Source organism: Hemiscyllium ocellatum, chromosome 6 (genome assembly GCF_020745735.1).
Source record: "Hemiscyllium ocellatum isolate sHemOce1 chromosome 6, sHemOce1.pat.X.cur, whole genome shotgun sequence".
In the NCBI taxonomy this organism is placed as follows: Eukaryota; Metazoa; Chordata; class Chondrichthyes; order Orectolobiformes; family Hemiscylliidae; genus Hemiscyllium; species Hemiscyllium ocellatum.
Window position 1 is genome coordinate 120,001,464 of NC_083406.1, and position 72,089 is coordinate 120,073,552.

Genomic DNA, 72,089 nt, shown 5'->3' on the forward strand with positions numbered 1-72,089 from the left:
AGGGGTATACATAGGGCAAGGGAATGGGTCTGGGTGGGTTACTCTTCGGAGGGTTGGTGTGGACTTGTTGGGCCGAAGGGCCTGTTTCCATACTGTAGGGAATCTAATTTAATCTAAGTACAAAGGTCGGTCAATGTTTTTGATCGGTAAGGCAAGTAAATGATAAGACATAGGTCAGACATGATTTCACTTAATAGGATAACCGGTTCAAGAGCATTAATGAGTTTGAAAGGGTTTTCCACCAATTGACAATGGATTAATGATCATTTGAAGAAATTGAGTTATTATTCAGTGCTACTTATGAGGTGATGATCCACCAGTAACAGAATAAACTGTTACCTAATGGCTTTCATTAAAAATCTGGCTCTGATTTCATGGTCATATCTCATTGCCCGAGAAACCTCTTTTGATTAGGGAGTCTATTTAGTTTATCACAACCTTAATAACCTCAATTAAATCATCACGTAATGTTCTGCAGTTTACCATAAACGAGCTTTGTTCATGAAAGCCTGCCTCATAAACTGATCTTTGCAGCTCTGATAACGTTCTGGTTAATTTGCAGCGCTCTCTCCTTTGACGTGCTCATATATCCTTTCTACACTTTACTCTGTCATGGGCTTCTAATTTGATTTAAGTTAATGAAATATACACCAATGGTTTGATGGAAACTTGCAGAAGACAATAGAAACTTAGTAAATTAAACTAATGTTATTCAGGGTGATGAGACACCAGCCCCTGCCTTGCCTACTGGTCTCGAAAGGCTCAATTCTGGTTTCTTGTTGGCACTCACCTTGCAATTTAACCAGAATTTTTATTGCAGTAGAATAGCAAGGTACTGTTTATGTATTACAGCCCATTAGTTGGACAACAGAGGAACAAGAGAAGTTTTAACATCAACTCTTTAATGGGAATGCAGGTATAGAAGGACTTGGGGTGTATAGAAATCATTGATGGTGACAGAACCAGGGCGGGACCACAGTTAGTAAAGTATACAACGTCCCAGGCCTCACAAATAAGGCACAGACTATAACAGGAGGAAGTTACGTTAAGTCTGTCGGAAACGCTGGTTCATCGTCAGTTGCATCATTGTGTATAAGTCTGTAGGCAGGATGTGGAGAGGGTGCAGAAAATATTTAAAAAGTTATTTCCAGGGATGAGCAACTTCAATTTTTTAAAAAAATTAATTCACAGAATGTGGTCGTCACTAGCCAGCCCAGCATTTATTGCTCCAAGGGCAGCTACGAGTCCCATGTAGGCCAGACCAGGTAAGGGTAGCAGATATTCTTCCCTGAAGGACATTACTGAGCCAGATGGATTTTTACAACAATAGAGGCTTCACGGTCACAATTAAACTCCTAATTTGATTGAATTAAAATTCTACCATATGCTGTGATAGGATTTGAACGCTGGTCCTCAGAACATTATCTGCATCTCTAGATTAATAGTCCAGCAAGAATACAGCTGCACCCTTGTCTCCCCTGAAAGGGCGCCAGTACCCGGACAGAGACATGGATAGATTGGAGATGATGGGACTATTCTCCTTGGGACTAAATGAAGATTAAGAAGAGATTTGATGGATGTGTTCAAATTCAGGAGGGAAATGGACCGAGTTGATTGTAGGGAAATTGTTTCCATTGACAGAAAGCTCAAGAGCCAGTGGGCACAGATTTTAAAATTAAGGGACGCAATGGTGAAACGAGGAGGTGCCTGTTCCACTCAGAAATGTTTCAGATCTGAACGCGCTGCCTGAGAGTGTGGTGGAGGCAGGTCCAATCAAGGTTTTCAAAAGGGGAACTGGATCACTATCTGAAAAGAGAAATATTGCAAGACTCCAGGGAGAGGAGTGGCACTAGCTAAGTTCCTTCCTTGGAGCTAGCACAGACCTGGTGGGTAAAATGGACTCTTTCGCTGCTGCAACCACTCTGTGGTTCTATGACAACTAAGAAGGGAAGGCTAAATTACCCAGTGTCCAGGGATGTGTTGGCCATAGGCAAAGCAGGCATGGATCTGGGTGGGATGCTCTTCGGAGAGTCAGTATGGGCTTTTGGGCTGAGTGGCCTGTTTCCACACTGTTGGGACTTATGTATACAATGCACAGTATTTCACATGAATTTCAGATTTTAACATCAGTATTTTGGTTTCATGTGGCAGTGTGCTAACCAGGTACAAAAAAAGACAGGGTTTTTTTTATTCATTCATGGGATGAGGGCAGCACTGTCCGGGTCAGCATTTATTGCCCATCCTTAATGGCCCAGGGGGTAGTTAAGTGACAACAGCATTGCTGTGGGTCTGGAGTCATGTGTAGGCCAGAGCAGGTAAGGATGGCAGTTCCCTTCTCTGAAGGACATTTGTGAACCAGATGGGTTTTCCCAATAATCAACGATGGATTCACAATCATCAGGAAAGTGGTATTATTGCTAGACTGTTAAGCCAGAGACCCAAGTAATGTTCTGGGGATCCAGGCTGAATCCTGCCACGGCAGCTGGTGTAATTTGAACTCAACAAAATCTGGAGTTAAGAGTCTAACAATGACCGTAAATCAGTAGATGCATGGGAACCTCACCCCCCGCAAGTTCCCCTCCTAGCCACTCACCACCCTGACTTGGAAATATATTGCCATCCCTTCAGTGTCATTGGAGCAAATCCTGGAATTCCCTGCCTAACAACATTGTGGGTGTGTCTATCCTCCAAAGACAATGGCAGATCAAAAACACAGCTCACCACAACCTCCTTCAGGACGATGAAGCATCAGCAATTAATATCAAATTAGCCAGTGCTGCCCACATCCCATGAATGAATACTATATAAAAGAATTGCTCAGTGGTTCAGGGAGCAGCTGCAGAGGGAAAAGTGGAAATTGTGTTTCCGATCAATGACTTTCTTGTTAGAAGGGAGGAATGTGAAAAAAATGAGGGGTAGATCAAAGTGGAAGGTCTGTGCTCCGATGGAAGATAGGGGTGGTTAAATAATGGAAGCCAAGAAGGTGTAAGAAAGGCTGAGGAGAGGATCATGAGAAAGGTAAAGCAATGAAGAAAGGGTGTAGAGGAGATGTATATGACAAGAGCACAATTACACCGACATCACACTCCTGCTCATTGACTGCAGTTCTGACCTCAACACCATTATCCCATCAAGACTGATCTTAAAATTCCAAGACCTAGGTCTTGGCTCCGCCCTCTGCAACTGAATCCTCAGCTTCTTGATCCACAGACCGTGATCAGTGAGGATAGACAACAGCGCCTCCTCCACAATAACACTCAACACTAGAGCCCCCCAAGGCTGTGCCCTCAGTCCCCTACCATATTCCCTATACACCCACGGCTGTGTAGCCAAAATCTGAACAAACGCCATCTGCAAGTTTGCTAATGACACCGCCATGGTAGGATGGATATCTGACAACGATGTGTCAGGACACAGGAAGGAGATGGAGGGCTTGGTGATTGGTGCAATGATAACAACCTCTCTCAATGTCAGCAAAATTAAAGAACTGATCATGGACTTCAAAAAAAAAAGGAGGAGAACACGGAGGTTGAGAGGGTGGAGAGAGTCACATTTCTCAGAAGGATGATAACCAACAATCTGTCCTGGACTTCCCACATGGATGTAACGGTCAAGAAGGCACAGCATCTCCTTCCTCCTCGGGCAGCTCAGGAAATTCAGCATGTTCATAAGGACCCTCACCAACGTCTACAGATGCACCATTGAGAGCATACTGTCCGGCTGAATAACGGCTTGGTGCGGCAACTGCTTTGCCCAGGACCATAAGAAACTGCAGAATGAACCTCTCTAACTTCAAGTAATGTTGATCTCGTTAATTTTGACCTTCTCTAGCAAATATCCTGTGTGGTGTAACCTGTCAAAGTCTTTTTTCACCCGCTGGACTGTACGTTCCTTGTTCACTATGATCTGCCTGTACTGTTCGTTAGCAAAGCTTTTCACTGTACTCATGTACATGTGACAATAAATTAAATTAATCAATAAATTTAATTAATTAACGGCTGCTGTTTGAAAAAAGGGGGCTGAGGTTTTGATCTAAAATTGTTGAAATCAAGGTTGAGTCTGGAATGGTGAGGTGAGGAGGTGTTGATTTTAAAGTGACTAATCAAATGATGAGTTGCTTACATTGGGAAGTGAGAGAGAATTAAAATAAACCAGACTGTTCCAAATTATAATCTTTATTACATCCTACATTTTGGCGTTTGGGACACATTGATTCCTAATTCACTCATTGCTAATACTCTTACATATTCTCCACTCCTGTAAAGCAGATGACCTCACACTTGGGTGCATTGTAATCTACCCAAAGTTTCACCCAGTACTCAACTCTACTTGTAATGTTCTCAGTGTCAGTGCTGAGTACCAAAGGGCAATGGTTTGCATTGTACTCTGTTCTGTAATCACCGTCAAAACACAACAAAGAACCACAGAAAACAAAAAAAATGATGACACAGTTCAGGAAAGAGAATGTTTCGAGTCTAGATCACTCTCTTCATCAAAGCTAGACTGCCAATGCTGGAGAAAGTGAGGACTATCATCTCTCAGACCATACACAACCTCATCACCTCAAGAGATCTCCCACCCACAGACTCCAACCTCATAGCCCGCACTGCCCAAATCTACTGCCTACCCAAAATTCACAAACCTGACTGCCCCGGTCAACCTATTATCTCAGCCTGTTCCTGTCCCACTCATCTCAACATACCTTGACACTATCCTATCCCACCTCGATTCAGGAACTCTCCACCTATGTTTGGGACACCACCCACGCCCTCTATCTCCTCTGTGGCTTTCATTTTCCTGGCCCCCAATGCCTCATCTTCACCATGGACAGCCAGTCCCTGTACACATTTATCCACCAAGCCCTCCATTTCTTCCTCTCACGCCGACCCAACCAGTACCCTTCCACTGACACGTTCATTTGATCGGCTAAACTGGTCCTCACCCTCAACAATTTTTACTTTGGTCTGGAGCAAACGGGAGGATTCAAAGGGGTGGCCATGGGCACCTTCATGGGCCCCAGCTATGCCTGCCTCTTCATCGGTTACATGGAGCAGATCATCTTTCGTAATTACATTGGCACCATTCCCCACCTTTTCCTCCATTACATCGATAATTGTATTGACATCACCTCATGCTCCCACGAGGATGTTGAACAGTTCAGCAACATCACCAACACATTCCACCCAACCTTAAGTTCACCTGGACCATCTCAGATACCTCCCTCATCTTTCTGGACCTCTCCATCTCTATTTCTGATGACTGACTTAACACAGACATCCACTACAAACCCACCGACTCCCACTCTGCCTCCTGTAAAAACGCTATCCCTTATTCCCAATTCCCCTGCATCCACCATATCTGCTCCTAAGAGGACTAGTTCCACCACAGAACACACAAGAGACTGCAATTTCCCCTCCCACGTGGTCGATGATGCACTCCAGCTCATCTCATCCACTTCCGATACCTTGCTTTCGAACCCCACCCCTCCAACCACTACAAGAACAGAACCCCCTCTCATCCTCACCTTCCACCTCACCAACCTCCGGATATATTGCAACACCCTCCACCATTTCTGCCACCTACAAGCAGACCCCACCACCCACCTTCACCTACCTATTGCGTTCCCAGCTCCCTTCCCCCGCCCCCCCCCCAGCCCTACCTCCTCCCATTTATCTCTTAGTCCCCTTGGGCCATGAGCCTCATTCCTGATGAAGAACTTATGCCCGAAACATCGACTCTCCTGCTCCTCGGATGCTGCCTGACCGGCTGTGCTTTTCCAGCACCGCACTCTTCGACTGCTGATGCTGGAGGTCTACAATAAACAAGAACAGAAATTGCTGGTGGAGCTCAGCGTGTCTGGCAGCATCTGTGGAGAGTGAGGAAAAACAGTGTTAACATTTCAAGGCCAGTGTAAGAAGGACCTGCTGAGTTTCTCTAGCAATGTCTGTATTTTCTGTGATAGTGTGGTGTGGCGTGGCCCAGGAACCCCATTCCGATGTAGTGGCTCCTCTGTTGCATTTGCTGTAGACGATACCAGTGAGCTGAGGAGGTGCAGGAATCAGTGGGCTCTGTTTTCTCTCGTCAGGTGAGCTTTTCGTTTCCAAAGTTTTTCGATTGAGTCAGCCTCTCAGAGGTTCTGGTTGCCTCCCACAACAGGTGTTAAATGAACAAGATCGATACTCTCCCAGTTTCTGTCCCAGGCTTCTATCTTCTGTATTCAGGGAATTGAGTTGGACAAATTACTTTATGCCTCTCTGTGAATGTTGGAGCTGATAACAAATCAATTTTATACTGAACTTGAAGTCCTTTAGCTGGCTTTCTGGAAATAATCCAGTGTAAATAAACTGCTGAGAAATGTTGAAGTAACTGCAGTATTTGGTGAGAGCACCTTACATTTTATGAGCAATTAACTTTTTTTATTGACGTAAACTAAGTCCTGGAACCTTCACGTGCACATCAAGTGACATTGAGTTGAGTCCTTTTTTCACCATGCTTATCTCTCTTTCTATCTCCACGCACAAAACCTTACATTTTCAGTTTTGTGCTGTAAACAATAGCTGTTTACCAAGGCACTTAATTCTTAGAACATTAAAAAGACATTTGGATAAGTAAATAGATAAGAAATGTTCAGAGGGAAATGGACCAGGAGCAGGCAAGTGGGACTAGATTAATTTGGGATTATGGTCAGTGTGGACTGGTTGGACTGAAGGGTCTATTTCTGTGCTGTATGACTCTATGACTCTAGAAGCTTCCAGACACTAAACCAAATGGGAGTTCATTGGATTAACTTCCCTCGTAGTTTCTCACCAACTTCCGACTGCTTCCTCAGTTTGTTGTGTCAAGATGGGAATTTACGCCAGCAGAGAATGATAATCCTCAAGGAAGTTTCCTATCTGGACTTTATCTTATTTCAGCCTTTCTACAAGCATCCTTCTGGACATATTCTGTTTGTTTGAGGGGCTGGGGAACCAATGGGAGGGAAATGGTCTTGTTAACCTATGGATTAATAACCCAGCAATAGTCTAATAGTAATGAGGTAATGTTCTGGGGACCTTGGGTTCAGATCCTACCATGGCAAACAGTGGATTTTGAATTTTATTTTTTTTAAAAAGAGTCTAATGATGATTGTCTATTGGTGGAAACCCGATCTGGTTGATTAATTACTTTTAGAAAAGGTAATCTGCCACCCTTACCTAGTCTGGCCTATATGTGACTCCAGACCCACAGCAATATGGTTGACTTAACTGCCCTCTGGACAATTAGGGATGGGCAATAAATGCTCATCTAGTCACTGATGCCTACTTCCCAAGAGTGAATTTAAAAAAAAGTTATGTTCCCGATAAATCAGAGGGTCAAAATCCCAGAACACCCTCCCAAATAGCACTGCGGAGTATCCTGAAACCAATGAACTGCAGTGATGTTCAACACCACTTTCTCAAGGGCAACTAAGGATAGGGAATAAATGCTGACCGAGCCAGCAATGCTGACATAAATGAATGCTCCAGAATTCAGTCTGGTGATAGGGGTGGTGGGATGTGTTGAGAAATTACTTACCGTGGATGAATTTGGGATGGCCATCCACAACCTATGCCTCCTTGCTTCTGTGATCAAACAGAGAAGCTCAAGAAGATCAATTCAGACTGGAAAAGGGCTCAGCCCTTACAAAGGGAGTCTCCTTATTTTGGACTGCAAGCAGCTCAGAAGCAGAAAATCAGCTGGACCTTGGTTGCATTCACAATTGGTGGATGAAACATAGAAATTAGGAGCAAGAATTGGCCATTCAGTCATTCAAGTCTGTTCCGCCATTTAATATGATCATGGCTGGTCACCCAACTCAATCATCTGTTCCCTAATTTGCTCCATATCCTTCAATCCCTTTAGCCTGTGAATTCCAAAGGTCTCTCTCTCTCTCTCTGTGAAGAAATTTCTCCTTATCTCGGGGGGGGGGGGGGGGGGGGGGGGGGAGGTGTGTGTGCGCAACTCAATGGTTAGCACTGCTGCCTCAGAGCACCAACCTGGGTTCAACTCCACCCTCGGGCAACTGTCTATGGGGAGTTTGCACATTCTCCCTGTGTCTGTGTGGATTTTCTCTGGGTGCTCTAGTTTCCTCCCACAGTCCAAAGATGTGCAGGTTTGTATGGATTGGCCATGGAAAATGTGGCATTACCGATCGGATGAGGTCTGGGTTGAATGCTGTTCAGAATGTCGGTGCAAGCCCAATAGGCTGATTGGCCTCCTTCTGCATTGTAGGGGTTCCATGATTCAAAATGACCTAGCCCATATTCTCAGCTTCTTCTTGTTCTGGACTCCGCCATCATGGGGAATATCCTTCCTGTGTTTACCGTATCAGGTATATCTTTTCATTCATCCAGTCCTCAAGAGTGAGTCTGAGGTTTAGTGAAGTCAATTGTGCATTCTTTCATTCTCTGTCAAAATAAAATAGTTTAAATGATATCTGCCTCCTGAAATACTTCAATTTCCTATAGTATGCAGACCAGGCTCAAGGGGCTGAATGGCCCAATGCTATATCTATGGGCTGAAAGTTTGTGAACTGTATGAGAGGGTGATGATGCAGTTGCTAATTTGGGGCGCAAGAAACCAATGTTGGTACACCTCCAGCTGGTGAAGTGTTACGTTTTGACATGGGTTGGCATGGGACACCTCTCCACTTCCCCCATCACACCTTCCTGTGCAATCGCAGAGGGTGCAGTATTTACCTGTTTCCCTCCTCATCCCTGAGTATGAATGACTCCGGACAAACTTCCAGGTGAATTAGAGATTTGCCTGCACTTCAGTCAATGTAGTCTACTATATTCACTGCTCACAATGTGATTGCCTCTATGCTGGGGAGATATGCCGCAGAGTGCAGTGGAGGCCGGGACGCTAAATGTCTTCAAGGCAGAGATTGATAAATTCTTGATGTCACAAGGAATTAAGGGCTACGAGGAGAACGCTGGTAAGTGGAGTTGAAATGCCCATCAGCCATGATTGAACGGCAGAGTGGACTCGATGGGCCGAATGCCCTTACTTCCACTCTTATGTCTTATGGTCTTATGAAACACAGACTGGGTGACTCCTTTATTGAATGCCTTAGCGCTCTTTATTAGAAATGACCCCAAACTTCCTATTGCCTTTCACTTTTACACACCACTGTATTCCCTGACCAATGTCTCAGGGGTGCTGCAGTGCTCCAGTAAAGCTCAGTGCAAGTTGGAAGAACAGTACCTCATTTTACCTGTAACCTTCAGGACTCAACATCAAGATTAGTAAATTTCAGAAAATGAACACTTCCTTCCACGTTTATTACTCTCCTGCACATCCTAGGTTCAAATCATAATAATCCCTACGGTATGGAAACAGGCCATTTGGCCCAATGAGTGCACACCAGTCCTCCAAAGAGTATCCCACCCAGACACATTCCCATGCCCTGTTACTTTATCATTTCTCTTGACTAATGCACCTGGTCTACACAACCTTGAACACTATGGGACAATTTCCCATGGCCAATTCCCCTAACCTGCATATCTTTGGACGGTAGGAATAAACGAGAGCACCCAGAGGAAACCCACACAGACAGTCACCCAAGGCTGGAATCAAACCTGGGTTCCTGATGCTGTGGGGCAGTAGTACTAGCCACTAAGCCACTGTGCAGCTCATAAGAGTTGGCCATGAAATGGGTTGCTTTAAGCACAGCCAACCACTTTCTCCCATGTATAGGCCTCATTATCACCTCTCTGGTTTGTCTTCTTCCCTTCCTTTGTCTGCCTATCCTTTTTCCCGTTCTCCATCTTTCTTTCTCTCTCTCTCTCTCTCTCTCTCTCTCTGTTCCATCTCTACCTGTTTGCTCTTTCCTCCCCCAGCATCCCTCCCCACTCCATCATCACTACAAATACCACCATTTCTTATCTTTCCTTAGTTCTGAAGAGGGGTCACTGGACTCAAAATGTTAACTCTGCTTCTCTCTTCCCACAGATGCTTCCAGACCTGCTGAGTTTCTCCAGCAATTTCTGTTCTCGGGTGTTTGGCATTTTAACTAAACTGAACAGAGTGTTTCAGATAAATTTGCAGCAGAGCTGAGGGAAGTGTTGGTGATTTTGATAAAGTGCCATGGTAACTTTAAAACAAATAGCTTTTGACTGTACTGTCACAATCCTGTAAGGTGGGAATGTCCTGGAATTTGACCCAGTGACATTGAAGGAATGCCGATGAATTTCCAAGGGCTTTTGCTCGAAACGTCGATTTCGCTGCACCTTGGATGCTGCCTGAACTGTTGTGCTCTTCCAGCACCACTGATCCAGAAAGATGTATTTCCAAATCAGGATTGTGAGGGGCTTGAGGTGGTGTTCCCATGTATCTACTGCCCTTGTCCTTATGGATGCAAGTGGTTTGGAAGGTATTGTATGAGGATCTTTGGAGAATTTCTGCAGTGCATCTTGTGAATGGTACACACTGCTGCTACTGAGCGTCAGTCATGAAGGGAGTGGATTTTTGTGGCTGTGGTGCCAATCAAGCAGGTGTCAAATTTTGTTAGTGTTGTTGGAGCTGCCCCCATCCTGGCAAGTAGAAAATATTCCATATTCCATTATATGCCTTACTTGTGGCTTGTGAATGGTGAGTGGACTGAATTGAGTTACTCGCTATAGAATTCACAACTTCTGACCTGCTCTTGTAACAATGGCAGGGCATCAAAACAAAAAGAACACATTCCCTGAACTGTAGGTCTCACCAGAAAGGTATGGAGTCATGTGTAGGACAGACCAGGTAACGACAGCACTTTTCCTTCCTTAAAGGAAATTGGTGAACCAGGTGGGTTCTTAAAAAATATTGACATTGATCACCTTTTAATTCTAAATTTTTTTCTAGAATAGGATTCAAATTTCATGGATTTGAACCCATCTCCCTAGAAAGTTGGCATCATGTTCTGGATTACTAGTCTAATAGCCTTACTATGAAGTCACTACCTCCACTTATATTTATTTAAGTTTGGATATGTGGCCCATGTGATTCACATTGGCACGGAGGTAAGCTTTGGGCAGGGAGATTCCATAAAAGAGCATTATGGGATTGGTTGATAGGTTTGTTAAATTGTCCCTTAGTGTCTCAGACATGGTCAACCCGCGTGACTCTGAGAGAGAATGGGACCAGACAGACAGGGGGGTTTCTCTATTGGTCACCATACAGATTGCAGTGGGAGCTTGTGCATGATTGAAGAAATCAAGATTAAATCAAGGCCTGGAAATTCACCCAATTTTAACTACAGACAGGAATTTCCAGAATAACCCTCACTGTAAATGTCAGTTTGAGGATTAGAAACGACATGGAACAGGAACAAGGATATAAGCCCTTGATAGCTGGGAATTGATTTGGACAGGTTCCTGGAGAATGAATTGTCCACTTAAGTATAAAGTATAACCGTAGAAGGAGGCTGGTTGGTTATTTTAAACGTTAATACAGTATCTTCTGCAGTCTAGAGCATAAGGTCTCTACTGAAATAGTCAGGTTCTAAAGAAGGGTCGCACATTAACTCTGGTTTTTTCTCTCTCTCCACAGATAGTGCCTGGCCTACAGAGTTTCTCCAGCATTCTCCGTGTTTAGTCAATGTTAGGTTTGGTTTATTTGGTCATATGATTTGTCCAATCAGCCACTGGAATCGCAGGAGGGTCGACATTTCAGTCAGGACCCTTCAGGACTGGCGAGGGGACAGGGAGTTGAGAAATATATAGAGGGAGGGTGGGGTGGGGGCTAGGGGGAAGGTATCACCATCCTAACTATCACAGACACCGACATTCCTGCTTTCTGGTGATGCCTTTCCAACTCCACCTTTTATCAACTCTGACTTTCTGCAGTCCTTACTATCTCCCAGTCACTGGAATGTTTTTTGTTCATTCATGAGCGTCATTGGCTAGGCTGGTATTTATTACCATCTCAAAATGCCCAGAGGGCAGTTGCATGTCAGCTATAGTGCTGTGGGTTGGAGTCACATGTCAGCCAGACCAGGTAAAGATGGCAGTTTCCTTCCCTAAAGAACATTAGTGACCCAGATGGCTTTTTCCAACAATCGACAATGGGTCCTCATTAAGCTCTAGTTCTAGATTTTTTATTGAATACAAATTCCACCATCTGTCATGGCAGAATTCAACCCCAGGTCAGGGTTGGGGAGACTGAATAGACTGAGGCTGTTTTCCCTGTGTCGGAGGCTGAGGGGCGACCTTACTGTTGTTTGTTACCATAGTCTTACCAGACTATAGGGACTGCTCTCTTATTAAAGAGAAAAACAGTTGCTGGTGATTTAACCTGAAGGCCACCAGACCTCAAGTGAGGGTAGAGGTTGAGAAGGAACGTCCTTCATGGTAACCACAAGCCAGTGATGGGAATTGAACCCATGCTATTAGTATCACAGTGCTCAGCAAGCCAATAAATCAGCCAACTGAGCTAAGCTGATTCCCAGTGGCCTGGTAGCAGTTCATAAATTCATGAGGGGCATGGGTAGAGTGAATAGACAAGGTCTTTTCCCCACGAGAGGGGAGATAAAACTAGAGGATATTGGTTTAGGGTGAGAGGGATAAGATTTAAATGGGATCTAAGGGGCAACTTTTTCACGCAGAGGGTGGTGCGTGTAAAGAATGAGCTACCAGAGGAAGTGGTGGAGGCTGGTATAATTGTAAACCTTTTAATCCACATTTAAAAGGTATGTGGATGAGTATATGAATAGGAAGGGTTTACAGGGATATTGGCCAAGTGCTGGCAAATGGGACTAGATTAATTTGGGATATCTGGTCGACATGGATGCATTGGACTGAAGGGTCTGTTTCTATGCTGTACATCTCTATGACTATAATTCTATAACATTACCTGGGTCTCTGGATTAACAGTCTAGTGATAATACAAGGAGGCCATCATCTCCCTTTATTCACACATCCATTTAAAACATCCACATATGATGCTTGTACTTACGAATGTGATCCCGTACATGGATTAATTTTAAAGAGCTGACCTACAACCATTTCCTGTACTGATGAACAGTGGCTTTCTATTGTTCTGCTTTGTGTACAAATCGACTTGGTTACATCCGTGGACTGCCTGTAGATTATATTGCAAATCATTGTACAGGTATCACTTTAACTGAAACAATCGAAATAATGTATGGGAGGGATGTCCCATGGTAAAAACCCCAAATGACCAGGAATTTTCTGAACCACGCTTGACAGCTCTCCCGTCCATCCATGTAAAAGGCAATCCATGGAATGTGGTCTTTCAGGTTTAGTTCGTTGCCAGTGATAATGACAGGCTGATAATTTACGAATAGTGATGATTAGACAGGAGCTTGGAGTTTGCTGAGTAATTGTGGTTGCTAATTCTGCTTGGCATGCTAAAATAGTTTGGATGCATTCTGCTCTTTGTACAATCTTCTGCCTTGTTCACCTGCCATTCCTCAGTGTTGCCAGAGTGGTGAGCTGGTTTAGCCAGGACCACTAGATTTACAGTATTTTAGATCGTTCTCTGCATTGGGCGGCACGGTGGCACAGTGGTTAGCACTGCTGCCTCACAGCGCCTGTAGACCCGGGTTCAATTCCCGACTCGGGCGACTGTGTGGAGTTTGCACGTTCTCCCCGTGTCTGCGTGGGTTTCCTCCGGGTGCTCCGGTTTCCTCCCACAGTCACAAAGATGTGCGGGTCAGGTGAATTGGCCAAGCTAAATTGCCCGTAGTGTTAGGTAAGGGGTAAATGTAGGGGTATGGGTGGGTTGCGCTTCGGCGGGTCGGTGTGGACTTGTTGGGCCGAAGGGCCTGTTTCCACACTAAGTCTAATCTAAGTCTAATCTAATTGTCACCTGCAAAGCCATGTACCAGATGCTGGTAAGCAACATTAGAATGGATGGCTAGTTTGTTCAAATGGAGCAGACATGATGGCTTGAATGTCCTCTGTCTGTGCGGTAACATTTCCCTGCTCTGTCAGTTATGATCCAGCGGTTGCTCCTGAATCAGAAAGTCATGGGTTCAGGTCTTGTTTTAGAGACACTAATGAAATGAAAGCTAACATTGCATTTAATTTCCATTGAAGGTTACTTTTGACCAGAAACTCAACTGGACTTGCTACATAAATACCATGGCTATAAGAGTAGGTTAGAAGCTAGGAATCCTGCAGCATGTAACTCATCCCCAGACACCTCACTTGCCTGGATAAGTGCAGCTCCAACAACCAGCTTGATACCATCCAGGACAGAGCAACCCATTTTGTCACTACATCCACAAACATCCACTCCCTCCACCACTGACAGTCAGGAACATCAGCATGTACTATCTACAAGATGCACTGCAAAAATTAACCAAGGTTCCTCAGACAGCACCTTCCAAACCCATGGCCACTGGTACCTAGAAGGACAAAGGCAGCAGACACAGGGGAACACCACCCATCTGCAACTTCCCCTTCAGGCCATGCACCATCCTAACTTAGAAATGTATCACCATTTCTGCAGTGTCATTGGGTCAAAGTCATGGAATTCCCTCCATAACAGCATTGTGGGTCTATCTTCAGCATATGGACTACAGCAATTCAAGAAGGCAGCTCACTCCCACCTTCTCAAGGGGGCAACTAGAGGTGGACAATAAATGTTGGTTCAGCCACTGAGGCCCTCATCCTACGAGTAAGTTAAAACTAAATTATCCATTTAAATAGCACTGTAGGATTGCTTTCCGCAGCATGGTGACTCAATGGTTAGCACTGCTGCCTCATAGCAATATGGATTTTGGTTCAATTCCAGCCTTGAGTGACTGTCTGTGTGAAATTTGCACATTCTCCCCGTGCCTGCATGGGTTTCCTCTGGGTGCTCTGGTTTCCTCCCACAGTCCAAAACTGTGCAGGTTAGGTGGATAGGCCATGCTAAATCGCACGCAGTGTTCAGGGATGTGTAGGTTAGGTGTATTAGTCAAGGGTAGATGTGAGGTAAAGGGTTTGGGTGGGTTACTCTTCGGAGGGTTGGTGTGGGCTTGTTGGGCCGAAGGGCCTGCTTCCACACTGGAGGGATTCTATGCTTACATCCATCTGAGCAGGCAGACTGGGCGTTGACTTAATACTTCATCTGAAATGACAGTATCTTGGAGAGGGCAGAGAGCTGAGCTGCTAACTCACATTTCCTGATTGTGGATTCAAGTCAACACCATTTTACTTGTTAGACAGGGGAGTGATTTCATTACCCATGACTACAATTATGCTAATGAAGGTTGCTATGATATCACTTATCTGCCTTTTTTCTTGGAAGCAGTAAAACACGGATTATTGCTTATTTGAAATTATTGAATATAAATAGCAAACATATTCTTGACATCATTTTGACATTAAAGAACAAAAAGGACACAGTAATCACTTAACTTGTTGCTGTTTAACCAGCCAACGTCAAGCAGTGAAGCTGGAAAATTTACCTTCAGTGCACCAGAATATTGACAGGCGGTGAGAGGGTGAGTGAGGGGAGTTACCAGTGAGGGTGGGGAAGAAGGGTGCTGTCGGTCTGTCTGAATTCTGTAGTACTGTCACAGGGCACAAAGGACCAGGAGTCGGCCATTCAGCCCCTCAAGCCTGTTCCACCATTCAATGAGATCACGGTTGATCTGTGCATAACTCTCTGTACCTGCCTTTGGCTCATATCCATCAATACCTTAGCTTCATTCAAAAAAAGCCTCAGACTTAAACAACAACTGCTGTTTGGGAAAGAGGGTTCCAAATGTCTATCACCCCTTTGAGTGAAGAAGTGCTTCCTAACATCTCTCTTGAATGGTCTGGACCCTATTTTTAAGGCCTGTAATAATGCATCTATATTCGAGACAATAAGCATAAAACTGAGTGATTAGGGGCTCTTGTGGGGCAGTGGTAGTGTCTTTACGTCTGGGTTCAAGTCCCACCTTCTCCAGACATGTCATGACTTGCCTGAACAGGTTGGTTTAAAATTACTTGAAATAGATGGGTCACTCCACGGGTGATATTCTGTAGGTCTCTAAAAGAGGGAGTGAGAGAGAGATCAGGGAAATCACAGACAGGTGCAACAGCTACAGAGCTGCTTCTGTAAAGATTTTAAGGGAGTTTAATTCTCAAACGGTATATCGAGAATTCTTTTAGAACGGAGGATTATGAAAGGGGAGGAATTTCAGAATAGCTCCAGCAATACCTGATCTTGTTTCTAATTTCAGAAGTGTGTGTTGTGATAAACTGCCTTGATTAGTACATTCTCAGTCAAGTTATAAAGAAAGATGGTGGATTTGATGGTGGAGGGCATTAGCTTAGCCAAATAGGTGGGGGGGGGGGGGGGTGGAATCAAGTGTCTGTGGGAGAGCATTTGAAGAACGCATTATTCTCCAAAGGAGAACCAGGTTGATTGCTAGGATGGCAGAAGAGATACTACTTCAATTAGGCCGATATTTACTGGAGTTTAGAAGAATGGGGAAATTTTATGTAATGTGAAATGGGACTGACAACCTGGGCATAGAAAGGATGTTTTCTCACAAGAGGCAATCTAGAATGAGAGGTCATAGTTTTGTGATAAAATGTAGCAGATTTTACAGAGATGAGGCAAAATTACTTCTCTCAAAAGATCAGGAATCCATGGAATTCACAATCCCAGAGTGAGGTGTTTGCTGGGACATTGAATATATTTAAGGAGGAGGCAGACAGGTGTTTAAATTAGACATGGATTGAAGGGTTATGGACAGTGGACAGGAAAGTGCAGTTGAGGATGAGATGAGGTTAACCATGATCAGATCAAATGGGGGACCAGGCTCAAGGGGCTAAACAGCCTACTCCTGCTCCTATTTCTTTTGAAACCAATACAATTCTAAGAGGACTACACAGGTTTAACACAGGAAAGATGTTCCCAATGACAGGGAGAGTCTAAAAGCAGGGATCACAATCTAAGGATACAGGCTAGGCCATTTGGGATTGAGATGAGAAAACTTTTTTTCACCCGGACTGTGAGGAGCCTTGGGAATTCCTTGCCACAGGAAATGACTGAGGCCAAAACATTGAAGGTTTTCACAAAGAAATTAGATGTAATTCTTAGAACTAAAGGGATCAAAAGGTAAGGGCGAAAATGGTCTGAGTTGGATGGTCACCCATGATCATATTGAATGGGGGAGTAGGTTCAAAGGACTGAATGGCCTACTCCTGCTCCTATTTTCTATATTTCGGTGAATGATTATTGTATCATGAGGTTTATTAGTGTTAGAGCAGAGAAAGGAACAATTTAGAATAGAACTTTCAAATGAGTAGGGGGTGAACACCAAGCTGATGGGAAAGGATCTAGGCAAGGGGACAAGGCAACCAAAGATTGACAGGTGAAACTGTCACGCAGCAATGAATGATCTTTAATAAAGAGATATTTCAGATATTGGCTCGTACATTCCAACAAGGGTGAAAGGTCAGGGAGGCCAAGCTAGAGCTCTTTAATAAGGAAGAACATAATGAATCTGATGAAACAGCTCACAGTGTGATTCACTTGCCTTTGCCAGAAGCTATGTATATTCATAATAACTCTGATATTCGTAGCCAAAGGGAATTTGTTGCAGATATCTATAGAGGAGGTGACATCCTAGTGGTATTATCACTAGCCTATTAATCCAAAAATCCAGGTAATGTTCTGAAAACCTGGGTTTGAATCCTGTCATGGCAGATAGTGGGATTTGAATTCAGTATGAAGGAAGCAAATGTGGAATTAGGGATCCAATAATGACTGATAATGTCAATTGTCAGGAAAAACCCATCTGCTTCACTAATGTCCTTTAAGGAAGGAAACTGCCATCCCTACCTGGTCTGGCCTACTTGTGATTCCAGACCCGCAGCAATGTGGTTGACTCTCATTTACCCTCTGAGCAATTAGGGACAGACAATAAGTACCAGCCTAGCCAATGACATCCTCATTCCGCGAATGAAGTTAAAAAAAACGTGTTCATTCGGTTATGGGGATTGCGAAACCTTTTTGAATTCTTCATAGCAATGTCTTTCCTGAAGAAAGTCTACCTTCTTTTCCTGAGTGTAATCAGTGAAGTTAGATTGACGGTTCACATTTCTACTAACCTCCATGCTAACCATGTCCCAACCACCAGCACCTTCTTCCCATGCTATATAAATTGCTGTTCCCTTTCTAAGTTTGGCTTCCTGTGCCCTAGTCCTGATGAGTGTCAGACAGAAAGCTTGACTTTGTGAAGATTCTGAGCAGTGTTTACGATGTGTGCTACTGATATTTAAGGAGAATTTTGTCATGGTGTTTACGAGGAAGAGCATGCTGACAAAATATCTGCACAAGTGGAGGTGGTAGAAATCATTGAGGAAATGAAAACTGAGAGATAGAATGAACTGAAAAAGCTGGTGACACTTAGAGTTGATTCATCACCCAGTCTGAATGGTTCATATCATAGTAGAGATAGTAGGATGCGTTTGCCTGAATTGTGTAGTAGGGCTGAGGTACAGAGAAAGAGCCAGAGGATTGAAACCAACATTGACTCTACATAAGAGAGATTGGTCAGCAAGTCGACTGTGATTGGTAAAGGCACTGCCATGGAGAATGCACCTATTAATAATGATTGACAGTTAACAGTCAGCCTTTGTTAAAGGGTGTGGGGATGTTGTTTGTAACTACAGGCCGGTCAGTTTCACAGAAGCGATGGGTAAAGTTTTACAGACATTAACCCAGGGGAACAAATCTCTCCAGGCATTTGAAAAGGGTTTGAGCTAATTAGGAATTGTTGCCAAAGGGTAACATGTGGATAAGGTACAGGAGAGCATCCATGGATAGATCCTCTGGGACACCAGAGGTAATGGTGTAGGAACAGGAAGTCATTGCAAGTAATTCCATGGCAAGTTTTACCTTAATTAGTATTCTGCGCTGGATGAACAGCAGATGAGAGGGATGAGATGGAATAGTGCTGCTGATTATATGGGCTTTTACCTCTACAGACTGCAGAGGATATCAAGAAAGGCAGAGAGATAAATTGTAGGTTTGAAATACAAACAGTAAATGCTGGAGAAACTCAGCAGGTCTTGCTGTGTATGTGGAGAAGGAAAGAGAGTTAGGATTTCATATCAAATATATTAAGGACAACTAGGGAGAGAATAGGGACCCTCAAAGATCAGCAAGGCAGCCTTTGTGTGGAGCCACAGAAAATGGGAGGATGCTAAATGAATATTTTGCATCAATATTTACTGTGGAAAAAGATATGGAAGATATAGACTATAGGGAAATAGATGGTCACATCTTGTAAAATGTCCAGATTACAGAGGAGGAAATGCTGTAGGTCTTGAAACAGTTAAAGGTGGATAAATCCCCAGGACCTGATCAGGTGTACCCGAGAACTCTGTGGGAAGCTGGAGAAGTGATTGCTGGGCCTCTTGCTGAGATATTTGTATCATCGTTAGTCACAGGGGAGGTGCCGGAAGACTGGAGGTTGGCAAACATGGTGCCACTGTTTAAGAAGGGCGGTAAAGACAAGCCAGGGAACTATAGACCAGTGAGCCTGACCTCAGTGGTGGGCAAGTTGTTGGAGGGAATCCTGAGGGACAGGATGTACATATATTTGGAAAGGCAAGGACTGATTAGGGATAGTCCACATGGCTTTGAGTGTGGGAAATCATGTCTCACAAACTTGATTGCATTTTTTGAAGAAGTAACAAAGAAGATTGATGAGGGCAAAGCAGTAGATGTGATCTATATGAACCTTAGTAAGGCGTTTGACAATGTTCCCCATGGGAGACTGATTAGCAAGGTTAGATCTCATGGAATACAGGGAGAACTAGCAACTGGATACAGAACTGGCTCAAAGGTAGGAGGCAGAGTGTAGTGGTGGAGGGTTGTTTTTCAGACTGGAGGCCTGTGACCAGTAGAGTGCCACAAGGATTGGTGCTGGTCCTCTACATTTTGTCATTTACATAAATGATTTGGATGAGAGCATAAGAGGTACAGTTAGTAAGTTTGCAGATGACACCAAAATTGGAGGTGTAGTGGACAGCGAAGAGGGTTACCTCAGATTATAACAGGATCTGGACCGGATGGGCCAATGGGCTGAGAAATGGCAGATGGAGTTTAATTCAGATAAATGCGAGGTGCTGCATTTTGGGAAAGCAAATCTTAGCAGGACTTATACACTTAATGGTAAGGTCCAAGGGAGGGTTGCTGAATAAAGAAACCTTGGAGTGCAGATTCATAGCTCCTTTAAAGTGGAGTCGCAGATAGATAGGATAGTGAAGGCAGTGTTTGGTATGCTTTCCTTTATTGGTCAGAGTATTGAGTACAGGAGTTGGGAGGCCATGTCGCGGCTGTACAGGACATTGGTTAGGCCACTGTTGGAATATTGTGTGCAATTCTGGTCTCCTATCGGAAAGACGTAAGCTCGTAACAGTTCAGAAAAGATGTACAAGGATGTTGCCAGGGTTGGAGGACTTGAGCTATAGGGAAAGGCTGAACAGGCTGTTTTTCCTGGAGCATCGGAGGCTGAGGGGTGACCTTATAGAGGTTTACAAAATTATGAGGGGCATGGATAGGATAAATAGACAAAGTCTTTTCCCTGGGATCGGGGAGTCCAGAACTAGAGGGCATAGGTTTCAGGTGAGAGGGGAAAGATATAAGAGAGACCTAAGGAGCAACATTTTCATGCAGAGAGTGGTATGTGTTTGGAATGAGCTGCCAGAGGAAGTGATAGAGACTGATACAACTGCAACATTTAAGAGGCATCTGGATGGGTATATGAATAGGAAGGATTAAGAGGGATATGGGCTGGGTGCTGGCAGTTGGGACTAGATTGGGTTGGGATATCAGGTCGGCATGGACAGGTTGGACTGAAGGGTCTGTTTCCATGCTGTACAATTCTATGACTATGACTCTATGACATTGGTGAGGCCTCTTCTGGAATACTGTGTCCAGTGCTGGTCACCATGTTATAGGAAGGATATTATTAAGCTGGAGAGGGTTTTATTACGATGTTGCTGGGTGTAGAAGGTTTGAGTTATAAAGGCTGGATAGGCTGGAACCTTTTACACTCGAGCATAGGAGGTTGAGAGGCGATCTTATAGAGGTTTATACAATAATGAGGGGTAAAGATAGAATTCATGGTACTTGTCTTTTCCCTAGGATAGGGGATTTCAAGACTAGGGGGCACATTTTAAAGGTGAGAGGGGAAAGATTTAACAAAGAAATGGGAGAAAATTTTATACAACGGGTGGTTAATGTGTGGAATTAATTTCTGAGGAAGTGGTGGATGTGGGTACAGTTAGAACATTTAAAAGGCATTTTGATAAGTACAGGAATGGGAAAGGGTTGGAGGGATATGGGCCAAGTTTAGTTTGGGAATATGTTCGGCATGGACTGGTTGAACCAAAGAGTCTGTTTCCATGCTATATGTCTCGATGAACTGAAAGGGCCTGGAAAAAATAAGTTAATTTTGCTGTAATATTCTGGGCAGGAGTAATAGAGCTGACAGTAAGGATATCTAAAACAAAAGACAAATGGAGTGCCAGTGATAGTAAAGAAGGGATATAGATTCATATTAGATGCTAATGGCATAGAATAGTTCAGCTCTGGTGGGAGCGAAGACATTGGGAAAATAGGCTAGGTGGAGGGGAGAGGGACAATCGATGGTGTTCCAGGTCTAAAACTCTACAATGCAACCTTAAATCCTGACAGCTGTAAGGTGCCGAAGTGGAAAAATGAGATCCTGTTTTTCAAGTTTCACGGAAACATTACAGAAGGGCCAGATCAGAAATGTTCAGATGCAGAGCAAGATTGTGTGTTCAAGGGAATTTGGAGCTCAGGGGAGCCAAGAGGGAAGGGGGCGTGGAATGGGGGCTAGAGGGCTGAAATCGTGCAACCATAAGGTGAGAGAAACAACATCACTTCATCGGTCGCTCTCAAATCCTTCCCTGTCGCTGTTTTGTTTTTAAGCTGAGCGCTAATTCGCCAGTTCGGGTTTGACTTCCCTCAGGAAGTGTTTAAACAGTGATCATTATTCCACAGGAGCAGGGAGGCGGTCTGTGTAATGACAGTGCATCTCCTCCGGCAATGTTGAAAAACAGCACTCGCTGCAAAAAGGCGAGTATCTGAGAGCACGGAGTTGGTGTAAGAGACTGACACGGTCAGATCCCAAACGGAGGGGGAGGTAAGACACAGATAGACAAAGGATGCAAAAAAAAACGATGAAAGCGATTCGCAAAACCAGAAGGATTTGCTTTCCAGCCTGTGTTAACTTGGTAAATTTCGGGACAGTCTTTGCCAGATGAATGTTTAACTTCGATTGCTTGCACTTTTGTAAACAGGGAGATGAAACAGAATGGTTATTTTGAATTCCATTCCCCTACTCTCCAGCAAGAAATCCAGTCGTCGCCGGGGTGCAGTGGAAACACCAAACCTGCGTGGAATAGAGTTTTGTTTGCCGGGTTTTCTTTTGTGTGTGGTATCCGATGCGTTTTGATATTTGTGTTCGGTATTCTGCATTGAGGTCGTGACCCAGCTGGAGGCGGGTGTTTTAAGTGAATTGTTTGTGTTTATCTGTGTGTAAGGAGAATTGACCAGTCCCACAGATCGATGGAGACAAAGCGCCAGAGAGAAGGATTTAGTCTCATTGATTCTGTCAGTCTGTCACTGAGGTTCGCTTGCAGAGCAGGACATAGTGGACAACACGGAGAGGAGTGGGTGAGCTGAGGACCCTGTATCTGGTATTCCCTGTCACTGAGAAAATCCATCAGGAAGTGGGCAACTCTTAGTGCCCTGGAGACCCTGTGGGAAAAGTAGAGGGTAGATCCTGTGTGACAGTTCCCTGAGCAGGCTGTCAAAGCCATTTAGACAAGCAAGAGGCTGGAAGAACACAGCAAGCCAGGCAGCATCAGGAGGGACAGGCAGGAGGCTGGAGGAACACAGCAAGCCAGGCAGCATCAGGAGGGACAGGCAGGAGGCTGGAGGAACACAGCAAGCCAGGCAGCATCAGGAGGGACAGGCAGGAGGCTGGAGGAACACAGCAAGCCAGGCAGCATCACCAGGTGGAGAAGTCAATGTTTGAGGTGTATCCCGAAAGTTACACCTGAATTGTCGATTCCTCCATCTCCTGATGCTGCCTGGCTTGCCGTGTTCTTCCAGCCTCCTGCCTGTCTACCTTGGATTCCAGCGTATGCAGTTTTTGTTTTTGTCTCCTGTCTTTGTAACAAACACCGGGACATCACTTAGCTGGTGATGGGAAGGGCACTACCCGTGAGATCGTTCATGTGCACCCTGTCAGTCATCACCACCACACAGTGCCCTCAGAGCGGCTGCCAGAGTGGGAGTCAGGGTTGAGACTGTCACATATCTCCTTCTGGATGGTACAGTAAACAATAAATGCTGGGGGTCACAGCAGGTCAGACAGCATCCCCAGAGAGAGAGCAAGCTCATGTTTTGAGTCTAGATAACTCTTAATCAGAACTGACGTGAAGTGTGGAGGGGGCAGCGTTTATGCTGCGTTGTGGGGGGATGTTGTGGGAGCGGTGGGGTGGAGGGTGGTGGGGGAGAAATGATGTTGCTAGTTCAGATTAAGTGATCAGAATGTGAAAGTGGCCCTTCACTTCAGTTCCAATGGAGTGAAGTCATTGAGACTCGAAACATTAGCTTGCTCTCTCTCCTTGGATTCTGTCTGACCTGCCGAGATCTCCAGCATTCATTGTTTTCTGTACAGATTCCGGCACCAGCAGTAAATTGGTTCTCTTTCTGGAATGTGCCTTCGTAAAGGAAGTCTGGAAAGAGCTGCCGTGGTTTTTGTTGAGATTCGTCCCGAGCAGCTCCATGACGTGGGACTCTGTGCTCGACGGTCTGTTCCGTGGACGCACTCTGAGACAAACATTGACTGCACCTGTAGAACCATCCACTCGGTGAAAGGCGCCCTTTGGTCTGCCCGAAATGTGTTGCCCCTGACCGAGTGTTGCAGACTGGCACATTCCAAGGTCCAGGGCGACGTGCTGAGTGACACACTAAAGCTTCGGGCAGCTGCTGCCAAGGTGCAGTGGGGAAAGAGGCCTTCCTGCTGAAGGTAAATGGATGTCCATTCAGTTATCGGACCCTCCCAGTGCTTCAATATATGGAAATATAGTCTGATTCAAGTAAGAGATGTCTCTGGTTTGTTTGGATACAGTCAAACTCCAATGTTTATTTCTTTGATATGCCACTATACAGAACTGAACTGCATTTATGAGTATTTATATATGCAAAGATTTTTTTTATCAAGAGAGTATATTTTTTAAATAATACAAAAGGAAATTGTGGAAGAACTCAGCAGATCTGGAACTATCCATGGAGAGAAAATTGACTATTTTCTAAACAGGGAACAGCTTCAGAAATCTGAAGCACAAAGGGACCTGAGAGTCCGAGATCAGGATTCTCTTCAGGTTAACATGCAGGTTCAGGTGGCAGTTGCAAAAGCAATGATTTCATTCATTTGGAGAGCACTAGAGTACAAAAGCAAGGATGTACTACTGAAGTAAGGCTCTGGTCAGACTGCATTTGGAATACTGTGAGCAGGTTTGGGCCCCATATCTAATGAAGGATGTGCTGGTCTTGGAAGGGGTCCAGAGGAGGTTTACAGGAATGATCCCAGGGATGAAGGGCTTGTCATTTGAGGAGCAGTAAAAGACTCTAGGTTTGTACTCGATAGAGTTTAGATGGATGAGGGGGGAATCTCATGGAAACTTACAGAATACTGAGAGGCCTGGATAGAGTGGATTGGAGAAGATGTTTCCACCAGGAGGAGAGACTAGGACGCAAGGGCCCAGCCGCAGAGTGAAGGGACGACCCTTTAGAACTGAGATGAGAAGGAATTCTTCAGCCAGAGGGTGGGGAATCTGTGGGACTCATTGTCAAAGAAGGCTGTGGTAGCCAAGTCTTTGAGTGTATTTAAGACAAAGATAGCTAGATTCTTGATTGGTCAGGGGGTCAAGGGCTATGAGAAGAAGGCAGGAGAATGGGTTTGAGAACAGATGAGCCATGACCAAATGGTGGAGCAGATTTGATGGGCTGAATGACCCAATTCTGCTTCTATGCCTCATCTTCTTGTGGTTAACATTTAGATGTTTAGTGATCCTTCATCAGAACTCATGAGATCCTGAGACAGGAAGTCAGCATCACTGAGATGGGCGGATGAGCTGAAAACCCTATGTCCTCATGAAACACATTGCAAGCAGGCTCTATAACAACTTGGGTAAGAGCTTTGGATAATTTCTTGAAAAGGAATAAAAGACTGGGATCAGAGAAAGAGAATTGAGTGGCATGAAATGGATAGTTTTCTCAAAGAGTTGACACAGACAAGAGGGCCGAATGGCCAGTTTTGTGCTCATTGAAAAACAGAGGGGTATCTTGAGGGCATTTAGGAGTGACAGTTTCTACCCCATGTGATTGAAAGCATTTTTCATTTCTCTAGGTAGACGGAAGATCCTTGGTGGGCAAGGATGGGATTCGGAAGCATGGGCCCAGAACACCAAGCGCTAGAGACACAGATGGGCAGCAATTCTGCCACCACGGACCTTAACCTGCAGGTGTGCCACGCTGAAGATGTCTTGCAAAATCTGAACACTTTTCGGAAAAGCAGACTGTTTACTGATGTTGTACTTCGTATTGACGGTCAAGAGTTCCATTGCCATCGAGCCACTCTGTCTGCCAGCAGTACCTACTTCAGGACAATGTTCAGCACTGATTTCCAGGAGAGCAAACGGGACACTGTCGACATCAAAGGGATCTCAGCTGATACCATGGATTGTGTGATAGATTATATGTACGGAGGAAGGGGGAACATCCGAGAGGGCAACGTTCAGAGTCTGCTGGAAGCCTCTGACCTCTTCCAGGTGTCTGTGCTCCGACAAGGCTGTGTGGAGTTCTTGGAGAAGCAGCTGGACCCTTGCAACTGCCTTGGCTTCTTGAACTTTGCCAACCTCTTTGCCATCCAGGCACTGTCCGAGAAAAGCAAGCAGTTCCTGCTGGAGCACTTTCCAGAGGTGATCCAGCATGAGGAGTTTTTACAACTGCCCAAGGAAGTCCTGTGTGATCAGCTGTCCAGTGACCTCCTCGCCATTCCCAAGGAGGAGATGGTCTTTGAAGCAGTGATGCACTGGGTTCGCCATGAGTTGCCCACCAGAAGACATGCGCTGAAAGAGCTTTTGGAGCACGTTCGAATTCCCTTACTGGATCGGATATACTTTGTCGAGAAAGTAGAAACGGATGAGCTGATCCTGAGCTCGAAGGAGTGTTTACCTTTGCTGCAAGAGGCACGGAGGTATCACATATTTGGTAACGAGATAATGTCCCCGAGGACAAGACCACGGAAGTAAGTTGTGTTTGCTCGTGGGGGGACCTGGGTACAGATCATAGAGTCCTAGAGCCATACAGCACAGAAACAGATCCTTTGAGTCCACATGGACAGGGTAGACAGAAATCAGCTGTTCCCTGAAGTTGAAGGGAACAAGGGGGCACAATTTTAAGGTGAAAGGCAGGAGGCTCGGGAGGAGACTTGAGGAAAATGTTTTTCAAACAGAGGGTGGTGGGAATTTGGAAAGCACTGCCTGGGAAACCTCACGGCTTTAAAAGTATTTGGAAATGTGTTTGCAATGTCATAACATTCAAGGCTGTGGTTTTGCTGCAGGGAAGTGGAAATAGTGTAGCATTGCCAGTTCAAAAATGATGGGCCACAGATCATATGATTCTATGAACATACCTGAGTGGTGGCTGAGAGGGCGTTAGGAGTACCCTGCTATGTGTTACAATTGTGTCTCCACAACCACCTGATGAAGGAGCAGCACTGCTGCCTCACAGTGCCAGAGACCCAGGTTCAATTCCCACCTCAGGCAACTGACTGTGTGGAGTTTGCATGTTCTCCCTGTGTCTGCGTGGGTTTCCTCCGGGTGCTCTGGTTTCCTCCCACAGTCACAAAGATGTGCGGGCCAGGATAATTGGCCATGCTAAATTGCCTGTAGTGTTAGGTAAGGGGTAAATGTATGGGTGGGTTGCGCTTTGGCGGGTCAGTGTGGACTTGTTGGGCCGAAGGGCCTGTTTCCACACTGTAAGTAATCTAATCAATCTGAAAGCTTATGCTTCCAAATAAACCTGTTGGATTATAACCTGGTGCTGTGTGATTTTTAACTATGTGTTATAATGTCTTGTTCTTTTGATGCTCTTGTTCTCATTTCCTGGATCAATAGTGTAAGGTAAAAACCCAACCTCACCACAGACACTTTCCTTTCACTCAGATTCGCGAATGTTGCAGAGGTGATCGTCATACTGGGAGGCTGTGACCGGAAGGGTCACACAATGCTGCCCTACACCGAACAGTACAATCCTGGGACAGGCGAATGGTCCCCTCTGGCCAAGATCCCAGACTACTCCAAGTCAGAGTATGCCGTGTGCACCTTCAAGAATGACATCTTTCTTTCAGGTCAGCAACCAAACCCTGGTCTCATTGAGTAGTTGGTATGGGAAACTCTGTGGATCAGTGAAATCAGAAAGTGTGGGAACATGTGAGCATGTTTGCATTTCAGTATGTGTGAGCTTGTGTGTGTGTGTACGTGTGCGTGCGTGTATGTGTGCACATGTGCAAGCATGTGAGTGGGCGTTTGTGTGTAAGGTTGCATGTGTATATGTGCATGTGTGTATACATCTGAGTGTGTGCAAGGTTGAGTGTGTGTATGACTGTGAATATGGGTGTGTGTGTATATGTATGTGTATATATGTGTGTGTGTATATGTGCGTGTGTGTGTATGTGTAAACCTCTGAGTGTATGCAAGCTTGAGTGTGTATATGACTCTGTGTATGTCTGTGTGTACGTATGAGTGTGTATATATATCTGTGTATATGACTGTGTATATGGGAGCATGTGTATATGTATGAGTATGTGTAGACGTGAATGTGTATATGTGAATGTGAAACCTCTGTGTAATTAGTTTAGCTAGTTATATATCAGCCGGGCTAAGTGGGTAACATTCTTGATTTACAAGGTTCGAGGGCTGTGTTCCAATTCAGGCCTTGAGCACAAGGTTCCAGGTTGACGTTCCCATGCAGTACTGACAGAGTGCAGCACAGTCAGAGCTGCTGCCATCCCAGTCTCAATAGATTTATACACTTAATGGTAAGGCCCTAGGGAGTGTTGCTGAACAAAGAGACCTTGGAGTGCGGGTTCATAGCTCCTTGAAAGTGGAGTCGCAGGTAGATAGGATAGCGAAGAAGGCATTTGATATGCTTTCCTTTATTGGTCAGAGTGTTGAGTACAGGAATTGGGAGGTCATGTTGCGGCTGTACAGGACATTGGTTAGGCCACTGTTGGAATATTGCGTGCAATTCTGGTTTCCTTCCTATTGGAAGGATGTTGTGAAACTTGAAAAGATTCAGAAAAGATTTACAAGGATGTTGCCAGGGTTGGAGGATCTGAGCTGCAAGGAGAGGCTGAACAGGCTGGGGCTGTTTTCCCTGGAGCATCGGAGGCTGAGGGGTGACCTTATAGATGTTTACAAAATTATGAGGGGCATGGATAGGATAAATAGAGAAAGTCTTTTCCCTGGGGTCGGGGAGTCCAGAACTAGAGGGCATAGGTTTAGGGTGAGAGGGGAAAGAAATAAGAGAGACCTAAGAGGCTACTTTTTCACGCAGAGGGTGATATGTGTATGGAATGAGCTTCCAGAGGATGTGGTGGAGGCTGGTACAATTGCAGCATTTAAGAGGTATTTGGACGGGTATATGAATAGCAAGGGTTTGGAGGGATATGGGTGGGTGCCAGCAGGTGGGACTAGATTGGGTTGGGATATCTGGTCGGCATGGACAGGTTGGACCGAAGGGTCTGTTTCCATGCTGTACATCTCTATGACTCTAAGGGAGGTTCTGCCTGCCCTCTCAGTTGGATATGAAAGACCAGCAGCACTACTCAAGGTGAGAAAGAGCCAGGGAATTCTTCCAGTGTGCTAGCCAATGTTTGTCTCTCAATCGACACCAAAAGAAAAACACAATCTGGTCATTACCACTTTGCAGTTGCTGGTTTTGTCCAAAAAACTGCACCAAAAACTGCACTTTAAGAAAAAAACTCAGAGACTGTAAAATGCTTTGAAATGTTTAGAAGGGTGGGAATTTTTTTTTTAGATTAGACTAGACTTACAGTGTGGAAACAGGCCCTTCGGCCCAACAAGTCCACACCGACCCGCCGAAGCGCAACCCACCCATACCCCCACATTTACCCCTTACCTAACACGGGCAATTTAGCTTGGCCAATTCACCTGACCCGCACATCTTTGTGACTGTGGGAGGAAACCGGAGCACCCGGAGGAAACCCACGCAGACACGGGGAGAACGTGCAAACTCCACACAGTCAGTCGCCTGAGGTGGGAATTGAACCCGGGTCTACAGGCGCTGTGAGGCAGCAGTGCTAACCACTGTGCCACCGTGCCGCCCACAATTTAACTTTATACATATGAATGCAGCCAAACCTCTGCCACCTGGCATACACCTGGGCATGGCTAGTGATGAAGCCCAAAAGCGCTGAGGAATGGAGTTTTCTGGGAGTCGCCTAATCACTCCCTGGTCTGGGTAGCTCAGTTGGCTGAATGGCTGGTTTACAGTGTGGGTTTAGGTCCTGTATCCAGCTGAAGTTATGAACCTTCTCAATCTCACCCTTTGCTGCCTCTAACCATTTACATATCATTTCAGTTTTGTTACTGAGTCAGATCACAGCATTTGGGGCTCCTGTGGCACCGTGATAATGTCCCTGACTCTGGACCAGAAGGTCTGCTTTCAAGTTCAGGCTGTTCCTGAGGTGTGTAATAACATCTCATGAACAGGTTGATCAAAGTATCACGGGAGTGTTGCAATGCAGAAGGAGGCCATTCAGCCCACTGTACCTCCCCGGTTATGTCATTTAGTTCCAATCTCCTGCCTTTTCCCTAAATTCCTGCACACCATCTCTATCCCATTGGGATGTCGTGTTGCAGTTGGGCAGGACATGAGTGAGGCCGCATTTGGAATACTGCATTTAATTCTGGTTGTCCTTCATTAGCAAGGATGTTGTTAAACTTGAGAGGGTGCAGAGAAGATTTACAGTGATTTTGCCAGGGTCAGAGGGTTTGTGTTAAAGAGAGAGGCTGAAAAGACTGGGGCTGATTTCCCTGGAGGCTGAGGTCATTCGTTCATGGAATAAGGGCATCTGTGGCTGGGCCAGCATTTATTGCCCATTCCTAATTGCCCAGGGAGCAGCTAACATTGCTGTGGAGTCACATGGAGGCCAGATCAGGCAAGGCTGGACATTTCCTTCCATATAAGGCAATCATGAACCAGATAGGTTTTTCCTGACAATTGGCAATTGATGTGTAGTCATCATTAGACTCTTAATTCCAGATATTTATTGAATTCAATTTCAAAATTGAAATTGAAAATTCAAATCCTACCATTGTTGTGGCAGGGTTCAAACCCAGGTCTCCAGAACGTTACCTGGGCCTCTGGATTAACAGTGCAGTGATAATCCCATTAGGTTATTACCTCCCCTTATAGGGTGATCTTAAAGAGATTTATAAAGTCATGAGGGGTATGGTTACAGTGAATGGCTCAGGTCTTTTTCCCTGGGGCGGGGGAGACCAAAACTAGAGGGCATAGGTTTAAGGTGTGTGCATGTGTATGTGTGTGGGGGTGGGGAGGGGAGGGGGGGTGGAGATAAGATTTAAAAAGGACCTGAGGGGTAACTTTTTCCTGCAAAGAGTGGTATGTGTACGGAATTCAGAATAACGTAATGATTAGAAAACTTAACTGACCTGACACAGCAACTTAACTGTTCCAATGCAGTAACATCCCATAAACACACCCCTTGGCAAAAAGATGCATTCAAGCATAGATTCTTAAAGGCAGGAGGGAACAGCATCCAGAGAGAGATTTCACAGGAAAGCCACTCCCCTGAACTCACGCCTTGTGACTGCTACAGCTAAAACAAACCAGAATACACCTGACTTGGGAGAACTGACCGCTCCCCTTCCGGTGTTAAACTAGACACATCCGTATCGCTGTCTTTATGACCTCTCTTCAAAAAATCCAGTGACAAAATAACTTTTTTACAGTGACAGTATCCTCACAATGGCATACTCTTGCTCCTACTTCATACAAACTCAGGTGTGCATCATTTTAACAAGGTGTAAACATGTCTTTTTTAATGAGAAAACACAACAGGAACACACCTCTGGAAGTCCCAGTTACCACAGAATTCCAATTAGTGAAGTGCCAGATGAAAAGAAGTTTGATTACTGCCCCCTGGGTGTTTATGTAAAATCCCACTTTAATGATCAGGTCGGAAGCAGATGGGCACTTAGTTGTTTCTGTTAGACTTGTTATAAAACGTCTTTCCTTTTTCTACCTTCTACAGGTGGGAACTTGTACAGTAATGACGTGTGGATGTATAACTCTCAGCTCAACATCTGGGTCAGAGTGGCATCTTTAAATAAAGGAAGATGGAGACACAGGATGGTGGCACTGCAAGGCAAGGTATGGACAGGACAATGTTGTCATACTGACCATAAGACATTGGAGCAGAATTAGAACATTCAGTCCACTGAGTCTGCTCTACCATTCAATGAGATCATGGCTGAGCTGACCACCCCCAACTCCACTTTCCTGCATTTTCCCATAACCCTTACTGATTAAACATCTATCTTGAATATATTTAATGATCCAGCTCCCTGTGCAGTCAAAACTCCCACAGATTCACTATCATCTGAGAGAAGAAATTCCTCCTCATCTCTGTCTTAAATGGGAGCCCCTAATGCTGAGAGGAAGCCTCTGATGTTAGACTTTCCCACAAGGGGAAACAACCTTTCAGCATCTACCTTGTCAAGTCCCCTTAGATTAGACTAGATTATATTAGATTCAATTCCTTGCACCAGAGACCCAGTTTCTATTCTGGCCTTGGGCAACTGTCTGTGTGGAGTTTGCATGTTCTCCCCCTGTCTGTGTGGGTTTCCCCCGGGTGCTCCAGTTTCCTCCCACAGTCCAAAGATGTGCAGGTCAGGTGAATTGGCCATGCAGTGCTAACCACTGAGCCACCGTGCCGCCTTCTAGTATGTTTTAATAAGCTCACCACTCATTCTTTTAAACTCCAGTGAGCACAGGCTCAATGTAGTCAACCTCATAACACAGACCCTGCATGCATGGTATCAACTAATGAACCTTTTCTGGACTGTCTCAAATGCCAGTCGAGAGTGTGTTGCTGGAAAAGCACAGCAGGTCAGGCAGCATCCGAGGAGCAGGAGAATCGACATTTCGGGTTATTCCTGATGAAGGGCTTTTGCCTGAAACGTCGATTCTGCTGCTCCTTGGGTGCTGCCTGACCCACTGTGCTTTTCCAGCGCCACACTCTTGACTCTCATCTCCAGCATCTGCAGTCCTTACTTTCTCCTGTCTCAAATGACAGTATTTCTTCCTTTATATACTGGGACCAAACCTTTGCACATTATTCCTGCTGTGTTCTGACTGGTCTATAGTTTGAACAAGACTTCCCTAAGTTTGTATTCCGTTCCCTTTGGAATCAAGGCCAATATTCCATTTGCTTGCCTCGTTGATTTTGGCCTTATTGGTTGGTTCTGATAACAGAAACATACAGGCCCTAAGCGTTTGCCCCAACAGTCAAAGCTGATCTCTTGTGAGAGAAGTGCTGGTGTATTGAGAACGTCACTGGACCTTGTAAAACTCTGGCGATGGGCATTCAATTTCCACCACAGTGTTTGATTACATTCGATGAATAAATGTGGAACATGCCGTCACAAATTTATCATCATAGAACATAGAAAAGTGCAATACAGTACAGGCCCTTTGGCCCACACTGTTGTGCTGAGGATTAATTCTAATGCAAAATAAAATAACCTAACCTACGCACCCCTCAATTCATTGATATCCATGTACATGTCCAGCAGTCGCTTAAATATCCTTATTAATTACCCCATTGATTGTTATAAAATCTCAACTGGTTCCTTAATGCTCTGTGGGGAGGTGGGGGGGGGGTGGTAGGAAATCTTCCTTCCTTGGCTGGTCTAAACTACATGTGACTCCTGACCTACAGCAATGTGTTTGGCTCTCAACTACCCTCTGAAATGTCTGAGCAATGACATTGTATGGAAGAAGAATGGGCGGCACGGTGGCACAGTGGTTAGCACTGCTGCTTCACAGCGCCAGAGACTCGCGTTCAATTCCCGCCTCAGGCGACTGACTGTGTGGAGTTTGCACATTCTCCCCATGTCTGCGTGGGTTTCCTCCCACAATCCAAAAATGTGCAGGTTAAGTGAATCGCCCATAGTGGTAGGTGAAGGGGTCTGGGTGCGTTACGCTTCGGCGGGTCGGTGTGGACTTGTTGGGCTGAAGGGCCTGTTTCTGCACTGTAACTAATCTAATCTAAATGCCAAGGAATCCAGGCATCATCTGCACCTATCCCCTTTAGCTCCTTGTCAAGTGCTGCCCTTATCATAGCATCCCTACAGTGTGGAAGCAGGCCATTCGGCCCATTGAGTCTTCACCAACCCTCCGAAGAGCATCCCACTGACCCACTCCCTCTACCCTATCTCTGTAACCTGGCATTTCCCTTGAGCTAATCCACCCAACCTGGGCATCCCTGTAGACTATGGGCAATTTAGCATGGCCACACCACCTAACCTGCACATGTTTGGACTGTGGGTGGAAACCGGAGCACCCGGAGGAAACCCACGTAGATACATGTGGAATGTGCAAGCTGCACACAATCACTCGAGGGTAGTATCGAACCCAGTCCTTAGCACAGTGAGAGTAAGCTCTGAGCCACCCACAGAAATCTTAGCTTTAACATCCAGTAGCCGCAACCTTGGAGAGGTTGTGAGTTCTAGATTTCCACAATCTTATTTTCTGGCTGTAATTTGCCCCCTTAATACCCTGTTGTTCTTAATCTGAATCGATGTTTCCTGCCTGTTTTAAGGCCTGAACTGTAACCTTGGCAAAAGCAGGGCGTTGATTTGATCAAAAATCCACTTACCTGTTCCAGGTGATTATTAAAGAGCCCCAAGGGTGACAGAATGACAAAACTGTTACCGAACTGAAGGAGGCCATTCAGCCCATCATGCCTGCATTTACAGTCTACTTATCATGCCATTCTCCCACCTTTTCCCTATAACCATGCACAGAGGGGAATGTGTGTCTGGTTGTGTCATCCCACTGAAGGTGGCAGCAATGGTGGCTAATGGTCCTTTGGAATGTGGAGGCAGGTGGGGTGATAAGTGAGGACCAAGTGGTCCCTATCGCTGTTATGGGAGGGAAGAGAAGGAGTGAGGGCTGAAATGCAGGAGGCTGGTCAGACACGGCTGAGGGTCCTGTCAGCAATGATGCAGGGGAATCCTCCGTTGAGGGAAAAGACGGACATTTCTGAGGCATCCTTATCAAAGTTGGTATCATCAAAACAGATGTGATGGAGATGGAGGAACTGGGAGAATGGAATGGAGTCTTTATAGAAGGCAAGGTGTGAGGATGTGTAGTCAAGGTAATTGTTGGAGTCGCCGTTTTTAACCAGACACTAACGTTTGCTGTGTGAAGAAGATTTTCTTTAAGTTAGTTCTGCTTCCTTTGTTACTTTAAATCCGTATCCCCTTGTTCTTGATCCTGTCACGAGTCAGAACAGACTCTCCCATTTACCCTCCAGGACCCTCATGGTTTTGAACACTTCAATCAGATCCCTTCTTGCTTCCAAAGAGAGAAATCCCAAATTTCCCAACTATCTTCGTCACTGAAATTCCTCCTCCCTGGAACCACTGCCATAAACATCTTCTGCACTATCTGCAATACATTCACATCTTTTCTTTCAAATGACATCCACAAATATACACAAACCTCCAGCTGAAGCTGAACTAGTGTTTTGTACAAATTCAACCTCACCTCAGTACTCTGTACTCTGGACCCCTTTCAATAATGCTAAGGATACTGTCGGTTTTATTACCTTCTCTGAGTCATACTGTCATCTTTAATGTCTCATGAATATTTACACTCTAGGTTTCCCTGCTCCTTAACACCCTTTAGAATTGTGCCCTCTATCTTGTATTGTTTCCCTGTGCTGTTTCTATTAAAGGTCTTATCCTGGGATGGGGACGTCCAGAACTAGAGGGCATAGGTTTAGGATAAGAGGGGAAAGATTTAAAAGGGATCAAAGGGGCAACTTTTTCACGCAAAGATTAGTGCGTGTATGGAATGAGTTGCCAGAGGAAGTGGTACAATTACATCTTTTTTTTTAAGATGAGATTCCCTCCAGTGTGGAAACAGGCCCTTCGGCCCAACAAGTCCACACCGACCCTCCAAAGAGCAATCAACCCAGACCCATTCCCCTACATTTACCCTGACTAATATACCTAATACTATGGGCAATTCACCTGACCTGCACATCTTTGAACTGTGGGAGGAAACCTGAGCACCCGGAGGAAACCCACGCAGACATGGGGAGAATGTGCAAACTCCACACAGCCAGTTGCCCAAGGTGGGAATTGAACCTGGGACCCTGGTGTTGTGAGGCAGCAGTGCTAACTACTGAGCCACCATGCCACCTCTTAAAAGACATCTGGATGGGTATATGAATAGGAAGGATTTAGAGGGATATTGGCCAAATGCTGACAAATGAGACTAGGGTATCTGGTCGGCATGGACGAATTGGATCAAAAGGACTTTTTCCGAGCTGTACATCTCTATGACTCTAAGCACATTGTCTCACAGCATGGCCCATAGTGTCCAGAAATATGCAAGCTAGGTGAGCTAGCCATGGGAAATGCAGAGATAGGGCGTGGATGTGGATGGATGCTATTCAAAAGGTTGGTGTGGACTCATTGGGCTGAATGGTCTTCTTCCACGCTATCGGAATTCTGTGATTTCCGTACTCTGTTGTGTGCGCATGTGTGGGAGAGTTGGTGCATGTGAGAGACAGTTGGGAGGTGCACATGTTAGTGTATTCATATTAACTTTAAACAGCTTCTGCCCAGAAAGTGGCCATTTTGGTTGCTGACAGACTAAGTTAGTTCTTCCTTTCAAAGAGCAATCCAGTTCTGTCCTACCATCCCCCAATTTCACAACTGAAAATATCTTGACCTCACTGTGATATTTTCAATTGCTTCCTGGTTTCACTTCAGTTATGACCGAGGTGAGAGGCTTACACTGTTGTTCTGATCCTACTGCTGCATGAGTGACAGCAAAAGTTAAAACAATTTTCTCCAGTGACCAATCAAACATCTATTCGGTTTCAACACAACCAGGTTCCTTAAAGAACATAATCATTGGTTCATTATCAAAGCAAAACTTAATTGATTTCTGTGCAGAAATTGGCCTTCTGTAAAAGTAGCTTATCTCAATGATTATTATTAATTATTATCATAATAATTACAATAAAAATTATCTTTGAAGGCAAAGGATGAAATGTAGAATGTTCTGGAGTCTTTTGCTCAGACATTCTGTGTGTGTGACCAAGTCATTCATCATGAAGTAAAAGCAAATTACTGCGGATGCTGGAATCTGAAACCAAAAGAGAAAATGCTGGAAAATCTCAGCAGGTCTGGCAGCATCTGGAAGGAGAGAAAAGAGCTGACATTTCGAGTCTAACTGACCCTTTGTTTGACAAAGGGTCAGTTAGACTCGAAACGTCAGCTCTTTTCTCTCCTTACAGATGCTACCAGACCTGCTGAGGTTTTCCAGCATTCATCATGAGGTGTTGTCTTTGAAGTCTCACACACTCTAGTGCTGCAGAAAATACCATTTTTGAGAGATTTATTCGCTTGTTCTTTCAAAATTAACACATTGGTTTCATTTTGATGTCAACATGAGGGAGTTTCTTTTCATCAATGGGAGAGATCAGCTGGGCAACTTGTTCTCAGCAAGTTTTCCTCCAGTTCAATCTATTCTGAACAGGTTTCCCACCAACTGAATCAGATAAAGTCTGCACCATTTCAAGCCAGTCACAGTTCAGAATCCAGAGCAAAGGAAGCAGTTATATGTTTTACAGAAAGTATTTGAAAAAATAATTCTGATGGCATCTGGATGAGTATCTGAATAGGAAGAGTTTAGAAGGATATGGGCCAAGTGCTGGCAAATGGGACTAGATTAATTTAGGATATCTGGTCGGTATGGACAAGTTGGACTGAAGGGTCTGTTTCTGTGCTGTGCATCTCTATGATTCTATGACCCTTTGTGAACTTTCAATGACCTCTTTCATTTACACTTTGGCCCATTGAGTCTGTGCTAGTCAAAAATAACCATCTGACTATTCTAATCCCATAGCCTTCAACGCCTTGACATCGCAAATGCATGTCCAAATACCTCTTATGTTTGCCTCTCCCACCCTTACAGGCATTGAGTTCCAGATCCCCACCATCCTCTCAGTAAAAACATTTTTCCTCACAATCCCCTCTGAACCTCCTGCCTCTTACCTTCAACCTATGCCCCTCCACCAAGGGGAAAAGTTTCTTCCTGTCTACGCGCCTAATTATTTTATTCATTGCAATGCTACCTCTGCTCCAAGGAAAACAACCCTAGTGTATCCAATCTCTCTTCATAATGCTCCAGTCCAGGCAACATCCTGGCAAATCTCCTCTGCATCCTCTCCAGTGCTATCACATCCTTATTATAATGTGAATTCCAAAACTGTACACCATTCTGGAGCTGAGCTAATGTTTTATACAGTTCCAGCACAACCTGGTGCTCTTAAACTCTATAGAATAGAATCCCTACAGTGTGGAAACAGGCCCTTCAGCCCGACAAATCCACACCAGCCCTCTAAAGAGTAACCAATCCAGGCCCATTCCCTATATTTACCCTGACCTATGCACCCCTGAACTCTACGGGCAATTTACCTCACCTAACATCTTTGGACTGTAGGGGGAAACCCACGCAGATACAGGGAGAGCATGCAAACTGTATATAGACAGTCGCCTAAGGCTGGAATCAAACCCAGGTCCATGGCACTGTGAGGCAGCAGTGCTAACTGGTGAGCCACCATGCCACCCCAGCTATCCTTCAGCTAATAACAGTGAGCAACCCTTATGCCTTCTTAGTCACTTTACCTACCTGTCCTGATACCATAAGGGACTGGTGGACATGCACACTTGCTCCATGTCTATCTGCATGCCAGACCTTTTGAGAATTTGCTTCACCCCCTGTTTCTGTTGGAATAAAAATATCCTCCCTTTCAGCAAGAAACTCAACCCAAGACCTGTTTGGCATGAAGTTAAACAATACATATTTAATCAAAACATTAAGCTGTGGAGAAACAGGAACAGGAATTAGAAGCAGATATTAGGGTTAAAGTTAAGACACTGTGTGCATTCTTCCATTCAGTATGATCATGACTGATCTTTTATCTCACTGCCATTCTCTCGCTGTCTCCCGATACTCATTGACACCATTAGCTTCTAGAAAACCATCTTTGTTTTGTTTCTTAAATATATTCAAGCGTTTTGCCTGCATAGCCCTTTGTGATACAGAATTCCACAGGTTCAACATCCTCTCGAGAAGAAGTTTCTCTTGTCTCAGTCTGAAATAGCCAACTGTATATCCTGAGGCTATGATGCCCTTGACTGGACCTCGACCCCAGATGGCAACAAATGTGATGCTGCATCCTGTGGGTCTTGCTCTGTCAGAATTTATGATGTTTCAATGCGACTCTCTCTCATGCTTCTGAACCTAGTGAATGCAGAGTTAGGCGATTTAAACAGTCCTCACATGGTAAACACACCCTTCGGTCCAACTTGTCCATGTTGACCAGATATCCTAAATTTATCTAGCCCTAATTGGCACACTTGACCCATATCCCTCCAACTCTTAATATTCATGTACCCATCCCGATGCCTTTTAAAGGCAGGTTAGGTGATTTTGCCATGCTAAATTGCCCAGAGTGTTCAGGGACGTGTAGTTTAGGTGCATTAGTCTAGGGTAAATGTAGAGTAGTAGGGGAATGGGTCTGGGTGGGTTACTCTTTGTAGGGTTGGTGTGGACTTGTTGGACGGGCCTGTTTCCACTGTAGGGATTCAATGAAAATTCTGTGAAATTCTATAAATGTTGTAATTGTATCAGCCTCCACCACTGCCTCTGACAGCTCATTCCAGTGGTATAATTGTTGGACTGTTAATCCAGAGACCTAGCTAATGTTCTGGGGACCTGGATTCAAAACCTGCCACAGCAGATGGTGGAATTTGAATTCAACAAAAACCTGGAATTAAGAGTTTAATGATGACAAATGGGACTGGGTGAATTTAGGATATCAATGACTCCATTGTCAGCTGTTGAAAAAACCTGGAAGGAAACTGCCATCCTTACCTGGTCTGGCCTACATGTGATTCCAGACCCACAGCAATGTGGTTGACTCTTAACTGCCCTCTGGGCAATTAGGGATGGGCAATAAATGCTGGCCTAGCCAGTGACACCCTCATCCTGTAAATGAATTGAATAAAACATCCTCTGTGTGAAAAAGTTGCCCATCAGGTCCCTTTTAAATCTTTCCCCTCTCACCTTAAACTTATGCCCTCTAGTTTTGAAGTCCCCTATCCTGGGGAAAAGACTTTGGCTATTCACTCTATCCATGCCTCTCATGGTTTTTATAAACCTCTATAAAGTTAGCCCTTAGCCTCTGACGCTTCAGGGAAAATAGTCCCAACCTATTCAGCCTCTCCCGGTGGCTCAAACCCTCCAACCCCAGCAATATCCTTGTAAATCTTTTCCGCACTCTTTCAAGTTAGACCAAAAGACCATAGGAGCATAAATTAGGCTATTCAGCCCATCGAGTTTGCTCCACCATTCGATCATGGCTGATAGGTGTTTCAAGCAAGAGAAAGTGAAGACTGCAGATACTGCAGATCAGAGTCAAAACATGTGGTGCTGGAAAAGCGCAGCTGGTCAGGCAGCGTCCGAGGAGCAGGAGGGTTCCTTAACCCCATTTTTCCACTTTCTCCCCGTAACCCTCGATCCCCAAGATACTCAAGAACCTATCTCTGTCTTAAATATACTCAATGACCTGACTCCATAGCCTTCTGTGGCAATGAATTCCATAGATTCCCCACTCTCTAACTAGAGAAATTTCTCCTTATCTCTGTTCTAAAGGGTCTTCCCTTTGCTCTAAGGCTGTGCCCTCAGGTCCTGTCTCTCCTGCCAATCGAACCATCTTCCCAATATCCTCTCTGTCCAGGCCATTCAATATTCTGTAAGTTTCAATCAGATCCACCCTCATCCTTCTAGACTCCATCCATATAGAATCAGAGTCCTCAAATGTTCCCTACATGTTAACTCTGGGGATCATGCTTGTGAACTTCCACTGAACACACTCCAGGGCCAATACATCCTTCCTGAGATATGGGGCTGAAAGTTGCTCACAATACTCCAAATGTGGTCTGACCAGATTTACGACCTCCTTCCTGGAGCACCAGAAAGTACTTGCTCTTATTTTCCTGATTGACTCAGAAGGGATGCAGTCATGGTCATGTGAGTTGGGGTTGTATAAAAGTATGACCTCAAGAAGGAAAGGAAAGGACAGGAACAGGAAACAGAGGTTAGGAAGAAGATTGCAGGTTGGGCAAAACATAACAACACGACGGTTGGAGGAAGAACGCCTCATCTTCCGCCTGGGAACCCTCCAACCACAAGGGATGAACTCGGATTTCTCCAGTTTCCTCATTTCCCCTCCCCCCACCTTGTCTCAGTCGGTTCCCTCAACTCAGCACCACCCTCCCAACCTGCAATCTTCTTCCTAACCTCTCCACCCCCACCCCACTCCGGCCTATCACCCTCACCTTGACCTCCTTCCACCTATCACATCTCCATCGCCCCTCCCCCAAGTCCCTCCTCCCTACCTTTTATCTTAGCCTGCCTGGCACCCTCTCCTCATTCCTGATGAAGGACTTATGCCCGAAACGTCGAATTTCCTATTCCTTGGATGCTGCCTGACCTCCTTTAAATTTGGGACCCAGTTCACTAATGGATTAGATGTAACACCTATCCATCGTACATACTGCCCTGTTACTGTGTGTAACAATTCACCCATGATCATTAAATGAATGATGTCATTGTATTGTCATTGTCAAGTGGATCTGAAAGTTCAGACTGTGAAGATAGTGTGTAACTGTTCAAGAGTGTGGACAGTGAGTGAGGTAGGACACAAAGATCCTGTAAACAGTTGAACATCTTTATTAGGAGAAAGACCAGGCCATTCAGCCCTTCAAACTGCACCGTGGCTGATCTGATTGTGCTCTCATCTCACTTCCCTATCTGTCACTCTGTAAGCCTTGTCTAGAGAAAATCTCTAACTCAGCCTTGAACATATTACTGTTACTCTGTGGAAAAGAATTCCACAGGAAAACTGCACCCTGAGAGAAAAACTTCTCTCCATCTCCAAAATACTGACTTGATTTTGTGTGTGTTTTTTTGTCAGCTCTACGCTGTGGGTGGTTTCAATGGTTTCAGCAGGATGTCCAGTGTTGAATGTTACGATCCCAACTCGAACAGCTGGTCGTTCACTGCACCTCTGTTGGAACCTGTGAGTTCAGCAGCAGTTGTTGCCTGCTTAGGCAGGCTGTACGTGATAGGAGGTGCACTCACCAACCAACTCAACTCCAGTAAGGTAAGGAACCACCTTCCTCCCTTTTGCTGTGAAAACCCAAGGATTCAGGCGGCTACGCTAGCCCAGTGAGACAAAAGACTAATTCTTGAATCACCTCCTAAATTATCCCAGGTTGTTTGAAAGGTTCCAAGACAGTACTTAGTTGGAGAGCAGGGGAGTTCTCCTCCCAGTGTCCTGGCTGATGTTTATCCTTCAATCGGCATCACTTTTTCAAAGAAATGGATTACCTGGTTGTGATCACATTGCTGTTTGTGGGAGCTTGGTGTGCACAAATTGACTGTCATGTTTCTTACATCGTAGCAGTGACTACCCCAAATGTCTTTTGACAGTGCCTTCTAGAACTACATCTAGAAGGACAAGGGCAGCAGATACATGAGAGCACCACCCCCTGCTTGTTCCCCTCCAAGACACTCATCATCCTGATTGGAAACATTTCTGTTCCTTCATTGTCATTGGGTCAAATTTCTGGAATTCCTTGAACTGTTGCAGTCCGTGTTCTGCAGTAGACCTGTAATGCCCTTAGGGAAGGAATTCCAGGATTTTGTGAGAATCACTGGCTGGTCCAGCATTTATTGCCCATTCCTAGTTGCTCTCCTTGAGAAGGTGCCTTCTTGAACCACTGCAGTCTGTGTGCTGTAGGTAGACCCCCAATGCTGTTAGGTATGGAATTCCAGCAACACTGAAGGAATAGCAATATATATCCACATCAGGATGGTGAGTGACTTGGAGGGAAACTTTGCAGGGGGTGGTGTTCCTATGTATCTGCTGCCTTTAGCCTTCTAAATGGAAATGGGCATGTGTTTGGAAGGTGCCTTAGTGAACTTCTCCAGGGCGTCTTGTAGATAGTACACACTGCTGTGATCGGGTGTTGGTGATGGAGGAAGTGGATGTTTGTGGAAGTGATGCCAGTCCAGTGGGCTGCTTTATCCTGGATGGTGTCAAGCTTCTTGAGTGTTGTTGGAGCTGCACCCATCCAGGCAAGTGGTGAGTGTTCCATCACACTCCTAATTTGTGTCTTGTAGGTGGTGGACAGGCTTTGGGAAGTCAAGAAGTGAGTTATTTTGCTGCAATATTCCTAGCCTCTGACCTGTTCTTCTTTATGTGGAAAGTTCAGTTGACTTTCTGGTCAATGGTAATCTCCAGGATGTAGATAGTGGGGGATTCAGGGATGGTAAGACCATTGACTGTCAAGGTTCAGTGGTTAGATTGTCTCTTATTGGAGATGGTCATTGCCTGGCATTTGTGCGGCATGAATGCTCCTTGCCACTTGTCAGCCCAAGCCTAGATACTGTCCAGATCTTGTTGCCTTTGAATATGGACTGCTTCAGTATCTGAGGAGTTGTGAATGATGCTAAACATTGTGCAATCATCAGCAAACATCCCCATTTCTAACCTTATGTTGGAGAGAAGGTTATTGATGCAGCAACTGAAGATGGTTGGACCTAGGATATTATCCTGAGGAACTCCTGCAGAGATGTCCTAGAGCTGAGATGACTGACCTCCAACAACCACAACTATCTTCTTATGGGCCAGTTATTACTCCAACCAGCGGAGAGTTTGTTCCCTGATACACATTGATTCTAGTTTTGCTATGGCTCCTTATGGGAAAATGGGAAAAGTAAACTATAAAGCATTATTTAAATGGAAAAAAAACTGCAGAAAGCTGCAAGACTAAGGGACTTGGAGGGACCTGTGCATGAAACACAGAAAGCTAGCATCCAGGGGCAGCAGGGATCAGGAAGGCTAATGGAATGTTGGCTCTTATTTTAAGGGGATTTGAGTATAATAGTAGGAGGTCTTACTGCAACCATACAAAGCGTTGGTTAGACCACATCGGGAGCACTGAGAGCAGTTTTGGTCCCCTTATTTAAGAAAATATATTATTTCATTGGAGGCAGTTCAGGGAAGGTTCTCGAGGATGATCCCTGGTCTGGAAGGGTTGTCTTAAGCAAAGGCTAAACAGGTTGGGACTCTCATTGGAGTTTAGAAAATGAGAGCTCACTGAAACCTATTGGATTCTTCAGGGGTTTGACAGGTAAAATACTGAGAGAATGATTCCCCTCCTGGGAGACTCTAGAGCCAGAGGGCGCATTCTCAGACGTTGAGCTGAGAGTTACACGTATACCATGGCAAGACTGTACAGGTTCCCACCTGTAAACCAAAAAAAAAGAAAAGACATTTTATTACAAGTCTAACAGAACAACAAAGTGGCCATCTGGTTCCTATCCGATCAATACAGTAGGATTTTACACGAAATGTTTGCAAAAACACCCGGAAGGAGAAATAAAACTATCAACTTTTTTTTGATCTGGCATTCCACCAATTGGAATTTTACAGTAACTGGAATTTCCAGATGAGGATTCCTATGTGTTTTCTCTTTGACAAAGAAATACTGTTCCTAGGTTTTTAAAATGAAGCACACACGATAGTGTGTACAATAGTCTGATCTAAGAGGAAAAGTAGACCACTCAGTCCTTTCATTCTGCTCTGTCATTCAGTAAGGTTATTTCACTCATCCCCCCATTTGCAAATCCACAATCCATCCCCCTCTGTCTTAAACATAATCAAGGAATCTGCTCGCATCACCTTTTCGATGAAGAGAGTTTCAAAAACTCATTGAAGCATATCGGATTCTTAAGGGGTTTAAGATGTTGAGAGGATGTTTCCCTCATGGGAGAGTCTGGAACTAGAGGGTGTAGTCTCAGAATAAAGGGACACCAGTTTGAGACTGAGATGGGGAGGAATTTCTTCTCTGAGGGTTGTGAGTCTTTGGAACTCCTTATAACAGAGAGCTGTGGGAGCAGAGTCCTTGTCTATATTTAAGGCTGAGAGAGATTCTTGATCAGTTGAGGAATCAAGGGTTACAGGAAAGTGGGCATGAGAAATGTTGTATCAACCATGATCCTATTGATTGATGGAACAGGTTTGAGGGGCCGAATGGCCTACTCCAAATTTTTTTGTTGTTGTTGTCTTATAGAAAGAGACTATTCTGCCCATCATGCTTGGACTGGCTCCTCTATCCCCTTTTTTCCCTCCATATTCCTGCACATCATTGCCATCAAATGACCATCCAATACCTTCTTGAATGCCTCAATTGAACCCACCTCCACCAATCTGAACGCGCAATCATTTGGCATGGGCAAGGAGTGGTGATGTTCCTACAGGCTAATGTATATGGGACAGACTGAAAGGAGTACAATACAGCACAGTATAGGCCCTTTGGCCCTTTATGTTGTGCCAACCTTTTATCCTACTCTAAGATCAGACTAACCTCTGTACCCTTCATTTTAATATCATCCAGGTGCCTATCCAAGAATCGCTTAAATGTCCCTAATATATCTGACTCTACTACCATTGCTGGCTGCGCATCCACACACCCACCACTCTCTGTGTAAAGAACCTACCTCTGACATCTCCCCTAAACCTTCCTCCAATCACCTTAAAATTATGCCCCCTTGTGATAGCCATTTCCATCCTGGGAAAAAGTCTCTGACTATTCACTCTATCTATGCTTCTCATCATCTTATACACCTCTATGAAGTGGCTGACTTACTTCCTCCTGCCCGGTTTATGTGTGGATCTCTAACAGTCAACGTCTGTTTTATTTTGTGGAAAGGTCCAGTGTTATGACCCAGTGAAAGATGACTGGACGTTTGCAACTTCAAGTCCATTTGCTCAACGTTGCATCAATGCAGTCACCGTAAACGACATGATTTATATTATGGGAGGTCTCATGGAGAACATGTACAAGTACGACCCAATAGACAACTATTGGACAGTGATGGATAATACTCCAGGACCTCTGGTAAGCTCATGGCAACTAGTCTGGGTTGAATGTTCAGGCTGTCTATTCTCTGAAGGATTCATGAGACGTATCGAAGTTTTGCCATGTCTCTTTCAGAAATAGCATATGTTAAAAATGGGTGGGACTTGCTGGGTAAATAACTATGAGTTGGATAAGGATTGCCATTGCTAGTATGTAAATAATGCAGGAATTGCCTCCCACACCACAAATTGCAACTCACTACAAATTTCTGCATCGTTTCAGTTGCTTTGCTATTCTCCCCCATCTCACCCTTAGCGTCGCCAGGTGACCCTCGCTAAGTTGCTGTTTTTCAAATTAGGGTCAAAGTCATTTCTAATTGTGGCCGCACAAAATGATGTGGCGAGATGTATCTTCCTACAATTCCACTCCTACTTCAGGGCCCAGAAAGGGAGCATCTGAAAGTGCGGAGTTGCACTCCTTCAGGATATAAAATATTGCACAAGATTATAGGCTAATGACAAACAAGTCCACTCCCAAGTGGCTGTCTCTTAACAGCTGTCTGAAATGGCTTGCATGGTGTGGAGACACTGGACAGACTGGAACATTGAAGGCTGAGGGGTAAACTTGTAGAATTTTATAAAATCATGAGATAAATGTGATAGCATTAATGTGGCTTGGTGGCTCAGTGGTTAACACTGCTGCCTCACAGCACTAAAAACTTGGGTTCAGTTCCAACCTTAGGTGACTGTCTGTGTGGGTTTCCTCCACGCATTCTGGTTTTTTTTTTAACCACAGTCTAAAGGTGTGCAGGTTATGGTGATTGGCCATGCTGAATTGCCCCATCATGTTCAGGAATGTGCAGGCTAGGTGGGCTAGCCATAGGAAATGCAAGGTTACAGGGATAGGGCAGGAGGGGTGGGTCTGGGTGAGATGCTGTTCGGAGGGTCTGTGGTCTCGATGGGTGAAATGGCTTGCTACTATACTGTAGCAACTCTTCGAACAGTAAAAGTATTTTCCCTAGGGTAGAGTTCAAAACTAAAGGGCATAGGTTTAAGGTCGGGGGAAAGATTTAAAAGGGACCTGTGGGGCATCTTTTACAGTAGGGTGCGGGGGCGCTCATATGTGGGATAAACTGCCAGAGAAACTGATAGAGGCAGGTGCAGTTGCAGCATATAAAAGATGTTTGGACAGATACATGAATAGGAAATGTTTAGAAGGATATGGACAAAATGTAGAGTAAACGGGACTAATGTAGTTTCGGAAACCTAGTCAGCATGGGTGAATTGGAACAAAGGGTCTTTGTCTGCGCTCTATGACTCTATGAGTTTCAAATGGCTCATGATCATCTGCCCAAGGCACATTAAGGATGGACATCAAATACTGGCCTGGCCAGTGATGCCCATGCCCTCAAAACAAAACTAGGCCATTTGACCTAACCAGCCTTTGCAGGTATTTATATTCCATTTAAATTTTCCTCCTCCACACCCGGAACTTCCTCATCTCACTCAAGAATAATGCTGTCTTTTCTATTCCTTCATAACTTTGTCAGGGGTTCATCAGGAAAAAGGGTTTCATGTTTAAGGCAGAGATGAGGAGGAATGTCTTCTCTCTGAGGATAGTGACTCTGTGGAATATTTTACCACAGAGGGCTATCAAGGCTGGATCATTAAGTGTATTCAAGGCTGAGATGGACAGATTTTTAATCAGGAAGGGAATCAAGGGTCATGGGGAAAAGGTAGGAAAGTGGAGTTGAAGGTGATGTAATCAGCCTTGATCCTTAGCCTCTACAGCCATCAGTGTATGTTTCTCAATTTCTATCACTCTCACGGTTGGTCCTGTCTTGCACCGATGTCTCTGTGACGTTCACTGTTATCAGTTCGTGTTTCCAGTAAGTTGTGATGCAATAGATATTTTAAGCTGAAGAAGGAGAATTTGGCTACCTCTCCATCTAGGGATCGCATCTGTCCAAGGATATGATCCTGCGTGTGACTGCACAGGTCAATTTACAACCCAGAGATCTTGGAACCCATTTTATTTTCTTAATTTGTTCATGGACATCACGGGCTGGGCCAGCATTTATTGCCCATCTTGAATTGCCCAGAGAGCAGTTAAGAGTCACCCACAATGCTGTGGGTCTGGGGTCACATACAGGCCAGACCAGGTAAGGATGGCAATTTCCTTCCCTGAAGGACGTTAGTGAACCAGATGGGTTTTATAACAACTGACTGTGATTACACGGTCACCATTAAACCATCCTTTTACTGTTCTAGCTTTTTAAATGAATGCAATTTTCACTAGCTGCAGTAGTTGGATTTGACCCTCACGCCCCCAGAACATTAGTCTAGAGGCCCTGTATTGCGCACCCAGTACCAATACCACTAGGCCAATGCTACTCAATAGGGGAAGGTGTTATAGCTGGTGAGGGTACAGGAAGAACAGAGGTTGATGAGGGTAATGAGAGTAAAAGACTGTGGTGATTAGAATGGGGTCAGTCAGGTAGATTTTATTGAGCCTGCGTTCCTTGACTGGGGCTGTTAATGTGGGCTAATCAGGGAACCCTGGCTGACAGATATAAACAGATGTCTCCTCAATCCAAAGACTAGCTCTGAGGTAGCTGGTCAGAGTCCATGTACTGTGCACATGTAAATAAAGGGTGATGGGATACTGGCCTCTGCGCGGTTATTTCACAATGGCAGAGGAAGCAATGGGCCATGAGTAAATAATGACCTTCAGTTTGTTTTTGGGAATGCAGGAGAACTGCGGGCTGACGGTTTGCAATGGAATGGTTTACATTCTCGGTGGCAAGGACAACATGGCGGAAGGCACAGACAGAGTCTTCTGCATCGACCCTGCCTCAGGCCAACTAACCCTCGTCTCCACCATGCCAAGGTGTGCCAGTTACCATGGGTGTGTCACCATCCACCAGCGGGTGAGAAGACTTGTTCACAGTCTCATAACATGACTGATATTTCATGTTGGACTTAATATCCTTGCACTTATCATTTATTCTAAAACCTTCTGTTACATACAGAGCTGCCCCCAACATTTGGGTTGGTTTGTCAAAAATGGAAAGATTTTAATGTATGAGTGAATAGCCTGTTGAACTAATATCTGTTAAACTACCAACCAATCACTGACCAGTACAGAACCCAACTTCTCTGCTTTACCTCATCACTGACTGTATCTGACCCCCAACTCCTCCCCCTTCCCTATTACTGACCAGTAATGACCCCTATGCCTCATTCCTCTGCACCATTACTGACCAGTAATGACCCCCACACCTCCTTCCCCACCCCATTACTGACTGGTACTGAGTCTAACACCTCCCCTTGTCCTATCATTGATGGGCTGATAGGTTGTGAATTTTCCAATGATTAGACAGTGCTGCATGTTTGGAAGGAGTCAGTGACCTTTACTCAGCACGAGGTGAGGTGAGAGTGACAGTCCTTATCATCATGGAGCCTCAGCAAAACTAGACTCAGTGTGAATCGGGGGGAATATTCTCCACTGGTTGGAGTCGTACCTGACATGTAGGAAGATGGTTGTGGTGCTTGGAAGTCAGTCTTTTCAGTTCCAGGACAACTCTGCAGGAGTTCCTCAGGGTGGTGTCTCAGGCCCAACCATCATCAATAACCTTTCTTCCATCATAAGATCAGGAGTGAGGATGTTCACTGATGATTACACAATGTTCAGCACCATTTGCAATTCCTCAGATACTGAAGCAGTCCATGATCAAATGCAACGAGACCTGAACAATATCCACACTTGCGCTGGCAAGTAGCAAGTAACATTTGTGCCACTCATATAATGACCACCTCAAATAAGAGACAATCAAATCACCACCCATGATATACAATGGTATTACCATCACTGATTCCCCCACTATCAACATCCTTGGGGTTACCATTGACCAGAAACTGAGCTGAACTAGCCGTATAAATACTGTGACTATAAGACGAGGTCAGGGACACGGAATATTGCGACAAGTAACTCACATCCTGATCCCCTCTAAGCTTGTCCACTATTGACAATACATAACTCAGGTGTGTAATGGAATGCACCCCACTTGCTTGGATGGGTGCACCTCAAGAAACTTGACACCATTCAGGACAAAGCAGCTCACTTGATTGGCACCATATCCACAAACGTCCACGCCTTCCATCACCAGTGCTCAGTAGCAGCAGTGTGTACCATCTACAAGATGCCCTGCAGAAATTCATCCAGCCTCCTTAGACAATACCTTCCAAACCCACAACCACTTCCATCTAGAAGGACAAGGGCAGCAGATACATGGGAACACCACCATCTACAGGTTCCTCTCCAAGCCACTTACCATCTTGATATTAAGTACTTATCCGTCAAGAAAGTTGTGAATGCATTGGAGAGAGTACAGAAATGATTTACAAGAATCATTGCAGGAATGAGAAACTTCAGAAATAAGGAGAGCTTGAAGAAGTTGGGACTGTTCTTCTTAGAGAGAAGGAAGTTAGAGGAGATTTGTTGGAGTTATTTAAAATCATGAGTGGGCTGGACAGAGTCGATGGGGGAGAACAGAGGAACAAGAAAGAGAAGACATGGAATTGAAGTGATGTGCAAAACATCTTTCTCACTCAGTGAGTGCTTAAGGTTTGAAATGCACTGCCTGGAAATGTGGTGGAGGCCAGTTCAATTGAAGCATTCAAGAGGGGCATTGGATGATTGTTTGGATAGAAATCGTGTGCAAGGAATATGGGGAAAAGGCAAGAGATTGTCACTGGGCAGTTATGCTCATTTCTTGACATAGACGGAATGGACCATAACAATCCTTTGGTGCTGTAATCCAAGCTACAGATCAAATGTCAACTGTGGTCCCTTGTACTCTCATTTCTGCTGACAGACACCCTTTTCTAAATTTAAATTTACTCTTAGATCCTGTTCTGATTGTCTCACTTCCCTTTTTGACCCAGTCAGTGTTACATCATTTCCTGAGCATCGTCTGTGGGTGCCTGAGGTCTCTGAGGTGACACTGTTGAGGGAAAGAAATATCTCAATATACCTCGGCTTGCCCATGTTTCTATTCTGATTAAGTAATTAACCCAATTTGGAAGATTCCTGCATATCCCCACAGGATACTTGGTGCATTGTGTGCAGCCTGTACTAGCCTAACCCATAGGGGAGAATGTAATGCCCTCTGCTGTGGTGAGTTTGTCAGCGGTGCATTGGATTGAGGCAGGATGTTGGGTGAGGACAACACTGTCTTCCTGTCTCTTTCCCCTTGGGTGGAAAGGATGACTACCCACTGCACGGCCACTGAAGGATCTTGCCTCCTGAAGACCTGAGCTCCACAATTCCCTCCTTTAAACCTCTTTATCTCTCTTTCCTCCTGTAAGACACTCTCCAAAAACCTACCTCTTTGAGCACACTCCCCAATTTGAGATTTTTCATTCACTGAACCTTGGAACAGTTATAGTGCTGAAGGAGGCTATTTGGCTGGTAGAGCCTGCACTAACCATTCGAACCAGCATCAGTCATGGGAAGTGAGCGTCACTGGTTGGACCAGCATTAACAGTCGGTTCCTAGTTGCCCTCAAGAATGTAGGGTTGAGCTGCCTTCCTGAATCACGGCACTCCATGTGCTGTAGGTTGACCCACACTGGCCTTAGGGAGGGAATTCCAGGATTTTGACCCAACGACAGTGAAGGAACAGTGATATATTTCTAAGATGTTGAAGGCCTTGGACTGTGGTGGACAAAATTAAAAATCACACAATGCCAGGTTATAGTCCAACAGGTTTATTTGTAAGCACTAACTTTCAGAGCGCTGCTCCTTTATCATCACAACCACCTGATGAAGAGGCAGCGCTCTGAAAGCTAGTGCATCCAAATAAACCTGTTGGACCATAACCTGGTGTGTGATTTTTAACAATATTTTTCTAGGTCAGGGGGATGGTAAGTGGCTCGGAGTGGAACTTGCAGGAGGTGGTGTTCCCATGTATCTGCTGCCCTTGTCCTTCTCGATGGAAGTGGTTGTGTTTTTGGATGGTGCTGTTTGAGGATCTTTGGTGAATTTCTGCCGGGTATCTTGTTGATAATAAACCCTGCTGCTACAGTGCATCGGTGGCAGAGGGAATGGATTTTGATGAGATAGCACTCCATCAGGTCTGTCATGTCTGGGATTGATTTAGATTTTTTGAGTGCGTGGAGAAATTCTCTTCCTTGTCTCAGCTAAGGCTGCATGGCAGGGAGCACAGGTTGGTGGTCAGAGTTCACCCGTATTCCCATAACCCACAACCCCAGGAATTGCTGCTGTTCTTACAGGCAAGATACACTGAGACCTCATGTAGTTCGACAGCTAAGATCAATCTCTGACTTCATTGATACGATGCAAAATCCAAGATATGTGGATTATAATTATCTTCCCCGCCCTGCATCCCCCTCTCAAGGCAAAGCTGAGTGATGGTTTTATTCACCACAATTGATCTGCATCACTGTAATCACAAGAGTCTTAAAGGAAGGGTTCCATGCCTCACTAACATTCTGTATATTGCAAAGATATGTTTGAAGTGTACTTCTGAAAACTGTGAATTGTGTCCTCGAATTGAATGGAACACTGGATGTGAATATCTATGATACCTCTGTTCTTACTAATCCTGTAATGTGAACATTGTACGGTTGTTAGGTGAATTATTTCTCTGTTTTCTAGTATTCTTGTCTAACTCTCCCTTTTACTGAGCGTGTGCTACCTTTAATTCACTGGGATACTGAGGCAAAAGGTTCAGCAACAGATCCTGCAAGAATAGGATGAGACCATTCAACCCCTCTGAGGCTGCCCTGTCCGCATTGGTCAAGGCTGCTCCACAGTGCACCTTCCTGTTCAATTCTGGAATTCACTGCTAGCCAGATAAAAGATTGTGAGACTGTGAGGGGCATAGTGACGCGGCTGGGAGCTAATGGTCTGATCACTCGTGGGGAGCAGGAAAGCCCTCCACAGATTTCACTTTCCAGGAATGAGATCAGGTTGGCATTGGTGCAGGACATATCAACTTCAGCAATAGGAGCTGGAGTAGGCCATTCAGTCCCTCAAGCCTGACCCACGATGAGTATGAGTTCACAGAGGACTCCGGCACTCTGGAGTTTCTCAATCTCTTGGTTATCCATAAGTGGATCACATCCTCCTGCTGCCCCCAACTCCCATAGGAGATGTCAGATGACCCACTGTGGGAGCAGCACAGCAAGATTCCACAGACAGCCACATGACAATGAGCAGATCATATGTTTTCATTGATTTCTCAGTCAGTGATGTAGGTCAAGGGATGACTGTTAGCCCAAAGCTTCAGAAGAGGAACACTCAGTTCTTCTTAAAGGAAACACTTGGATCATCCCATGGAGCAGGAAGGTGCGACCTCGATTTAATCCGGAAACTGCCATCCCTGAGAGTGGGGCAGAACCTCTGTCACTGATTGGCCATTTCGGACTAGACTCTATGCTCGGGTCCCTGGAGTGAACTCTGACTCAGAGAAAGTGAGAGTTGGGCCAACTGAACCATATATCAAATAAGTCTGGTTGATAACCCTAATGACAACGTTGTTTAGATTAAGTTTAAATCCTAAGTGTTGGTTACTGTGCATTGTCACTAAAACTGTGAAAGCAGATACTAACTGCTCTAAACTGTGATTTATTTTTAGTCTGTTAAATATCAATATAAAATAAAACTCTTTGTCACTTTATATTTGACATGGTTTTATGTCTGTTCAAAATGTGTTTTTAAGGAAAAATTATTTTTATTAGTTAAGGTACATGCAAGTTTCAAAAGACATTTGTCGCTCAAAACAAGGTTATTCTGAGAGATCTCATTTTCAGGGCTACTTGAAGGAAAATCCTGCCTTCTTTATTCCGTTAGCAGCATTTTTTTTTCAATTGATTTATTTTTCTGTGTCTGATTGCGTTTCCATATCGCCTAAACCCAATCTCGCAATTTTGCAAATCAACTTGCATTTCCAGATTGCCTCACTCATGAGCCACAGAATACTAGCATGCAGGGACAGTAGATAATAAAGAAAGTGAATGGAATGATGCTTTTATAGCTAAAGGAATAGAATATAAAGGTAAGGAAGTATTGGTGCAACTATACAAGGTGTTGGTGAGACCACACCTGGTGTATTGTGCAGTTTTGGTCCCCTTATTTGAGGAAAGATGTAGTGACCATGTGGGAGGGGAAATTGTCCTTGAAGAAGGAGGCCGTCTGGGATGTTCTATGGCAGAACTGATCCTCCTGGGAGCAAATGTGGCAGGGGGAGGCAGTTCAGAGGAGGCTCATTAGATGATCCCAGAGATGAGGGGTTTGTCGTACAAAGAGAGGTTGAACAGTTTAGGCCCATCCTGTCTGGAATTTAGAAGAATGAGGGGAAATCAAATTGAGGTCTTCAAGATGATCAAACATCTGAATAAAATAAATGTGGAGCAGATGTTTCCTCCTGTGGGGCATTCTAAGACAAAAAGATCAGACTCTTAGGATAAGGGGTAGCAAATTTAAAACAGACTTGAGGAGAAACTATTTCTCCCAAAGGGTTGTGAATCTGTGGAATTCACCACCCCAAAGTGCAGTGGATACTGGGACAATGAATAAATTTAAGGAGGAGCTGGACAGATTTTTAATTGGTAATGAGTTGAAGGGATATAGGGAAAAGGCAGGAAAATAGGGGTGAGGAATATTTCCTCTCCCCCTGCCACATTTGCTCCCAGGAGGATCAATTCTGCCATAGAACATCCCAGATGGCCTCCTTCTTCAAGGACAATTTCCCCTCCCACATGGTCAACAATGCCCTCCAGTGCTGATGAAGGGCTTATGCCCGAAACGTCGAATTTCCTATTCCTTGGATGCTGCCTAACCTGCTGTGCTTTAACCAGCAACACATTTTCAGCTCCAGTGCATCTCCTCCACTTCCCTCACCTTTGTCCTTGAACCCCACCCTTCCAATCGCAACAAGGACAGAACCCCCCCAGTCCTCACTGTCTACCTACCAACCTCTGGATAGACTGTAACATCCTCCGCTATTTCCGCCACCTACAAATGGACCCCACCACCAGGAATATATTCCCCTCCCCACTCCTACCTGCATTCCAAGGAGACCATTCCCTCTGAGACTCCCTTGTTAGATCCATGCCTCCCCCACCAACCCACCCTCCACACCCGACATCTTCCCCTGCCACTGCAAGAGCTGTAAAATCCTGCACCCACACCTCCCTCCTCACCTCCATCTAAGGACCCAAAGGATCCTTACACATCTGATAGGATTTTCCTCCACCTCCACACACGTCATCTACCATTGCTCTCGATGTGGTCTCTTCTACATGGGAGAGACAGGACGCCAACTTGCGGAGCATTTCAGGGAACATCTCTGGGACACACACACACTAAACAACCCCACCGCCCTGTGGCTAACCACTTCAACTTCTCCTCCCCCTCTGCCAAGGACATGCAAGCCCTAGGCCTCCTCCATCACCAAATCCTAACCACCTGACGCCTGGAGGAAGAATGCCTCACCTTCTGCCTTGGAACCTTCCAAACACAAAGGATTAATGTGGATTTTATCAGTTTCCCCATTTCCCATCTGCCGCCTTAACCCAGATCCAACCTTCCAACTTGGCACCACCTTCTTGAACTGTCCAATCTGTCCAACTTCCTTTCCACCTATCCGCTTCATCCACCCATCCCTCCTATCACTATCACCCCCCACCTTCATCTATCTATTGCTTTCCTAACTAACCTCCCCCCAGCCCCAAACCCCTTCTATTTATCTCTCAGCCCCCTTGGGCCTCCCCCACATCAATAAAGTACTTATGCTCAAAACGTCGACTCTCTTGCTCCTTGGATGTTGCCTGACCTCCTTTGCTTTTCCAGCACCACTCATTTTGACTCTGATCTCTAGCATCTGTAGTCCTCACTTTCTCTTCTGTCAGGAATATATCAGCCATGATTGAATAGCAGATGGGTAGAATGGACTAATTCTGCTCCAGTGTCTTATGAGCTATGCGTGATATTGTAAAATGTTTCACTCCTGAAAGGTATTGTTTGGAGTGTGGACATCACCAGCATTTCATGCCCATCCCTAATTGCCCTTGAACTAAGTGGTTTGCTGGGGCCATTTCGAAGGGCAGTTATGAATGAACCATATTGCAGTGGGTCTGGAGTCACATGGAAAATGAAATTGGTAAATTAGTGGACTCCATGGGTTGAATGTCCCCCTGCTGTGACGGAATACTTGGAGTCTATGAATCAGCGTGAATTGAAACTGTTGTAATGTCCAAAAATGAAGTCATAGAGTCATAGAGATGTACAGCATGGAAACAGACCCTGCAGTCTGTGCTTCCCAGATATCCTAAAATAATCTAGTCCCATTTCCAGCACTTGGCCCATGTCCCTCTAAACCCTTCCTATTCATATACCCATCCAGATGTCTTTTAAATGTAGCAATTGTACCAGCCTCCACCACTTCCTTTGGCAGCTCATTCCATACACGCAGCACCCTCTGCTTGAAAAGGTTGCTCCTCAAGTCCCTTTTAAATCTTTCCCCTCTCACCCTGAACTTATCCCTCCCATTCTGGACTCCCCTAACCCAGGGACTAGACCTTGTCCATTTATCTTTACCAAGCCCTTTATGATTTTGTAAACCTCTATAAGGTCACCCCTCAGCCTCCGACACTCCAGGAAAAACAACCCCAGCCCATTCAGCTTCTCCCATTGGCTCAAACCTTCTAACCCTGGCAACATCCTTGTAAATCTTTTCTGAACCCTTTCAAGTTTCACACCATCCTTTCCTATAGGCGAGGGACCAGAATTGCACATTTTACACAGTGTAGTATCGCGTGCACAACATCAATGCAATAATGTCTGCAAAATCCATTTAATTTTAATTTTGTTGATGGAGGGCTAATTATTCACCCGCACACCCCACCACTGAGCCCAACACAATGGATTTTAAAATTTTGTTCTTTCATAAGGCTTCAGTTCCCATCCTAATTTGCCCTTGAACCGAGTGGCTTCCTAAGGCTGCTTTGGAGGACTACATTGCTGTGGGTCTGGAGTCGAGTGTAGGCGAGCAGATTTGCTTCCTTATTGGACATTAGTGAATGGGTCTTTATAACCATCAATAAAGCTTTCATTATTGCTGAATCTGGCTTTATATTCTAGTGTTGTTTTAGTTAAATTGAAATTCGAACAGCTGCAATGGCAGGATTTGAGTCTACATTCCCCAGAAGTTGCTCTAGGCCTCTGGAGAACCAGCCCAGTAACTTTGCTGCTAAACCTGTGTCAGAAGTCAGACGATACTTGGCCACAGTCCAACAGGCTTGTTTGAAATCACAAGCTTCCGGAGTGCTGCCTGTTGTCAGATGATCACCTAATGAAGGAGCAGTGCTCCGAAAGTTTGTGATTTCAAATAAACCTGTTGGACTATAACCTGGTGTTGTGTGATTTCTAACCTTGTCCACCCCAGTCCAACACCAGCACATCAACATCATGACATCCAGCGAACAGATGTAAGACAATGCTCTGATGAAGCATCAGCAAAGAGTAAGACACCTCTTCCAGATGAGATATTGGAACTAAGTCTGATCTGCAGGATGGAAATGGTCCCACGATATTAGTTTGAAGAAGGACATGAGTGCTCTTCCATTTGTGCTAGCCAATATGCTTATCTCCTAAACGTCACTGTCATTACCACATTGCTGTCACAACACATTAAAAGTCCATCCAAGGCTGGAAAAGGCCACGTGAGATGGGGAAAGGTGCTATGTAAATGTAAACCTTTTTGCTTGGTGAACCAGTCGGGTTTTTACAGCAATCTGTCCTTTATCTGATCTGGAAAATGTTTGCAGATTATCAGATATGTTGGGGTAGACTTTGTACCTGCAAATATTTGTTAAAACGTTGTGCGAAGGGATATTTTTCAATATCCAATACAACACAGGAACAGGCCCTTCAGTTCAAAGCGCTGTTTCTCTGTCCCTGATTACAATTAGAAAGGTAACAGTGGTGAACTGTATCATTGACCAGCTGCAGTCCATACAAGAACACAAGACCTAGGAGTAGGAGTAGGCCATCTGGCCCTTTGAGCCTGCTCCATCTGCATTGCCACCTTCAGGGAACAATGGACCTGAACACCCAGATCTCTCTGTACATCAATTTTCCCCAGGGCTTTTCCATTTACTGTATAGTTTGCTCTTGAATTGGATCTTCCAAAATGCATCACCTCGCATTTGCTCGGATTGAACACCATCTGCCATTTCTCCAGCCAATTCTCCAATCTATCTATATTCTGCTGTGTTCGCTGACAGTCCCCTTCACTATCTGCTACTCCACGAATCTTAGTGTCATCTGTAAATGTGCTAATCAGATACCTATACCTTCCACCAGATCATCCCTTCTCAATTCAGTCCTAAATCTGCTCCCTCTAATTCTGAGACTATGCTCTCTAGTCCTATTTCTATGTTCCCGCCAGTGGAAACATCCTCTCAACTTCTATCCTATCGATTTCCTTCTTAATTTTATATGTTTCTGTAAGATGCCCATCATTGTTCTAAATTCCAATGAATATAATCCCAATTTATTCAGTCTCTCCTCATAAACCAACTCCCTTCAACTCTGGAATCAACCTAGTGAGCCTCCTCTGCACCCCCTCCAACATCAGTACATCCTTTCTGAAGTAAGGAGACCAAAACTACATGCAGTATTCCAGATGTGGTCTCACCAGCACCCTATGCAGCTGCAACATAACCTCCCTGTTTTAAAATCAATCCCTTCGGCGATGAAGGACAAAATTCCATTTGCCTTTTAAATTATCTGTTGCACCTGCAAACCAACAGTGATAAATGTAACCAACAGTACTTTCTTTTACGGTGAGGAAGGGGAATCAGCACCCTTCTTTATAACTCCTTCTCGGCTGATCATATGAAATATTTTCCTTTTTTCCCCACACAACCACTCCACTTCAATTAAAATAAACTTCATTAGAAAATAAAGGACATTTATCCAGGTTTCCTTGAGTGAGAGGAACTGGAATTTATCATCTATTAATAGTTTGAAAAATATTTTAAAATGTGACTCTAACACACACACACACACACACACACACGCGCACAGGTAATAAGTTTAAAAGAGTGAGTGTCTGGTACAGCCAGGGACAATAATGATTGTGCAGTAAAAGAGACCTTCGAGTCCTTGAGATTTTAAATTCTCGACTTGAGACCACAGTTTAATGATTAACTTGCTTCCTCAGCAGTGGCAGAATCTGTGGATCTCATTTGGGTTCTCAGTGAATGGTTGTTTTCCAAATTTGTTTTTAACCCCAGGTTCTGTGTTCCAAGAAAAAGACAAGGGGAGTTCCAATGCTTGTTGTCACAAATTCATCTTCCCTTCTCTCCACTGAATAGCAGCTGTTGAAATATAGTTTAGTGTGTATTCCTGAGCTTAGTTCCATTGATTTTCAAAGCTGGCTAACTTATTTTTAAAATTCATTTGTGGGATATGAGCTTTCCAGCATTTATTGTCCATCCCTAGTTGCCCCTTGAGAAGATGGGGGTGAGCTGCCTTCTTGAACCGCTGCAGTTCATGTGTTGTAGGTAGACCACAATGACATTAAGGAAGGAATTCAGGATTTTGACCCAACAACACTGAAGGAACAGCAATATATTTCCAAGTCAGGATGGTGAGGGGCTCGGAGGTTGAACTGGTAGAGGGTGTGGTTCCCATGTATTTGTTGCACTTGTCCTTCTAGTTGGAAGTGGTCATGGGTTTGGAAGGTGCTGTCTGAGGAACTTTGGTGAATATATCTTTGATTTCAATGTACATCGCCAAGAGTGGCTGAGCAGCAGTACCATTGACCGAGCTGGTCGGGGTGCTAAAGGACATAGCTGCTAGACTGGGTCTGCAGCAGATGGTGAGGGAACCAACAAGAGGGAAAAACATACTTGACCTCATCCTTACCAATCTTCCAGCTGCAGATGTATCTGTCCATGACAGTAGCGGTAAGAGTGGCCACCGCACTGTCCTTGTGGAGACGAAATCTCACCTTCACGTTGAGAATAATCTCCATCATGTTGTGCTAAATGGGACAGACTTCAATAACATCCAGTACTTCAAGACGTGAGATGCTGTGGGCCAACGACAGCGGCAGAATTGTACTCCAACACAATCTGTCGCCACGTGGTCTAACATATAACCCACTCAACCGTTACCATCAAGTTAGGGGATCAATCCTGGTTCAATGGAGAGTACAGGAGGGCATGCCAGGAGCAGCACCGGGGATACTTGAAGGTAAGGTGTCAACCTGGTGCAGCTACCACAATGGACTACATGTGGGTCAAACAGAATAAGCAGCAAGTGATAAACAGAGCTAAGCGAACCCACTATCAACGGATCAGATCCAAGCTCTACAGGCTCTCCACATCCAATCATGAATGGTGTTAGACAATTAAAAAACTCACTGGAGGAGATGGCTCCACAAATATCCCCTTCCTCAGTGATGGAAGAGACCAGCACATCAGGGCAAAAGATAAGGGTGAATCTTTCACAGCAATCTTCAGCCAGAAATACAGAGTAAATGATCCATCTAGGCCTCCCCCAGTGGTCCCCAGCATCACTGATACCAGTCTTCAGCCAAAACAATTCACTCCACGTGATAAGAAGAAATAGGTGGATGCTGCAAAGGCTATGGACCCTGAGAACACTCTGGTAACTAGCAGGTGAGCCTTTCATGTGAAATGAAAATATGTATGTGTGCTAAACATGAGAGGTGAATCAACATACATGTTTGAAGTTTAACATGAGAGGTGAATGAACATACATGTATGAAGTTAAACATGAGAGGTGAATGAGCATACATGTGTGAAATAAACGCAAGGGGTGAATTTCTTGGCACAGCTATCTGGTTTTCCTATCTTTTGATTAAAGTGGTCATATCAGTTTGGGCAGCTCCATGTGTTCCATATTGTTCTCCTGAAGCACGTCACTGCAGCAGTTTCAGCTCAACCTTCCTTCCCTTTTTAACAAATATTTTAGTCCATGGTAGGTCTCAGGTATAACAATTAGATGTTAAAAGTTAAAATTTGATAGAACATACTTACCACAATTATAATACATTATAGGGTTATAAGCCACCAACTATAAATCCACCGTATTGGTATCACATATAAATTCCCAAATTTCACTGAAGGTAAATTTTGATGATTTTGGTCATTTCTCACAGTGAGGTTTATCCCTTTTATCTCTTTTAGGCTTGGGCTGGTCACTGAACATCTGCACATTTGCGTTGAGATGGTGGCTTAGTGGTATTATCGCTTGACTCTCACTCCAGAGACTCAGGTAATGTTCTGGGGACGCAGGTTCAATTCCTGCACACAGCAGCTGGTGGAGTTGGAATTCAATGAAAATCTGGAATTAAAAGTCAAATGATGACTATGATTCCATTGTCAGGGAAAACCCATTTGGTTCACTAATGTCCTTTAGGGAAGGAAACTGCTGTCCTTACCTGGTCTGGCCTACACATGACTCATAGAACATTACAGTGCAGTATAAGCCCTTTGTGTTAGGCCCATCTAGCATACACTATTCTATTATTATCTATATGTCTATCCAATGACCATTTAAATGCCCTTAAAGTTGATGAATCTACCACTGTTAAAGGCAGGGCATTCCACGCCTTTACCACTCTGAGTAAAGAACCTACCTCTGACATCTCTCCTGTATCTATTATCTCTCAATTTAGAGCTATGTCCCCTCATGCTCACCATCACTATCTGAGGAAAAATACTCTCACTGTCCACCCTATATAATTCTCTGATCATCTTCTACGTCTCTGCTAATTCACCTCTCAACCTTCTTCTCTCTAACAAAAACAATCTCATGTCCCTCAGCCTTTCCTCATAAGACCTTATCTCCATACCAGGCAACACCCTGTAAAACTTCCTCTGTACTCTTTCCAATGCTTCCATATCCTTCCTATAATGTGGTGACCAGAACTGTATCCAATACTCCAAGTGTGGCCGCACCAGAGTTTTGTACAGCTGCAACATGACCTCATGGCTCTGAAACTCAATCCCTAAATCAATAAAAGCCAACATGCCTTCTTAACAACCCTGTCAACCTGGGTGGCAACTTTCAGGGATCTATGTACATGGACACCAAGATCTCTCTGCTCATCTACACTACCAAGAATCTTACCATTAGCCCAGTACTCTGCATTCCTGTTACTCCTTCCAAAATGAATCACCCATATTTTTCCACATTAAACTTCATTTGCCATCTCTCAGCCCAGCTCTTCAGCTTATCTATGTCCATCTGTAACCTGCAACATCCTTCTGCACATTCTACAACTCCACTGACTATAGATATACTAACCCATCTTCCATGCCCTCATCCAGGTCATTTATAAAGATGACAAACAGCAGTGGCCCCAAAACAGATCCTTGTGGTACACGTCTAATGAACTCCAGGATGAACATTTCCCAACAACCACTAGCCTCTGTCTTCTTACAACGAATTAATTTCTGATCCAAACTGCTAAATCATCCTCAATCCCAAGCCTCCATATTTTCTTCAATAGCCGACTGTGGAGAACCTCATCAAAAGCTTTACTGAAATCCAAATGCACCACATCAATCACCTTACCCTCATCCAACTGTTTGGTTACTTTCTGAAAGAACTCAAGAAGGTTTGTAAGGCACGATCGACCCTTCACAAAACTTTGTTGACTATCTCTAATCAAATTATTCTTTTCTGGATAATTATTAATCCGATCTCTTATAATGCTTTCCAACACTTTATCCACAACCGAAGTAAGGCTCACTGGTGTATAATTTGGACCCACAACAATGTGTTTTTTACTCTAAACTGCCCTCTGCAGAATTAGGGATGGGCTGACCTGGCCAGTGACATCCTCATCCTGCAAATCAATAAAAATATCTGTTCGCCGAGCTGGTAATTTGTGTTGCAGACGTTTCGTCCCCTGTCTAGGTGACATCCTCAGTGCTTGGGAGCCTCCTGTAAAGTGCTTCTGTGATCTTTCCTCCAGCATTTATAGTGGTTTAAATCTGCCGCTTTCAGTTGTCAGTTCCAGCTGTCTGCTGCAGTGGCTGGTATATTGGGTCCAGGTCGATGTGCTTATTGAATGAATCTGAGGATGAGTGCCATGCCTCTGGGAGTTCCCTGGTTGTTCGCTGTTTGGCTTGTCCTATAATAGTAGTGTTGTCCCAGTTGAATTTATGTTGCTTGTCATCTGCGTGTGTGGCTACTAAGGATAGCTGGTCATGTCGTTTCGTGGCTAGTTGGTGTTCATGGATGCGGATGCACAAAACACTACATAGGACAAACAGGAAGACAGCTAACGATCCGCATCCATGAACACCAACTAGCCACGAAACGACACGACCAGCTATCCTTAGTAACCACACACGCAGATGACAAGCAACATGAATTTGACTGGGACAACACTACTATTATAGGACAAGGCAAACAGAGAACAACCAGGGAATTCCTAGAGGCATGGCACTCATTCACAGATTCAATCAATAAGCACATCGACCTGGACCCAATATACCAACCACTGCAGCAGACAGCAAGAACTGACAACTGGAAGCGGCAGATTCAAACCACTACAAATGCCGGAGGAAAGATCACAGAAGCGTTTCACAGGAGGCTCCCAAGCACTGACGATGTCACCTAGACAGGGGACGAAATGTCTGCAACATAAATTCTCAACTCGGCGAACAGAACCACAACAACGAGCACCCGAGCTACAAATCATCTTACAGACTTTTAAAAAAAATGTATTGTTTCTGACTTTACAATGAGCCTCTTAAAAACAATTTGCAAAGTTGCCCTTGCATTGTGTGGGTGAAGTTATCTGCAATGACATTGAGCTAGCAGCCAGTTTAAGGCCAAATCTGATTAAAACAGGCTTACATTGTGTTTAGGTGGGTTCAGACTGGATACCTGTAATCTGTTTCAGGAATGCAGTTGCACAATATTGCCATTGATCGATGTTGATCTCTGGAACATTCCAAGAATCCACATTTATAGGAGTTGCTACATTTCCAAAGTATTTCAGTAGTTGGAAAGAGTTTTGAGAGTCCAAAGGTTTGACTCGAAATAGGTAGTTCCTTCCTTTTTTGATTAATTCATGGGGTAAGGGCATCACTGGTCAGTAGAGCTTTTATTGCTCATCCCTAATTGTCCATGTAACAAGTCCACAGCGGCTGGTATCTCATCACCAAGTCAACCTTTATTTACACATGGACAGTCCTTGACACTGATCCAGCTCCCTCAGAGCCAGCTCTCAGAGTGAACCTGACACTCCTGTTTGTATCTGTCAGCCAGGACTCCCCGATTGGACTAGACTACCAGCCCCAAACAGGGAACTCAGATTCTATGAGGGCAACCTGACTGATCTTGGTACAATCACTACAGCCCAGGAGGCAGTTTGAGTCAACAATATTACTGTGGGTCTGGAGTCACATGTAGGCCAGACCAGGTAAGGATGGCAGACTTCTTTCTCTAAAGAACCTTAGTGAACCAGATGGGTTTTCCTGCCAATCAACAATGGATTAATGGTCATCATTAAATTCTTAATTTCAGATTTTTAAAAACTGAATTCAAATTCCACCATCTGCCTTGGCGGATTCAAACCTGGGTCCCCAGAATATTACCTGAGTCCCCAGAATATTGCTCGGGTCCCTAGGTTAATAGTCTCATGATAATACCACTAGACCATTTCCTGATTAAGGGTTTATGCCTGAAACATCGACCCACCTGCTCCTCGGATGCTGCCAGACCTGCTGTGCTTTTCCAGCGCTACACTCTTCGACAACATCACCTCCTCTTGTCCTTTCTACCTGTATGTGTACATTTCAGGATTAAATCCAGCTCCTTTATCCTCAAGCTACATTCAAAGACCCCAGCCAGACCCGTGTCTGTGAGTGTGCTGCCAGAATTAAGGATCTGGACTCAGTGGTAGCAGAGAGCAAGGCGTCAGGCACTGGTTTCCCAGAAACTAAACCAGCATCTTTACAAAACTGACTTCGAGTTAACAAGAGGCTCAAGTGTTCTTGTTCTCTCACTCATCACACACCAGCACACGTGGATTCAGCAGCACGTATAAAACTGGCTGTATTAGCTTTTTGCTGATGGATGTCCTGCCTGAACCCACAATGGCCTGGTGTGAAGGGAGTCACCCCAGCCTGAGGGCTCAGGCCCCTTCCTCCACCCAGACAGAGTGAAACTCTGCTGTATCATTGTTAATCACCAGTCTGTTCCAGGACAGCAGCCTAAATCCTCCCCACCCTGGGGACATCCCTGATAGCAGATGGTGGCTCGGGTGATTGAGTGAGATACGAAGGAGCTGCTGTTATTGGTCAGTCCACAGGCAATCTGTTGAAAAGCATTACACTCCGAGTGTCTGCATTGCCCCCTGGGAGTGGTTAAACAGTAGCCCACAAGCTGCTACATTCTGCTGATCAGCAACACATTCAGTTCCACTCTTAAACAAATCCAATAGAGGAGATGTCTGATTGCCCAGGTTCACCACTAAAAAAAACCAACTGGACAAGCAATGAGATTAGGCTTAAACTTTATAAAATATTTGTTAGACCACAGCTAGGGCTGATCCCGAGGCCACACCAGAGCCTTGGTGAGGCTTAGTTTCAGAGATTAGTGGAGAGATGGGAGAAATTCAGACTTCACCCTAGAGCAGAGAATGGTTAAAAGAAGATTGAATCGAGGTGTTCAAGTAGATGAAGGATTTCATTCATTAAGTGAGGACAAACTGCTTCCAGTCGGGGAGGGTCAGTAACCAGAACGGTACAATTTGTACAAGATACTTATTAGACCTCAGCTGGAGTACAGTGTGCAGTTGTGGGCGCTACATTATGGGAAAGATGTGAATGCATTGGAGGCAGAGTGCAAAAGTGATTGAGATGAATGTATCCAGGAATGCGAAGCTTCAGTGATGAGGAGAGATTGAAGATGCTGGAACTGTTCTCCTAAGAAAGGAGAAGGCTGAGATGAGATTTGATTGGGATTTTCAAAACCATGAGTGGGCTGGACAGGAAGGAGCAGGAAAAGCTGATCCTGCTTGCAAAAGAGAAAAGAATGTGAGGGCATTGAAGCAAGGGTGTGGTGAAATAAACCTTTTTCACTCAGTGAGTACTTAGGGTCTGGAATGCACTGCCTAAAAGCATGGTGGGTGCAGGTTCAATTCAAGCATTCCAGAGGACATTGGATGGTTAGTTAGAAATGGTTAAGCGGAAAGGCACTAAGTAATAGAACCGCTAAAAGCATGATGGGCTTGAATAGCCTCCTTCTACACCAGAACAGTTCTGTGATTGTGTGAGTCTGTGTGATATGTGTATGGGTGTGCAAGAGTGTATGTGAGTCTTTGTATGATTGCTTGTTTATGTATGTGTATGAGAATGAGTGTGTGAAAGTGTCCGTGTGTGAGCATGGGTGTGTGTCTGTGAGAATCTTTGTATATCGGAATATGAATGAGAGTGTGCTGTTTAACCTCAATCAGCCATTTTCCTTCAGTTCTGGATGTTCAGTTTGTTCGCTGAGCTGGAAGGTTCTTTTTCAGACGTTTCATCACCATACTGGGTAACATCTTCAGTGAGCCTCTCGACAAAGCATTGCTGATGCTTCCTGTTTTCTTTTTATATGTTTGAGTTTCTTTTTGTCATTTCCTGTGGTGATGTCATTTCCTTTTTTCCTCAGGGGGTGCTAGATAGGGTCTAAATCATTGTGTTTGTTGATAGAGTTCCAATTGGAATGCCATGCTTCTAGGAATTCTCATGCATGTCCCTGTTTGGCTTGTCCTAGGATGGATGTGTTGTCCCAGTCGAAGTGGTGTCCTTCCTTATCTGCATGTAAGGAAGCTAGTTACAACGAGCAAAACTAATGTCATTTACAAAATATCATGCAAGAACTGTAACAAACACTACCTTGGCCAAACAAACAGAAAACTAGCCACCAGGATACATGAACGTCAACTAACCACAAAGCGACATGACCCTCTCTCACTAGTATTTTTACATACAGATAAGGAAGGACACCACTTCGACTGGGACAACGCATTCATTCTAGGACAAGCCAAGCAGAGACATGCACGGGAATTCCTAGAAGCATGGCATTCCAACCTGAACTCTATCAACAAATACATGGAGTTAGACCCCATCTACCACCCCCTGAGAAAAAGGGGAATGACATCACCTCCAGAAATGACATCACCACAAGAAATGATATCACTAACCCAAAGAACCCCAAAAGTATAAATTGAAAGCAGGAATCATCAGCAGTGCTTTGTCCGGAGGCTCACTCAATAGGGTGACGAAACGTCTGAAAATGAACCTTCCAGCCCAACGAGCAAACCCCAACAAATCTTCTCAAAACTCACCACTTTCCTTTAGTAGATAATCAGGTTATACCTGTCAACCCTTCTTCAGATTACCCTCGAAGTGTTGACTTCTCCACCTCCTGACGCTGCCTGCCTTGCTACTTGCCGACCTTGGATTCCAGCATCTGCAGTGTTTTTGTCTCTATTTTCCTTCAGTAGTCAATTATTCTTTTCAATTTTTATGATAATGTTCTCCAGCTCCAGTTTTTGTTCAATCCTTCCCTTAGAACAGAGGGCATTGGATTAGTCTATGATACATTGGTCTGGAGTTTCTCTGAACCTGTAGATTGACTTCATATCCTTGAATCAGATGGTCAGTTTCACCCCAGATCCAAGGATACCTGATGATCACATTGTCTTGTGTTGTGATTTTCACTTCTGCACTAAAAAAAATCATTCAAGTTTCACTTCAATGTTTTTATCTGGTTCCTTTTGAGTACTTCAATAATGTGGACATTGGAGATCTGAAATATAAACAGGAATTGCTGGAGAAACCCAGGTCTAGCCACATCTGTGGAGAGAGAGAGAGACAGTTAATGTTTCAAGTTCAATATGAGTCATCTCTTGCAAGGCAGCTTCTTTTTAACCCTTCACTGTGTTAGTTTTACTCATTGTTTCTTGTAGGTGACTGGAACTTTCCTGTAGTCTGGGGATTTTTCCTCCTCAGTACTTGCTTCACACTGCACACAGTGACTCAAGAATCTCAACATCAACCCTGGAGCTCCATTCAATGTTCCTGTGATTATGATGCCCTGAATTATCATTGGATTCCCTGTGCTTCTTATATTATATTCTTTTTATTTGGTCATGGGATGAGGGCATCAATGGCTGGGCCAGCATTTATTGTCAATCTCTAATTGCCCAAAGGGCACTTAAGAGTCAACCACATTGCTATGGGTCTGGAGTCTGGGAAAACAATGGAAGATTTCCCTTCTCTAATGGATATTAATGAACCAGATGGATTTTCAACTAAAATAAATGTGGTCAACATTGAGCTAGCTTAGATCTCTGCTCATCCCCGACTGAACCTATTGCTGATCAACTACGGTTTGCAGAGATTGTGGTTTCCTCCCAGCAACGTGTTCGCCCTGCACCACCTCCTAACGCGCCTTGGAAGAATGATCCTTCTTACAGCTGGAGTACTCTGTGCTCACAAACAGACCATTCTCATCCCAATGTTGGTCTGAGCATCCAATACAAGACTCTGTAACTTAGAGCTATTGAGTCAGGCTCTTCAGTCCATCATGTCTGTGCCGAAACCTGTCTATATACGGCCTTCAGCTTACTGAGCTGCAGCTTAGTTATTTCAACCGATAACCAGCTGGTGTTAACTCTGAATCCTCTCGAGTTACATTCTGCAGTATCCATGGACAATGTCTTAAGGTGAGCTGTGTTGAAGGCTGTATTGGCCTTCACTTTTTACGCTGCACACAAGTCAATCCAGAATGCTGCCTCTTGAATGTCACTGAAGTAAACTCTCCAATATTCTCACTGTGTAGCAGGCTCCAAAACCTGTAGCTTTCTGTAAACTCCAATAGTTTGGGTCTGTTGTGGAGTCAGACAGCATGTTTGATGATGAGGTGGGATTGGGGAAATTTGTGTTCTGGTCACCATGAAAAAACACCAATAAAATTAATCAGCTCTCAACACTTGCAGGACAAACTAAACAAGGTGCAGCACAGGGAAGTCAACATTGAGCTGCCACCTGGTTTGTTCTGCTTTGTGCATATGTACAGATGGCTATAAGAGGCTGCTATTGCAGCCATAATCCTGTTCAGCTGTGATCCTATCAAATAGCACAGCAGGCTCGAGGGGCTGAATGGCCCACCCTTTTTCTTATGATCTTATGATGCCCCAACATCGCTTGGTGAGATTCATCCTCTTCACTGGCATGACATGTAGAAGTTGGAGCAGACCATTCAGCCCATTCAGCCTGTTTTGCCTTCCAATACAGAAGGTCCCCAGGCTTTTTGATCTCAAAGGTAAAAACAATGACTGCAGATGCTGGAAACCAGATTCTGGATTAGTGGTGCAGGAAAAGCACAGCAGTTCAGGCAGCATCCGAGGAGCAGTTGAATCGACGTTTCGGGCAAAAGCCCAATGAAGGGCTTTTGCCCAAAACGTTGATTTTACTGCTCCACGGATGCTGCCTGAACTGCAGTACTTTTCCAGCTCCACTAATCTAGATTTTTGATCTCAAACTTTAAGTGAGATGACTGAAAATGATTTGTTTTCTCCAGCCTGCTTCATTTTGTCAGAGGCCTAAGAGTAACAATGAATTTGCAAAATCCTCAAAGGCATTTATCAAGCGCCTTTAATGAAGTGAAATGTCCCATGATCCTCCACAGGAGCATTATCAAATAAAACTTGGCATTGAACGACATATGATAGGCATCCGAAAGCTTAGTCAAAGAGTTTTCTTTCAAGCCATTCTTTAAAGGAGCAGAGAGGGAGACAGAGATGACAGAATTGCAGGAGGGAATTCCAGAGTTTAGGCTCTTGGCAAAATGGGGGAACAGTTAGAATTCACGTTGCTGAAGAGGCTTGAATAGAAGGTGAGTAGGATTGTAGAGCCAAAGGAAGTTATAGAGGTAGGGACGGGTGAGATCATGGAGAAATTTGCAATCGACAATGGGAGGTTAGAAATTGAAGAATTGCTGAGCCGGGAGTTAATAGAGGTCACGGACAGAGAGGTGATGGTTCAGCAGGAATTGGTGTGTACTGGGACTGGGCAGCAGATGAGATGGGTCAGGCTTATGGACTTAGATCCAAAGTGCCATCATTTCCTGAAGCCACGATCTTTACTGCCTACAGGGATAAGGTAAAAAAATCACATGACATCAGATTATAGCCCAACAGGTTTATTTGAAATCACAAAGCAGGGCTCTGAAAATTTGTGTTTTCAAATGAACCTATTTGACCATAACCTGATTTTGTCTGATTTTTGACCTTGTCAACCCAATCCGATACTGGCACCTCCACATGGTCACTACAGGGACAAGGACAGCAGATACATGGGAACACACCCATCTTCAAGTTCCCACATCAGGACATATGGTATAACAACTTGAATTCCTGTTAATTTAGTACATGTCATGAACATGTACTTGCTCAATTATAGGCAGAAAATCCTCTTTCCTTCATGGAAGGCAGATAATCATTTTTTTCTTAGTGTTCTTAGAAAGGGAATTCATGTTGGACACTGGTGAGAACTCCCCTACTCTACTCCAACATAATGGCCATGGGATCTTTGAGGTTTCGCCTTCCCTGAAGTCACACCTGCCTCTTTGTCTGAGGTCTCAGCTGAACAGCGACAGCGCCTCTGACAGTGTGGCACTCATTCGTTACCGCACTGCTGTGAAAACCCACATTGTAAAACTTTCTCATCAAAGAGATGTTATGACATATCTCTGGAATAGGTGAACATGTGCCTCCTGGCTCAGAGGTGGGGACACTACCACTGCACTACAAGGGCCTTCTGATCAGCAGCCCTAGTGTTTATTATAGAAACTAGCATCCCCTATGTAAGTCATAGAGAATAACAGCACTGCGAATGCTCTAAGGACACGGTAAGTCTTGTATATATTCTGAAGAATTGTAATCTCTGTATTTATTTCAAATCTTGGTGGCGTGGTGGCTCAGTGGTTAGCACTGCTGCCTCACAGCGCCAGGGACCTGGGTTCAATTCCAGCCTTGGGTGACTGTCTGTATGGAGCTTGCTCATTCTCCTCGTGTCTGTGTGGGTTTCCTCCCACAGTCCAAAGATGTACAGGTTAGGTGAATTGCCCAAAGTGTTCAGGGATGTGTAGGTTAGGTGTATTAGTCAGGGGTAAATGTAGGAGAATGGGTCTGGTGGATTACTCATCGAGGGTTGGTAAATTCAGACACAGAATTTATAGTAAAGGATCAAAGGATCAATGTGCGCTTATGCGAATGTATTGAACACTGGGATCATGGGTTCATGTCACACTGCTGGTGACCCCACTACATTCTGCATATACACACACTTGCTCTCACACTCTCTCACAGACATATACTCCCCCTCTCAAGCACACACGCTCTTGAGCACATTCACACACATGCACTCACACACATATACTCCCTCATGCCCACACACGCGCACACACACATACACACTCTTTCTCTCTCACACTCACACACATACTCTCCTTCTCGCTCTCTCTCTCTCTCACACACACACACGTGCGTCAATGTGGTGAATTTGCATTTGCAGACACATTCTTTTTTGTTCCAAAAGCACACAATCTGTAGACTGTCAGTCTATGAGACATTTTATGAATTCCTACTTTAGAAATAAAACCAGCCAGGCAGATATAAACATTCATAAAACATTGCCTCACACCTAAAATATAGTTAAAAATCACACAACACCAGGTTATAGTCCAACACATTTAATTGGAAGCACTAGCTTTTGGAGTGCTGTTCCTTCATCAGGTGGTTGCCTAATGAAGGTGCGGCACTCTGAAAGCTCGCGCGCTTCCAATTAAACCTGTTGGACTATAACCTGGTGTTGTGTGTTTTTTAACTTTGTACACCCCAGTCCAACACCGGCATCTCCAACTCATGACCTAAAATATATTGTCTGACCAGAGATATCACCTTTATTCTGATAAAATCAGAAGTTATCTTGGGGCAGTGACCTGAAAGAAATTCTGGGATTTGCCATTGATCAATCAAAATCTGCACCTCCATTCTAACTGATTAAAAACTAAATAGCCATCTAGGTTTGTTCAATGCATTTGCATAAGTTGTATGACCCTTTGATCTTTTACTATAAATCCTGTGTCCAATGCGTCATCTCTCACTAACTGCCTGGGGAAGGAGTGGGGGTTCTGAAAGCTTGTGGTTTCAAAAAAAACTTGTTGGACTACATCCAATGTCATGTAATTTTTGACTTTGATCAGAGATGGTATGACCCAACTCCGGTCACACCTTTTGAATCCAGGTCTGTAGATGCAGTGATAAGGATACAACCCACTGAGGCCCTTGGGAGTATCAGGTATGGCTTGAAGAGCTTCCCTTTCCCAATTGGGGGGTAGAGGACATATTGTAAAACGGGACATTTGATGTGATATATTAGACTTGACTTGAGTGCTCCCCTCTCCTGTTTACACTTCAATATTGTGTCATGGTGCTTGATCTCCCAACTGCCTGAGGAATATCCTTTGAATCAAGATACAGTTTGTATTCAGGTCTGACTATAATCTCTGTAGCTGAGGCACAGGAGGGCTGAAGCACATTAATTAAATATGAGTCCCTTCCCAGGGCTGGCCTCCAGGGTCAGTGACCAACATACCA

At 44.6% G+C, this 72,089-nt stretch overlaps 1 protein-coding gene across 1 annotated transcript; it reads left to right on the plus strand.

Annotated features, from left to right (window-relative positions):
* The first annotated feature begins 21,825 nt into the window (after positions 1-21,825).
* Positions 21,826-51,163, plus strand: LOC132816561 (kelch-like protein 24). The gene is made up of 8 exons (XM_060826324.1): positions 21,826-21,848; positions 21,988-22,129; positions 25,409-26,308; positions 27,228-27,412; positions 31,364-31,482; positions 41,399-41,587; positions 45,204-45,392; positions 48,106-51,163. The coding sequence occupies exons 3-8, from the start codon at positions 25,437-25,439 to the stop codon at positions 48,313-48,315; spliced, it is 1,764 nt and encodes a 587-aa protein (XP_060682307.1). The 5' UTR covers positions 21,826-21,848; positions 21,988-22,129; positions 25,409-25,436; the 3' UTR covers positions 48,316-51,163.
* Positions 51,164-72,089: the final 20,926 nt, after the last annotated feature.

Excerpts from the sequence above, each read along its gene's own strand:
- LOC132816561 (XM_060826324.1), top strand. The coding sequence starts at position 25,437 with ATGGGATTCGGAAGCATGGGCCCAGAACACCAAGCGCTAGAGACACAG. Across the intron at positions 27,413-31,363 it reads GAATGACATCTTTCTTTCAG|GTGGGAACTTGTACAGTAAT; the intron begins GTCAGCAACCAA and ends TACCTTCTACAG. Across the intron at positions 45,393-48,105 it reads ATAATACTCCAGGACCTCTG|GAGAACTGCGGGCTGACGGT; the intron begins GTAAGCTCATGG and ends TTGGGAATGCAG.